This window comes from Nicotiana tabacum, chromosome 10 (genome assembly GCF_000715075.1).
Source record: "Nicotiana tabacum cultivar K326 chromosome 10, ASM71507v2, whole genome shotgun sequence".
In the NCBI taxonomy this organism is placed as follows: Eukaryota; Viridiplantae; Streptophyta; class Magnoliopsida; order Solanales; family Solanaceae; genus Nicotiana; species Nicotiana tabacum.
The window spans coordinates 105,856,701-105,928,789 of NC_134089.1; the positions used below are offsets into that span (position 1 = coordinate 105,856,701).

At 39.4% G+C, this 72,089-nt stretch overlaps 2 protein-coding genes across 3 annotated transcripts; one reads left to right on the forward strand and one right to left on the reverse strand.

The window, feature by feature from the left end:
• Positions 1-29,373: 29,373 nt before the first annotated feature.
• On the forward strand, positions 29,374-31,813 carry LOC107794598 (protein ULTRAPETALA 2-like). Its single transcript, XM_016617097.2, has 5 exons — positions 29,374-29,551; positions 29,887-30,199; positions 30,759-30,845; positions 31,545-31,554; positions 31,673-31,813. The coding sequence occupies exons 1-5, from the start codon at positions 29,374-29,376 to the stop codon at positions 31,811-31,813; spliced, it is 729 nt and encodes a 242-aa protein (XP_016472583.2).
• Positions 31,514-35,258, reverse strand: LOC107794597 (lysine-specific histone demethylase 1 homolog 2-like). 2 transcript variants are annotated; one of them, XM_075223170.1, is made up of 2 exons: positions 33,032-35,258; positions 31,514-32,779 (listed from the first exon to the last, which is right to left on the reverse strand). In XM_075223170.1, the coding sequence occupies exons 1-2, from the start codon at positions 34,686-34,688 to the stop codon at positions 32,019-32,021; spliced, it is 2,418 nt and encodes an 805-aa protein (XP_075079271.1). In that variant the 5' UTR covers positions 34,689-35,258; the 3' UTR covers positions 31,514-32,018. The 2 variants fall into 2 exon arrangements, with proteins under 2 accessions (XP_075079271.1, XP_016472582.2); XM_016617096.2 differs by having other exon boundaries at positions 33,155-35,256.
• Between the last annotated feature and the right edge of the window lie 36,831 nt (positions 35,259-72,089).

Sequence of the window (72,089 nt, forward strand, 5' to 3'; positions counted from 1 at the left end):
CAATCGGAATGAAGTGTTCCGACTTGGTCAACCTGTTGACAATGACCCAAACTGTATCAAACTTCCACAAAGTCCGCGGATATCCAACTACAAAGTCCATAGTGATGCGCTCCCATTCCTACTCAGGTATAGTCATCTGCTAAAGTAGGTCACCTAGCCTCTGGTGCTCATACTTGACCTACTGGCAATTTAGGCATCTAGCTACATACTTCACAATGTCTTTCTTCATTCGCCGCCACCAATAATGCTGCCTCAGGTCACGATACATCTTTGTAGCACTTGTATGAATAGAATACCATGAACTGTGTGCCTCCTCTAGAATCCTCTCCCTCAAACATCGACATTAGGGACACACACACGACCCTAGAGTCGCAGAACACCATCCTCGCCAATAGAAACCTCCTTGGCACTATCCTGTAGTACCGTCTCTCTAAGAACAAATGCGGATCATCAAACTTCCGAGCCTTGATTTTCCCCAATAATGAAAATGACATAGAAAGAACTCGACTGGGCTCTGAAATATCCAACCTTACAAGTCTGTTAGCTAAGGACTGGATGTCCAAAGCTAGTGGCCTCTCCTCTGCTGAAATGAATGCCAAGCTACCCATACTCTCTACTTTCCTGCTTAAGGCATCCGCGACCACATTTTCCTTGCCTGAATGATAAAAAATGGTGATGTCATAATCCTTTAGTAACTCCAGCCATCTACGCTACCTCAAATTGAGATTCCTCTGCTTGAACAAATGCTGTAAGCTACGATGATCAGTATAAACCTCACATGATAACACATATAGATAATGCCTTCATATCTTAAGAGCATGAACAATCCCTGCTTACTCTAGATCGTGCACATGGTAATTCTTCTCAAGGATCTTTAATTGTCATGAAGCATATCCAATACTCGCCCCTCCTACATTAATACATAACCTAAACCAACACGTGAAGCATCGCAATACACAGTATACATCCCCGAACCGGAAGGCAACACTAGAACTGATGTTGTAGTCAAAGTTGTCTTAAGCTTCTGAAAGCTTGCCTCTCAATCATCAGACCAACGGAAAGGAGCACCCTTCTAGGTCAATCTGGTCAAAGATACTGCAATGGATGAAAAACCCTGCATAAATCAATGATAATAACCTGCTAGCCCCAGGAAACTCCTGATCTCAGTCAACGAAGTGGGAGATGGCCAACTCTGAACTACCTCAATCTTCTTGGGATCAACCTTAATACCCTCTCCTAATACAACATGCCCCATGAATGCCACAGACTCTAGCCAAAACTCACACTTTGAGAACTTAGCATATAGTTTATGTTCCTTCAATGTCTAACGCACCACTCTCAAATATTGCTCGTGCTTCCCTAGGCTGTGTGAGTAAATCAAGATGTCATCAATAAAAACAATAATAAAAGAATCAATATAAGGCCTGAACACCCGGTTCATCAAATCCATAAACGCCGATGGGGCATTAGTCAAGCCGAAAGACATCACTAGGAACTCATAATGGCCATATCTAGTACGGAAGGCAGTCTTCGGAATATCTGAGTCCCGAATCTTCAACTGATGGTACCTGATCTCAAGTCGATCTTAGAAAACACCCTAGCACCCTACAACTGGTCAAACAAATCATTAATGCACGACATAGGGTACTTGTTCTTGATGGTAACTTTGTTCAATTGGCAGTAATCAATGCACATCCGCATAGTCCCATCTTTCTTCATAAATAATACTGGTGCACCCCAAGGTGATACACTTGGTCTGGTAAACCCCTTTGCTAGTAACTCCTCAAGCTGTTCATTCAGATCCTTTAACTTTTTTGGAGCTATACGGTACGATGGAATAGATATAGGCTGGGTACTTGGAGCCAAATCAATACAGAAATCAATGTCACGATCTAGCAGCATGCTTGGAAGGTTAGAAGGAAACACATCGGCGAACTCCCGGACTACGGGTGCTGAATCAATCATCGGAGACTCTATGGTGGTGTCCCGAACATATGCTAGATACGCCAAACAACCCTTCTCGACTAGATGTCAATCCTTTAGAAAAGAGATAACCCGACTAGATACACTAGCGGAGGAACCCTTCCGCTCCAATCTCGACAACTATGGCATCACTAAAGTAACAGTCTTGGCATGACAATCAAGAATGACGTGATGTGAAGATAACCAATCCATGCCTAGGATGACCTCAAAGTCGATCATATCAAGTAAAAGAAGGCCTGCTCTAGTCTCGTAACCAAAGAATGCAATCACACAGGATCGGTAGATTCTATCCACAACCACAGAATCGCCTACAAGAGTGGACACATAAATAGGAGTACCCAAAGACTCACGAGTGATTTCCAGGAAATGCGCAAATAGAGATTACACATATGAATAGGTAGAACCTAGGTTAAATAATACCAAAGCATCCCTACCGCAGATAGAAATAATACCTGTGATCATGGCATCTGAGGCCACTGCACCTGGTCTAGCCAAAAAAGCATAGAATCTAGCTAGAGCACCAGCTGGCTGGCCTCTACATGACTGTCCTCCACTTCTAGGATGACCTATACCTATCTACCATCCGCCTATGGGCAGCTGGACAGCTGGCCGAGCTGGTAGAGCTAAAATCATGGGCTGCTGACCCTGCTCAAGCTAATCAAACTAATATCGCAACTCTTCCCTCTCGGAGGGTGGAATATACCTATCCAAAAAATGCTTTGTGAACTGGACCCAAGTAATAGGAGGGGAACTCACTGGTCTGCCAAGAACATAAGACTGTCACCATCTACGGGCCATGCCCTATAGCTGGAAAGTAATGAAGTCAACCCCATGAGACTCCAATATCCTCATGTTGTGCAGTCTGTCCTTGCACCTATCAATTAAATCCTTGGCATCCTCATGACACTCACCTCCAAAGATAGGAGGGTGTAGCCTAGTCCATCTGTCTAATAACTTCTGCGAATCACCGTCTACAGCTAGTCTGGGCTCAAGCGCCACTGCTGCAACTGGCTGAGCCCCATCCTTGAGTAGTGTGCGCGGAGTCTGATACACTATGGCTGCATACTCAGGAGCCTGAGCAGTAGGGGTCTATGCTCCCCCTGCCACTTGAGATGTGGCTGGGTCCGTTGGAAATAAACCAGCCTGGGCCATAGAATCTATGAATCGCAGCATACGACTCATAGCCTCCTAAAAGCCTGGTGCTAACATGAACTCCGCCGAGGCAGGCTCTGCTGCGGGTCGCACCTCGCCATGCTCCTCAATAACGCGATCCTCTACTGGATCCGCTAGTAATGCTACTGGGGCAGCTCTGGATGCCCTCTTCCCCTACCTCTGGGCCGGTTCCCTCCCCCGGCCTCTGCCTCGGTCTCTAGCAACGGGGGGAGCAGCCCCTCCTGGGTCTGGAACGTCCCCCGTATGCGTCCTCACCATCTGTGAGAGAATAAAAGAAGGAAATTTGGTATACCATCAACTGCACGATAGAAGATAAATAAAGAGTAGTTTGCTAACACCTTATAGCCTCTCGAAAATAAGTACAAACGTCTCCGTACCAATCCGCAAGACTCTACCAGGTTTGCCCATAACTTGTGAAACCTACGTGAACCTAGTGCTCTGATAGCATGTTGTCATGACCCAATTCCACATCAGGTCGTGATGGCGTCCAGCACTGCTGCTAGACAAGCCAACCATGAACAACCTAGTGATTTTCATTTTTTATTTAAGAATTTCCAACCACAAATTTTACTTAAATTTAAGCATTTAGTACTTAATGCAATTACAAGGCAACCAACAGAAGAACCACTAAAGGAAATCATGAATATAATTTTTACAACCCAAAAATAATAGTCTACTAATGTGTGTGCCAGGATCTAGTGTCACAAGTACGAGAGCAACTAGTAGAATTTACAAAAAAAAATATAACTATTCTACTGTCTGAGATAGTATAGATATATACAACAAAAGAGAAACTCTGGTGATGATGCTGGACGGCTCGGAAAGGGGGCAACTCATTGTGAAGTCTCGAACCGATATCAAGAATGCGCGCCGGGTGGGTAACTAAATGCACCAGCCTCAGATCCTGTACAATTAAGTACAGAAGTATAGTATGAGTACATAAATAATATCTACCCAGTAATATCCAGTCTAACCTCGAAGAAGTAGTGACGAGGGGTCGACTTGACACTTACTAGGGCCAACAATAATATAATTTAAGTGTTATGCTAAGCATGGATGTCATGAATATTACTGACAGTTAATAACAGGAAGTGACAAGTTCTTTCATAAATATAATTTCAATTTCCGTCATATCAATTAACAATTTACATTTCAAGGAATTTAAGTAGTCCAAATCACAGAAAGTTCCAAGCAAGTAGCATGCGCAAGTAATACCGATGTCGTACGACTCGATCCAATATAATAATAAAATATGCATTGCTGGAGGGTCGAATGGTGCAAACCATAGATGCATCTATTCACCCCGCTCGTGAATCATTCATGCGATACGGTCAAATATAAATTTAATCATTTAAATCAAATTCATTCTTAAATTATTTTCTTTAAAAGAAAAAGGCAACTCAACTTGAAGCTTTAAATCCTTAGAAGTCTCAACTTAATTCCATTTAATACAAATAACAAGTATCATCAAATAACAGTATTCACAAAGCATGGTGTCAACCTAAACCCGGACATAACATGAATAGTAGCTACATACAGACTCTCGTCACTTCGTGCGTACGTATCCCCCCAAAACTCACATTTTTAATTAAAATCACCTATGGGGAAATTTTCCTCTTACAAAGTTAGAAAAGAGATTTACCTTGTCCCAAATCTTACTTCCAAACTCAAGAATGCGCTCAAACCCTCAAATCGAAGTCGAACGATCCAAACCTATTCAAATGGGGTAAAAACTAATCAATATATGCTCAAGAGTTCATATTCTAACTATTAAAGTAATTTTCCAATCCTAAATGCAAGATTCCTAAAATTCATCCCCGGGCACACGTGCCTAGATTCTGGAAATTTTTGAAGAAAACCCATGACCTAAGGAACATAAATATATAATTATCACTATGTTTCATGGTCAATTTCGTGGTAAGAATCCCATTCTTGCCAAACCCTAGTTTTTCCTCTAATCTCATAAATTTTACTAATCTTTACATGTTAATCAACCCAAAATCTATGTATTTAACTCACATATAGTAGGAATTACTTACCTCCAAAAGCTTGGTGGAAAACCCCTCTCAAGAAGCTCTAAAATTGCCTAACAATGAAGTGAAATAAGTCAAAAATGACTAACTCCCATATTAAATGAAGGCCACTACCTTTAGCTATTTCCGCACCTGTGGTACGTTGACAGCATCAACGATCCCGCTTCTGCGGACAACTGTCCGCTTCTGCGAAAATGAGCTAGGCTAGCTGGGGCCACACCTGCTGGCAGGTGACCGCTCACGCTGTTCCACTTCTGCGGAATAGGAGCCACATCTGCAGAACCTGGGATCCTCTCCTAGGGCCGCTTCTACGATGCTCTAACTGCACCTGTGGCTGGCCAACCACAGGTGCGGTTATGACAGTAGCTGGAGCTTCAGCTCTTTCTCAAATTTTCAACTTAGTTTGAGCCTCGTCTGATCAACGCTCGGGGCCCCTAGGGCCCCCTCCCGAACTTATTGACAAGTTTGGAATCATAAAACGGACTCGCTCGAACCCTCGAAATGCCCGAAACAACATTAAAACTAAGAATCATACCCTAAAACCAATTGAATCAAACTTATGAACTTCATGTTCTTCAATCTACTTCCAATGCGACGAAACGTAATTATACTGCTCGAAATGATACCAAATTTTGCGTGCAAGTCTTAAATGGCATTACGGAATTATTCCCGGTCTCAGAATTCCGTTCGGACCTCGATATCACAAAAATCCGCTCCAAACCAAATTTAAAGAACTTCAAAATCCTTAAAGGACCAACTTTTACTATTAGGCGCCAAAACGCTCCCAGGTCATCCGAAACCCGATACGGACATACTCTTAAGTTTGTAATTATCATACAAACCTGTTGGAACCTTCAAATCCCAAATCAGAGGTCGTTTACTCAAAATGTTGACCGAAGTCAAAATTGGCCTTTTAAGCCAACCTCAAGGAACCAAGTGTTCCGGTTGCAACCCAAACTCTTCCAAATCCCGAACCAACCATCACCGCAAGTCATAAATCAGTTAAAGCAAGTACGGGAACTCTTATTCAGGGGAATGGGTTCTAGAAAGCAAAACGACCAGTCGGGTCATTACATAGGAGCTCGTGTACTTGTGACTACAAATTCGGGTTGTACTTAGATATGTAAGTTATTATGCAACATCTGTGACGACCCGGCCGGTCGTCTTAAGAATTAATGCTCCGATCCCCTATTAACTGCTTTCCCCAAATTTATTTCTGCTAATTTGTTTTGCTGGGATGTTCAGTTTTGAGTTTCGGAGAGTTTTGGGACACTTAGTCCCGAAATGAGAGCTTAAGTGTTAGAAAATTAATCGTAGTCGGAACAGTGTGAAGACGGCCTCGAAATGGAAATCTTATGGTTCTGTTAGCTCCGTTGGGTGATTTTGGGGTTAGGAGCATATTCGGAATGTGTTTCGGAGGTCCGTAGCTAATTTAGGCTTGAAATGGCAAAAGTTGAAATTTTGAAAGTTTCCGGTTTGATAGTGAGATTTGGATCTGAGGGTCGAAATGGAATTCCGAGAGTTGCAGTAGTTCCGTTATGTCATTTTGGGTGTGCGTGCAAAGTTTCAGGTCATTCGGACGAGGTTTGGTAGACTTTTTTGATCGAAAATGTGTTTTTAGAGTTTTTTGGAATTTTTATGCTTGAATTCAATGAAAAATAGGTGTTTTGATGTTGTTTATGGCATTTCGAAGGTTGGAACAAGTTTAAATGATGTTACGGGATATGTTCGTAGGTTTGGTTGAGGTCTCGAGGGCCTCGAGTGTGTTTCGGATGCTCAACGGGTCATTTTGAGTTGTTAAAAAGTTGCAGAAATTCAGGTTCAGGTGTTGTAGACTTTTCTTCATCGTGATCGCAGCCATCCATTCGCTATCGCATAGTGTAATTCCGGAGGTGGCCCAATTCTTTCTTCGCGATCGCATAACTTGACTCGTGATCGCATAGCACTGCCTCATTCCTCTTTCGTGTTCGCGTAGTAGAAATTGAGCCGGTGGCTTAGTAGCCCAATTTCTTCTTTGCGTTCGCGTGTCCTCAACCATGATCGCGTAAGGCCATCTCTTCCTCTTTCGCGATCGTGTGCCTCCTGTTGTGTTCGCGTAGGCCATTTCCTGAAGCTTTCATTTTTACTCTTTGCGGTCGCAGGCCTTCTTTCGCGATCGCGATGTACAATACACCTGGGCAGATATAAGATTTCAAAATCGAGGGTTTAGCCATTTTTATCAAAACTTAAGCTTAGAAGCTCGGAGTTGAGTGAGATTTTGAGGGATTTCAGAGATATCGATTGGGTAACGATTCTAAACTCCTTTTTGCTTGTATCCCACTAATCTAAGCATGAATTCCTCCTTTAATTTCGGATTTTGAATGAAAATTTGATAAAACTTCTTAGGCCGAATTATTGGGTTTTGATGGGGCATTTGACATCGGATTTGGATAATTTTAGTATGGTTGGACTCGTGAGAGTACGAGGTTTCTGGAAATATAAATTTCACCCGATTCCAAGATGTGGACCTGAGGGGCGTTTTGGTCAATTTACATAATTTTGTGTATTAGCTTAGAATTTTATTGCTTCTTGAAGTATTATTTACATTATGAAATGGAATTGAATAGATTTGGGCCATTTGGAGTCGGATACTCGTGGCAAAAGTGTGGTTTCTAGTTGATTTTGAGTCGCTTCGAAGTAAGTGGCTTGTCTAACCTTGTGTGGGGGACCTTCTCCTTAGGATTGGTATGTTTGGTAATTGAATTGCCTTGTGCGTGAGGTGACGGGCGCGTACTTGTGCAAATTGTCGGAAATCCAGTTTTCTTAAAGTATTTATTAGCATGATTCTTTTCATGCTTTATTATACTTGCAAAATTTAGCATGTTGTTAGTTAGAAAGCATGTTTAGTTGACTTGAATTGCCTATTTGCTTAAACTGCCTTGATTATACTACGTGAAGCATGTTAGGCTAGAATTACTTGTTTCTTTGATATGAAATTTTATTTCTGAATATCTTCTTGTTGTTGCTGTGTATTTACATTGGGACTATGGATGTGGGATTCCGGTAGCTCCCCCTTGTCTGTTTACTTTGGGACTGCGGGTTAGATTCTCGATAGATCCCCCTGCACATTTACTTTGGGACTCCGGGTTAGATTCCCGATAGATCCCCCTGCACAGTTATATGGAACTACGGGAATGCACCCGGTAAATTCCCCCAGTACTGGGTAGTTACAATTGGGACTACGGAACGGGATTCCGCTAAATTCCCGCGCACTATGAGTTGGACTACGGGAAAGTATCCCGGGAGATCCTTCGGACATATATATATATATGATGGACTACGGGACGGTATCCCGGGAGATTCACTGGATATGTAAAGATGGGACTACAGGACGGTATCCTGGGAGATCCCCGAATGTTACTATCGGGGCTGAGCTGTATTTCCTTTCCATGTTTACCTTGTTCTGTACAGTTGTTGTTGTTCTGTTCACCCGGTGTTATTTACTGTTGTACTCAATTATACTGTTCCGTTCTATACCGTTAATCTTTATATCTTATTTAAACTCAGTAGGGCCCTGACCTTCCTTTGTCACTAACCAATCGAGGTTAGGCTTGGCACTTACTGAGTATCGTTGTGGTGTACTCATGCCTCTTCTCCGCATGTTATTTTTCATGTACAGATCTAGGTACCGCTAATCCGGCCTACTATCGTTGAGGGAGGCGATCGCTTAGAGACTCCGAGGTACATCTTCCACATCCGCAGACCAAGGAGTCCCTTTTTGTTCATGCCTTTAGTATTTAGCCCTTCTGTACTTTTCTGTTCTTTGTTAGAAATTCCGAAGTTAGAGCTATGTAGTATTTATTTCTTAGCTTGTGATTCATGGGTTTCCGGGTCTTGGATTTATGTTTGGTATTGAGAGTTAAACATGGTGTATGCCGAGCGGCACATTTAAACACTGTTACTGCTTTATTTCTGTTTTGAATTGTTTACTTCCGCAAGTTTTAGTTTCTCTTCTGCAAATTAGGCTTACCTAGTCGTAAAGACTATGTGCCGTCATGATGGTTCACGGAGGGCAAACCGGGGTCGTGACAACATCATACTTTATTTTAGTTTCATTTCAGTTTAATTGACTTATTTATTTGAACTGTTTAAAAATTGGCTTAAGAATTACTCTAACGTTGGCTTGCCTAGCGAGTGAAATATTAGGCGCCATCACGGTCCCGAAGATGAAAATTCAGAGTCGTGACAAGCATGAGTGACCATAATGGTCATTTGGAAGAGGAGAAATAATTATCTTATACCAATTTTATCAAGTAAAACGTAGTCTTTTTCAACTTACTATTTTGATTTTTTTTTCATATTTTCAATCAATGTGGCTCACCCATTGATAAATTTTGGATAAATAGGAAATTATTTATAATACTATTAATTTATTATTAATAAAACCGTATATACTGTATTAGAATATGAATATTAACACTTTAAGAGCCTGTTTGGCCAAGCTTCTGAGAGGTCAAAAGTACAATTTTTTTGTGGTCAAGAAGTACTTTTTGAAAAATTTAAGAGCCCGTTTGGACATACAAAATTTTTCCTTTTTTCAATTTTTTTTTTGAAAACAATGTTTGGTTATCCCATTCTTACCAATTTTTCCTTTTTCACTTGAAAATTCATTTTCAAATTTGAAAAGCTGGTTCTCAAATTTTCTAGTTTTTAGTTTTACAAATTTACCTTCTATTTTTAAAATTTATAAAATGACCCCATCAGTTTTTCATCTTTAGCAGATACATCTTTGGAGACTGATGGTGGAGCATTAGTTCTAGTTGATACTTGAACTCTGCCTACTAGAAGTTTGATTATATGGTTATGAGAAATATATGGCTATGCCTGCTTTTGCACCTTCTCTCTGTGTTAGTAGAATTAGAAAATGTGATATTAATTTTGCATCTTCTGTGTATTGCAGTAAAGTAGAATATGATAATAGTTAAATAATAGCATTTTGATTGTTTATTTTAAGTAGGATAATCAAATTGGGGTGGCTTTGATATTTTTTACAAGTTGTGGGGTATAAATCATGTTTCATGATTTTGAAAAAAAAGACATTCAAATATGTTGCAAAAATTATAATCAAACACAACTTCATCTTCAATTTAAATTTTAGTGAAAATTTGAAAAAAAATTTGGAATTCATGTCCAAACGCCTACTAACGTGTTTGACCAAAATGAAAAAGTACTTCTGAGCAACAGCAGAAGCAGTTTCCTACTTTAGCAGAGAAGTTACAAATTTTAGCTTCTTCCAAAAGCAGAAAATTAATTTATTCAAGACAAAAATAACCTTACAATAAATTAATATTTTTAAATTATCCCTCATTAATTTAATATTTTTCTTTTCCTTTTCCTTTTTATTTCTACTACACATTTCTCCTCATTACTTTAATCATATATTTATTCTCTTTCCCCTATTCGTAAGAATAGATTTTAAATTTATATTAAATGATGTATTTTAACATATTTAAATTATCATGTAAACAATAAGTAATTCCAAACACTCAATGTTATTGCTTTGAAATAATAATATTTTATATTAATTAGAATTTTTAAATTATAATTTTACTTTATGTTTTATATTTTAATTAAATTTTTTTATAATAAATATTTAAATTTATTTTTCTTTTCAAAATAGTACTAATCACAAATTGAACTTTTACTGTCCTTTTTCGTAATATGATACTTAAAAGTGCTTTTTTAAAAGATTGGCCAAACACAATGAGCTTGCAAAAAGCACTATTCAAACACAAACTGATATTTGCAAAAGTGTTTTTTTAAAAAGCATGAAAAAGAACTTTTGAACAAAAGTACATTTCAAAATAAGCAATTTTTGACAACTTGGTCAAACAGGCTCTAAAACTTAAAAGAATGTAAAGGGACAAAGTTTATATAAAGGAGTATTTATAAAAGTAAAAGACACAGAATAATGATGTCAATATATATATATATTGACATCATTGATCAGGGATCATTAAAAATTAACAATAACGATCAATTTTTATGTACTTTAATTCTATTTTAGTGATTTTTTGTTTAGATAACTAATTTTCTAATGTCGATGTAACGACCCGACTGGTCGTTTTGAGCAATTTTGTTTGGTTTGACAGTTTGAGACCACAATTAGCTTCATATTATGTGTATCGACTTGCATGCACAGTCTGGGCGTGAAACTGGAAAGTTTTTATGTGAAAATATGAAAAAATAAATAGTAATTTTTAGAGTTATTTGATTTTAGTTGACTTTGGTCAGCATTTTTGTAAACGGATCAGGATCAGTATTCCGACGATCCCGGGAGGTCCGCGATAAATTATGGGACTTGGGCGTATTCCTGGAAATGAATTCTGAGGTCCCTAACCTTAGAAAACAATTTTTGAAGAAAGTTGTTGTGCTGGTTTTTAAAGGAAATAAAGAAAACAATTAATGTTTGAACTCATTGGTATCGGGCCCGTATTTTGGTTCCGGAATCCGGTACAAATTTGTTATGGTATTTAAGTCCTATCTATAAAAGTTGGTGAAAACCGGAATTGATTTGACGTGATTTGGACGTCCGGTTGAAAAGTTAGAAAATCATAAGTTTTGAGGTTAAATTCATAATTTTTTATGTTATTTTGCTGATTTGATTGCACGAGCAAGTCTGTATGATGTTTTTAGACTTGCGTGCATGTTTGGTTTGGAGCCCCGAGGGTTTGGGTAAGTTTCGAATAGGTTTACGCTATGTTGTGCTTGTTTTTGGATGCTTCATCGTCGTTTCTTCAAGCAAAAATAATACCATATTGAACAAATGAGATCCAAATTCAGTTTTGTTTAAACCATTAAACTCGTATCAAAATTACAGAGCCATAAGAAAAAGAATCATCGAATTTGGACATCTTATGAGGAAGTTATGCTCATTTTCGTGTCAAGAAAAATTGTTGGTTCTGGTGTGGTCAGAAATGCGAACTTTTTATCGCATTTGCGATGCCCAGTTCGCAAACGCGAGATTTTTGTCGCAAATGCGACTTTTGTCAGCCCTGTGTTGTTCGTAATTGCGAGGGGTTCACAAATGCGAACCCTGGGTCGCAAATGTGACATCTGAGGCCTGTTAAGTGAGATTTTTGACGAGATTTTCACCCATTTTTCAATTTTCTCAAACCCTAAACCTCCATGGACGATTTTCCAAGGACCCAAACTTCTCCAAATCATTGGGTAAGTGTCTCTAATTAATTTCCAACTATATTTTGTGATTATATCTTAGATTTAACATCAAATTAACGAGAATCTAACGGAAAATTTGGGGAAAATTGTGAAATCTTTCAAAAATGTAAAATGATGATTTGAATGACCAAATGGTATCGGAATTAGATAATTTTTATATGGGTGAACTCGTAGCGGAATGAGTGTTCTATTTTTATAAATTTTGTCGGGTTCCGAGGTGCGGGCCCAGGGAATTGACTTTTGTTGACTTTTTACAAATTGTATAAGAATCATAGTTTTGTTAATTAAAATTGTTTTCTCTTGCATTGTTTGATGTATTCAAGTCGCTTTTGGTTAGATTTAGCCGAGCGTTGATGAATTGGTAAAGGAAAAGCTAAATTGAGTATTGAATTGGCCGGATTGAGGTAAGTATCTTGCCTAACCTTGTGTGGGGGACTTCCCCTTAGGAATTGAGTTTTCTATGCCAGTTGTAGTCCATGCATGCGAGGTGATGAGTGTGTGCTCGGACTTATTTGTGGAAAATTTGCCTCTAGGGTTGTTAGGTACTTATGTGGAAAGTATCTTGTTATGATTGGGTTTCCTAGTTGCTTAAATTGCCTCTATATGTTCCATATGACATTGTTAGCTTTTCTCTAATTCTTACGTGTTACATTGACCCTTAATTGCCTTAATTGGAGTGATTGCCTTCCTTATTGTTTTGATACTTCTTGATTGTGAGTTCCTCTATAACTTCGTGCAAATAGGTTACATGTCCAATTGTGGTGGTTACCGGTGTAGTTATCCCGTGCTTATTATATCTTGTTGTTTAGTTAAGGTTTCATTGTGAAGTTAATTGTTGGTACAAGTTTGGTAATAGTTGATTCCCTTGCCGGGAAATATTTAATTCTTATTGTTGGTTCCCTTGCTGGGACGTGTTTATTCTCGTTGTTGACTCCCTTGCCGGGATATTGTTGTTCCCTTATTATTTTCTTGCCGGGATTCTTTTGTGATTGGTGTTGATTTATATATTAGGATCGGGTTGCACGCCGCAACAATATTATATGGATCGGGTTGCACACCGCAACAATATTATATGGATCGGTTGCACGCCGCAACAATATTATATGGATCGGGTTGCACGCCGCAATAATATTATATGATTTGGATCGGGTTGCACGCTGCAACATCATTATATGATTTGGACCGGGTTGCACGCCACAACAATATTATATGATTTGGATTGGGGTGCACGCTGCAACAATACTATATAATTGGGATAGGGTTGCACGCCGCAACAAGAAAGAATAATAGTGAATATTGACTCTTATGGTGAGAACGAGAGTAAAAGCACGAAGGTGTGTGTGTGTGTGTTTATATATATATATATATATATATATATATATATATATATATATATATATATATATATATATATATATACTCCAATACTTCAAACTTCAATAATTGTTACAGCCTGTAATTCAATTAGTTTCTCAATTATACTCCTGAAACCATCTGAGGTTATATTTTACTTAAAAATAAATTTCTACTAAGTTTTAAGTTATTAAATCTCATGGTAAAGGTAATAATCCATTCAATGTTGTAGTTTTAAATTAAAAGGGGTACTTTTTTTCCTCAAATGATTTTAAAAGAAATAATTTCATCTTTTCTCGTTGGCTTTCCCAATTAGTTTAGAAATTTAATTTCACTAATATTAGGTAAATGGGACTTCTTGGACATATTGAGTGCATTGTATGGACATATGTATTGTATAGCATGTGGATTCTGTTGTTAAAAGTGAGATGAAAAATTATAGGGGCACAAGGTGCCATGCGTGCGGAAGGTTCGGAAGTTAAGATTATGATATGAGAAACCGAGGATTGAGATGGTCGAGATTGTGTATTAGACATGATGTGATTGATTGAGTGAGCATCTCCTTCTTTAATTGAATACATTCTTACTTGTCTTTGTTCCTGTTATGTCAGTGCTGATTTACTTGGTTACTGTTCGTTACTACTCGTGTTCTCCCTTTATAGTTCTTACTGTTGGTATTTTGATTTATTTCTGCTGTTGATATTACCTCGTTATCTTTATCTCGATGTTTCATTATCATATCCTGTTCATTTCATTTGACCAGTAGGTGTCTTGACTGTTTCTCGTCACTACCCCACCGAGGTTAGTCTTGATACTTACTGGGCACCGCCGTGGTGTGCTTATACTACACTTCTGTACATTTTTATGTACAGATCCAGATATTGATCGATAGTAACTATGCGGGTCATCGCGGTGGAGACTCACGGTAACCTGTTGCTGCGTTCGCAGGCCTCGGAGTCACCTTCGTTTATATTTACGTTCCATTGATTCCTTCTCGTTCTGGAACCGTGTTCTATTTATTTTGTATAATTACTCTTAGAAAGACTTATGACTTGTACCTCCGGTTTTGGGAATAGTGATTTATTGAGAGTTATTTAATTTGAAGTTAGTAAATATTAATGTTATTTCTGTAAATGTTAGGCTTACCTAGTTTAGAGACTAGGTGCCATCACTAGTCCTTCGGAGGGATTTTAGGTCGTGACAGTCAAATTGGATATAAGCACAAAACATGTCAAGAGGCTAGTTATTGATTCCGTAAGAAAAGGGAGGTGTCACGACCCGGATTTCCCGCTCTCGGGAGTCGTGATGGCGCCTATTCGTGAAAGCTAGGCAAACTGAGTAATATAAATTTTGTTACCCTTTTTCCTTAACCTTTTAACATTTACGAATTAACAGGTAATCAACAGCGAAATAATCATAATAAACAGAAATGCGGAAGACGAAATCTATAATTTAACTAAATACTAATACGGAAATCCAAAATACAACTCTACCCAAAATTGGTGTCATAATATCATGGACTATCTACGAATACTACAAACAGTGATCTGAATAGAAAAATACAAATCTGTCTCTGAAATACATAAAAATAGAATGGAAAGATAGAAGGGGACGCCAAGGCCTGCGGACGTCTGCAGGACTACCTCGGGTCTCCACCACTGGATTGAAGGCAGCAACCTCACTGTGGTCCAAAATTTCTAGCACTGGGATCTGCACAAAGTGCAGAGTGTAGTATCACCACAACCGACCCCATGTGCTGGTAAGTGTTGAGCTTAACCTCGGCGAAGTAGTGACGAGGCTAGGACAAGACTACCAAATAAACCGGTGCAGTTATATCATATACATCAAATAATAACAATAGAAACTAGTAGTTAAAGATGGGAAAGGGAAACATGCTACGGGGAATACCAAGTACTAACAGAATATCAATAGAGAAGCACAAAGAACACCGTAATTCAGTTATGAGCAAGAATAGGGAAAACAATAACATGTGCACGGCATCACCCTTCGTGCTTCTACCTCACATAATCATGGCACGACATTATCCTTCGTGCATCATCACTCATATCATGGCATGGCATCACCCTTCATGCTTTTACATTCACAATATCGGCACGACATCAGCCTTCGTGCATTAACATTCACTCACAAATATCACGCACGACATCACCCTCTGTGCTTTCCACTCACCTTACCCAAGCAACAATCACAAGCAATTCGGGCAAGGGAATCAATAAAAAAATCACAATAGAATCCCAGCAAGGGAACAATGGTATAACAATAATATCCCGGCAAGGAAAACAATATCATAAGCAATAACATTCCGGCAAGGAAAACAACTTCATAAACCTCTCCTCATTTCCACAATCACTACACAACATAAATCTCTACTTGAGTCAATGCTCTACAATGTTCAATTACCAAGAATATTTCCATAAGCCTTGTTCCATATTGAAAATTATCATATTAAACATGGACAATACATAATGCAGTCACAACAATCATAGTTTTGGACTCACAGTCATGATTGACACCAACTTATAGGTGCTCCTAACCACACTTATATGTCGTAATCAACAATTTAACACATAGCAAATAAGACCGAGACTCATATTCCCTCAAGGTAAGGTTAGATCAAACACTTACCTCAATGCCACGAACACAATCAAGCCTCAACTATCGCTTTACCTCTTGGTTCCACCACCAACCCGTTTGCATCTAGCCACAATTTACTTAATAACATTAATGAATGCTAAATAAACCATTTCTAATGCATGAAAATAGGTTCTCTAATGATTTTCCCAAAAAGTCAAAAATCGACCCCGGGCTCGCTTGGTCAAAACCCGAAGTTTGAACTAAAACCGATCACCCATTCACCCACGAACTCAAATATATAATTTGTTTTGAAATTGGACCTCAAATCAAGGTCCAAATCCCCAAAATTGAAAAATCCTAAGTTCTACCCACAATCACCCAATTTCCCCCATGAAAACCTTTGATTTCGAATTGAAATCATGTAAAAAGATGGATTAGATTGGATAAAATGAGTTAGAAATGACTTACTAATGATTTGGAAGAGTATGTGCCTTTGAAAAATCACACAAGATGTTTTAGGGTTTGAAAGAGTTTGGAAAAATGGAAAAAATCCCGTCAAAATTTCATTTTGCAGGTCTCAGATGTCGCAATTGAGACTTGGGTTCGCAATTGCAAACCCATTTGGAAACCTGTCTGCTTCGCATTTGCGAGGAATAAGTCGCATTTGCGACCCTTCCCCTTTCGCATTTGTGATCAAAACGTCGCATTTGCGATCATGGCCTGCCCAGGCTTGGTTCGTATTTGCGACGCCTGGGTCGCAATTCCCATGCCTGAGAACTTTACAATTGCGAAGCCTGGCCTTGCAATTGCGAGATCAGAGGCCTGGGAAAAAATACCAGATACCAGCAATCTTTCCTAAGTCCAATTTCACTCCGTGGCCAATCCAAAACTTACCCGAGCCCTCGGGGCTCCAAACCAAACATACACGCAAGTCCAAAAATATCATACGGACTTGCTTGTGCTATCAAATCATCAAAATAACATCAACAACTATGAATTAAACCTCAAATTCATGAAATCACTCAAGAACATTGAAATTTCTATTTTCTCAACTATAGGTCCGTTTTATACCAAATCAATTTCGATCTTTACCAAATTTCACAGATTCAACTTAATTATTATTTTAAACTTGTACCGGGATCCGGAACCAAGATACAAGCCCGATACCATCAAAAAATTATATCAATTGACTTCTAAAAGCCTTTATATTTTCTAGCAAATAATTTTCTTTAAAAATTCTTTTCTCGAGCTTGGGACCTTGGAATTCGATTCTGGGCATACGTCCAAGTCCCATATTTTACTACGGACCCTACGAGACTGTCGGATCACGGGTCCGGGCCCGTTTACCAAGAATGTTGACCAAAGTCAACTTTAATCAATTTTAAAGGCCAATTTCCTTATATTACTTAGATTTCACATAAAAGCTTTCCGGAAAAGCGCTCGGATTGCGCATGCAAATCGAGGTAAGACAAAAGGAGGTTTTTAAAGCCTCAGAACATAGAATTTACTTTCAAAACAAGTGATGATATTTTGGGTCATCACATACTTCATCTCTAAAACAACCATTCGTCCTCAAACGGACATAAGAAAAGTACCTGAGTTAGAGAAAAGATGGGGATATCAGCTCTGCATATCGGACTCGATCTCCCAGGTCGCTGCCTCAACAGGCTGACCCCTCTACTGAACACGAATCGAAGGAAAACTCTTCGATCTCAACTGATGAACCTGTCTGTCTAGAATATCTACCGGCTCCTCCTAATAGGACAGGTCCTTGTCCAACTGGTCAGTGCTGAAGTCTAACACGTGGGATGGATCGCCATGATACTTCTGAAGCATGGACACATGAAACACTGGATGCACGACTGATAAACTCGGCGGTAACTCAAGTCTGTAAGCCATCTCTCCCACTCGATCAAGAATCTCAAAAGGACCAATGAATCTAGGGCTTAGCTTGACCTTCTTTCCAAATCTCATTATGCCCTTCATAGGCGACACCCGAAGCAACACCCGTTCGCCGACCATGAATGCCACATCACGAACCTTACGATCGGCATAACTCTTTTTCCTGGATTGAGTTGTACGAAGCCTATCCTGAATGATCTTAACCTTGTCCAAGGCATCCTGTACTAGATCCGTACCCAACAATCTAGCCTCTCCCAGCTCAAACCACCCAACCAGCAACCGACATCGCCTACCATATAAATCCTCATAGGGAGCCATCTGGATGCTCGACTGGTAGCTGTTGTTGTAGGCAAACTCCGCTAAAGGCAAGAACTGATACCACGAACCTCCAAAGTCAATAACACAAGCTCAGAGCATATCCTCCAAAATCTAAATAGTACGCTCGGACTGCCCGTCCATCTGAGGATGAAAAGATGTACTCAACTCGACCTGTGTGCCCAACTCACGCTGAACTGCCCTTCAGAAATGTGAGATAAACTACGTACCTCAGTCAGAAATGATGGACACGGGCATACCATGAAGACGAACAATCTCCCGGATATAGATCTCGACTAACCTCTCAGAAGGATAGGAAACTGCCACAGGAATGAAATGTGCTAACTTGGTCAGCCTATCAACAATAATCGAGACTGCATCAAACTTCCTCTGAGTCCGTGGGAGACCAACAATGAAGTCCATAATGATACGCTCCCACTTCCACTCAGGAATTTCAATCTTCTGGAACAAACCACCAGGTCTTTGATGCTCGTACTTTACCTGCTGACAATTCAAATACCGAGCCACATATGTAACAATATCCTTCTTCATCCACCTCCACCAATAATGCTACCGCAAGTCCTGATATATCTTAGCAGCGCCTGGATAAATAGAGTACTGGGAACTATGGGCCTTATCTGAAATCAACTCTTGAAGTCCATCCACATTAGGCACACAAACTCGTCCTTGCATCCTCAAAACTCCATCATCTCCTAATGTAACCTACTTGGCATCACCGTGCCACACTGTGTCACTAAGGATACACAAATGAGGATTATCATACTGCCGATCTCGGATACGCTCAAATAATAAAGAACGAGCGACTCTACAAGCTAAAACATGGTTGGGCTCAGAAACATCCAACCTCACCAACTGATTGGCTAAAGCCTGAACATCCAAAGCAAGCGGTCTCTCACTGACCGAAATATACGCAAGACTGCCCATACTGACTGACTTTCTACTCAAAGCATAGGTCACTACATTGACCTTCCTCGGATGGTATAAGATGGTAATATCATAGTCTTTCAGTAGTTCCAACCACCTTCTCTGCCTCAAATTTATCTCCTTCTGCTTGAACAAGTACTGCAGACTCTTGTGATCCGTGAACACCTTACATGACATGCCATATAAATAGTGCCTCCAAATCTTTAGTACGTGAACAATGCTACTAACTCCAAATCATGAATTGGATAATTCTTCTCGTGAATCTTCAATTGTCGTGAAGCATAATCAATGACCTTGCCATCCTGCATCAACACCGCACCAAGTCCAATACAAGATGCGTCACAATATACTATATACGGCCTTGAACCTGTAGGCAATACCAACACCAATGTCGTAGTCAAAGCTGTCTTGAGCTTCTGAAAGCTCGCCTCACACTCGTCCGACCGCCTGAACTGGGCACCCTTTTGGGCTAACCTGGTCATCGGGGATGCAATAGATGAAAACCCCTCCACAAACCGACGGTAATAGCCTGCCAAACCTAAGAAACTCCGGATCTCTGTAGCTGACGCGGGTCTAGGCCAGTCCTTGACTGCCTCTATCTCCCTCGGATCCACCTGGATACCCTCTACTGATACAACGTGACCCAAGAATGCAACTGAACCCAACCAGAACTCACATTTCGAAAACTTAGCATATAACTGACTATCTCTCAAAGTCTGGAGAACCACTCTCAGATGCTGCTCATGCTCCACCTGGCTATGGGAATAGATCAAAATATCATCAATGAAGACTAACACGAATGAATCCAAGTAGGGCTTGAACACTCGGTTCATCAAATCCATGAAAGCTGCTGGGGCATTTGTCAGCCCGAATGATATCACCAACAACTCATAATGCCCGTACCGAGTGTAGAAAGCTATATTAGGGACATCGGATGCCCTAATCCTCAACTAATGGTAGCCAGATCTCAAATCAATTTTCAAAAATACCTTGGTATCCTGAAGCTGATCAAACAAATCATCACTCCTCGGCAATGGATACTTGTTCTTGATTGTAACCTTGTTCAACTACCGATAATCTATACACATCCTCATCGATCCGTCCTTATTTTTAACAAACAACACCAACACACCCCAAGGCGAGACACTAGGTCTAATAAAACCCTTATCAAGCAAGTCTTGCAACTGCTCCTTCAATTCTTTCAACTCTAGCGGGGCCATACGATATGGCGGGATGGAAATGGGCTGAGTGCCTGAAGCCAAATCAATGCAGAAGTCAATATCCCTGTCAAGTGGAATACACGACAGGTATGGAGGAAATACCTCAGGAAACTCACAAATAACAGACACAGAATCCATAGAAGGAACCTCGGCACTAGAATCACGAACATATGCCAAAGAGGCCAAACACCCCTTCTCAACCATACGCTGAGCCTTTATGTATGAGATAACCATATGGGTAGAATGACCAGGAGTCCCTCTCCACTTGAAACGAGGTAAACCCGGTAAGGCTAAGGTCACAGTCTTAGCATGACAGTCCAAGATAGCGTGGTAAGTTGATAACCAGTCCATTCCCAATATGACATCAAAATCAACCATATCTAAAAGTAACAGATCTACTCGGGTCTCAAGACCCCCAATCACAACTATACACTAACGATGGACACAATCTACCACAATAGAATCAACCACCGGTGTAGACATATATACAGGAGAACTCAAGGAATCATTAGGCATGACCAAATACGGTGTAAAATAAGATGACACATAGGAGTATGAAGATATTGGATCATATAGAATTGAAGCATCTCTAATACAAACTAAAACAGTACCTGTGATAAATGCATCGAAGGCCTCAGCCTCAGGCCTGGCTGGAAGAGCATAACACTAGGGCTGGGCCCCACCACTCTGAACTACATCTCTGGGACGGCCTCCTGCTGGCTGGCCTCTACCTCTAGCAGTCTGACCTCTACCTCTAATACCTCTACCTCTACCTCTACCTCTAGCACCTCTACCTCCACCTCTAGCTGGCTGAGCGAGCGGTGGGACACTCGGTGCCTGAACCATGGCATGGGAACCCTGATGCTGAGAGCTGCTCGGTGCTCGAGGGCAAAATCTAGCAATATGTCTCGTATCGCCACAAGTATAACAAGCCCTTAGCTACTGAGACTATTGATCATGACGGCCTGAATAACTACCCTGAAAACTCTTGAGCGGTGGTGCACTGATAGGAGTTGGTGGTGCATTGTAGGGCAACTAATCAGAATACTACATATGATAACCACAGCCACCTAGCGCACCATGAGAAACTTGAAGTGCTGAATGAAACGGCCTGGTAGAATGGCCCCTACCAAAAGAATCTCTGCCTCTAAATGAGGCATCACTGAACCTGCCCGAATAACGGGGCCTCTTGTCAGACCCTTGACTACCCCCTTGTGATAGAACCATCTCAACTCTCCTGGCCACATTGGCTGCATCTTGAAAAGAAATCTCGCTCCTCGTCTCCTTAGCCATCTGCAATCGCATAGGCTGAACGAATCCCTCAATAAACCTCCCTACTCTCTCTCTCTCTCAGTGGGAAGTATAAGAAAAGCATGACGGGCCAAGTCAATAAATCTGGTCTCGTACTGACTGACGATCATAGAACCCTGCTGGAGACGCTCAAACTGCCTCTGATAGCTCTCCTTCTGAGTGATAGGAAGAAACTTCTCCAGAAATAGCTGAGAGAACTGATCCTAAGTCAAAGCCGGTGACCCAACTGGTCTAGCCAAATAATAATCTCTCCACCAAGTCTTGGCGGGTCCAGATAGACAAAAAGCACCAAAGTCAACCCCATTGGTCTCCTCTATCCCCATGTTCAATAACAACTATCCAAATAATCCTTGGGATCCTCAGAAGATGTACCACCAAAAGTGGTAGTGAAAAGCTTGGTGAACCTGTCCAACCTCCACAAGGCACCAACAGACATAGCTGGCCCCTCACCGGTCTGTGCCACAACACCCGGCTGAACTACTCCAACTGGCTGAGCTACTGGAGTTTGAAACTGGGGAGTCATCTGCTTCGGAATGCGAGTAGCAGGAGTCTGGGCTCCTCCTCCAGCCTGAGAGACGGCTGGTGCTACAGGAAGCAAGACTACCTGGGCAACACTCTCCATAAGGCCCACTAGTCGGACCAGAGCATCTTGAAGTACCGGGGTGGCGATGAACACCTCTGGGACCTGAGCTGGTCCTGCTGGAAATGTCTAGGTTGAAACCTCATCGTCAAACTCAACCTGAGGCTTCGCCGCTGCTACTGCTGCTCAAGCTCTAGGCTGAGCCCTGCCTCTGCCTTGGGCCCTAGCACGACCTCGACCTCTACCCCTCGCAGGAGTTGCTACTAGGGGATCGGGCTACTGGTCAGCTGATGAAGCGGTACGTCCCCTCACCATCTATGAAAGAACAGAGTGGAAATTCAATTAGCATTGAGAAATCAAGTCGCACGACACGAAAGAATAGATGTGAAGTTTTTCCTAACTCTATAGCCTCTGGGGGATAAACACAGACGTCTCTGTACCGATCCCTCAAACTCTACTAAGTTTGTCCGTGAATTGTGAGACCTAAGCAATCTAGATCTCTGATACCAACTTGTCACAATCCAAATTTTCCATCCTCGGGAGTCGTGATGGTGCCTACTCGTGAAAGCTAAGCAAGCCGAGTAATACGAATTTTCTTACCCTTTTTCCTTAACCTTTTAACATTTACGAATTAGCATGTGATCAACAGCGGAATAATCATAATAAAAATAAATGTGGAAGACGAAATCTATAGTTTAACTAGATACTAATATGGAAATATAAAATACAACTCTACCCAGAATTGGTGTCACAATATCACGGACTATCTACGAATACTACAAACAGTGGTCTGAATGGAAAAATACAAATTTGTCTCTAAAATACATAAAAATAGAATGGAAAGATAGAAGGGGACGCCAAGGCCTGCGGACGTCTGCAGGACTACCTCGGGTCTCTGCCGCTAGAGTGAAGGCAGCAACCTCATTGTGGTCCAAAAGCTCTAGCACCGGGATTTGCACATAGTGCAGAGTGTAGTATCAGCACAACCGACCCCATGTGCTGGTAAGTGTCGAGCCTAACCTCGACGAAGAAATGACGAGGATAGGAAAAGACTACTAAATAAACCTGTGCAGTTATATTATATACAACAAATAATAACAACAGAAACTAGCAGTTAAAGATGGGAAAGGAAAATATGCTGCGGGAAATACCAAGTACTAACAGAATATCAATAGAACACAAATAACACCATAATTCAATTATGAGCAAGAATAGGGAAAACAGTAACAGGTGCACAACATCACCCTTCGTGCTTTTACTCTTGTCATCACCATAAAATCAATAGATTCGGCACAGCATCACCCTTCGTGCTTTTACCTCACAAAATCATGGCACGACATTATCCTTCGTGCATCATCACTCATATCATGGCACGACATCACCCTTCGTGCTTTTACATTCACAATATCGGCACAACATCACCCTTGGTGCATTAACACTTACTCACAAATATCACGCACGACATCACCCTTCGTGCTTTACACTCATCCTTACCCAAGCAACAATCATAAGCAATTCAGGCAAGGGAATCAATAAAAAAATCACAATAGAATCACGGCAAGGGAACAATGGTATAACAATAATATCCCAGCAAGGGAAACAATATCAGAAGTAATAACATTCCGATAAGGGGAACAATATCATAAACCTCTTCTCATTTCCACAATCACTTTACAACATAAATCTCAACTTGAGCCAATGCTCTACAATGTTCAACTACCAAGAATACTTCCATAAGCCTTGTTCCATATTGAAAATTATCATATTAAAAGGACAATACATAACGGAGTCAAAACAATCATAGTTTAAGACTCACGGGCATTCTTGACACCAACGTATATGTGCTCGTCACCAAACCTATACGTCGTACTCAATAATTTAACACATAGTAAATAAGACCAAGACTCCTATTCCCTCAAGCTAAGGTTAGACCAAACACTTACCTCAGTGCCACGAACACAATCAAGCCACAACTACCGCTTTACCTCTTGATTCCACCACCAACCCACTTGTATCTAGCCATAATTTACTTAATAACATTAATAAATGCTAAATAAACCAATTCTAATGCATGAAAATACGTTTTCTAATGATTTCCCCAAAAAGTCAAAAATCGACCCCGGGCCCGCTTGATCAAAACCCCAAGTTCGAACCAAAACCCGATCACCTATTCACCCACGAACTCAAATATATAATTTATTTTGAAACCGGACCTCAAATCGAGGTCCAAATCCCCAAAATTTGAAAATCCTAAGTTCTACCCAAAAACACCTAATTTCCCCCCATGAAAACCTTTGATTTTGAATTGAAATCATGTAAAAAAAAAAATGGATTAGATTGGAAGAAATGAGTTAGAAATGACTTACTAATGATTTGGAAGAATATGTGCCTTTGAAAAATCGCCCAAGATGTTTTAGGGTTTGAAAGAGTTTGGAAAAATGGAAAGAAATTCATTTTGTAGGTCTCAGATATCGCAATTACGACTAGGATTCGCAATTGCGAACCCCTTTGGAAACCTATCCGCTTCGCATTTGCTAGGAATAAGTTGCATTTGCGACCCTTAAAAAATTCATTTTGTAGGTCTGAGATATCGCAATTACGACTAGGATTCGCAATTGCGAACCCCTTTGGAAACCTGTCCGCTTTGCATTTGCGAGGAATAAGTCGCATTTGCGACCCTTCCCCTTTTGCATTTGCGATCATGACCTGCCCAGGCTTGGTTCGCATTTGCGACGCCTGGGTCGCAACGCCCATGCCTGAGATCTTCGCAATTGCGAAGCCTGGTCTCGCAATTGCGAGATCAGAGGCCTGGGCAAAAATACCAGATACCAACAATCTTTCTTAAGTCCAATTTCACTTAGTGGCCTATCCAAAACTCACCGGAGCCCTCGGGGCTCCAAACCAAAATTGCACGCAAGTCCAAAAATATCATACGGACTTGCTTGTGCTATCAAATCATCAAAATAATATCAACAACTATGAATTAAACCTCAAATTCATGAAATCACTTAAGAACACTGAAATTTCTATTTTCTCAACTATAGGTCCGTTTTATACCAAATCAACTCCGATCTTTACCAAATTTCACAGATTCAACTTAATTATTATTTTAAACTTGTACCGGGCTCCGAAACCAAGATAAGGGCCCGATACCATCAAAAAATTACATCAATTCACTTCTAAAAGCCTTTATATTTTCCAGCAAATAATTTTCTTTAAAAATTCTTTTCTCGGGCTTGGGACCTTGATCGGTGCCAACCCTATACCACTACAAAGTGGCAAGAGCGGTCGAAGTAGCTTTTACCCGAGATGGTCGGGATCGAATCCACAAGGAGATAGAATTGGGAATTGGATTTCTATCTAAACTAGCAGTACGTAGTGCTCTTAATGGCACTTCCAATCATAATTGTTGTTTGTTACTTCTAATTTTATGCTAATAAGATGCTAAATTAAACTAAGAGTAAATGCTTGTAAGGTTTTCTAAATGGTTAACGAGGCACTAGGGAAGTGACTTTCTCCTAGGTGAATACTTGACGGGATCTAAAGCCTAAAACAAAGTTGTTATGTTGGGGATTGTGATATAGCCAATGCACGAAACTACTCACTCTATATTTCTCGACAGCTTGAGTGACTTTTCCCAAATTAACTTTCTCAAGAACAATTGGGTGTCAAAATTGTGCAAGCAATATAGGCTCAAGTCGGGTATTACTATCTCTAACTTTAACCCTTTAATTGGGGCTATTAATCTCTTGAATACACCCCAATTTCTTGTTGGACTGATTTTCCTAGACTCAAGATCTCTTTCTCAAGAAGAGCTCAAGTCAAAAAGGCACAAATTAGTGTTTGCAACCACTAATTCAACATGAAAAACACAAGTCAGTCCAAATATCAAACACCCATAAAGAACTAAGCCTTAAAACAAAAGACCCATCAAATACCCACACTAGGGTTGAGCCACAACCCTAACTAATGGGTCTAGCTACTCATAATAATGAAAGAAAACAGAGATTTAGATGAAGAATAACCCATATATTAAGATTACAAACTAAGAAATTGAAGATTCAGTGTTAAACTAGCTACAAATTACTCAAAATGGAACAAAACTGTCGTTCACGTGCTCTGGATTCTAACAGATACCCTAAAATTGTGAAAAGAAAGTATTTATATAAGGCCGAATTTTCCGGACAAAAATATCCCTGACGGAGGTATTGCGGATCGCGGAAAATGCACCGCAGCCGCGATGATGCTTTTTGGCTTGACTTTTCATTCTCTGAATCTAGCCACCGCGACCGCGATGGCTTCACTGCAGTCCGTACAAAATGCTCCGCCGACCGCGCTGGCTTCATTCGTCCAAACTCCCAACTCTCTGAATCCCCTCTTCGCGGATCACATAAAATGGATTGCGGCAGCGAAGAGGCTACTGCAACCGCGAGAAATTCTCCGCGGACCGCACTGCTTTAAGCTCCAAAAGTGCACCTCTCTGAACTCATCCACTGCGGACGGCACTAAATGGTCTGCGGCTGCGGTGGGTTTGTTGCGACTGCAGTGGATTTTATGCTGCAGCAGTCCCTTGACTTGTTCTTGGTACTTGTGCATGTTTCACTCCTTTTTGAGCTGGTTTTGACTACTTGTCACTTTTTTGACCAAACCCTGCAAACAAGTACAATATGTAAGCCTTTGAGATTATTTGTATACATTTTTAATCCAAAATTCAAGTAAAAAGGAGTGTAAAATGAACTAGAATCCCTAGTTGTCAGACCTCGGAATTTGATTCTGGGCATACGTCCAAGTCCCATATTTTACTACGGACCATACGAGACCGTCGGATCACGGGTCCGGGCCCGTTTACCAAGAATGTTGACCAAAATCAACTTTAAAGGCCAATTTCCTTATTTTACTTAGATTTCACATAAAAGCTTTCCGAAAACGCGCTCGGACTGCGCACGCAAATCGAGGTAAGACAAAAAGAGATTTTTAAGGCCTCAGAATACAGAATTTACTTTCAAAACAAGTGATGGTCTTTTGGGTCATCACATTCTCCACTTCTAAAATAACCGTTCGTCCTCGAACGGACATAAGAAAAGTACCTGAGTCGGAGAAAAGATGGGGATATCGGCTCCGCATATCGGACTCGGATTCCCAGGTCGCTGTCTCAACAGGCTGACCCCTCCACTGAACACGAACCGAAGGAAAACTCTTTGATCTCAACTGACGAACCTGACGGTCTAGAATAGCTACCGGCTCCTCATCATAGGATAGGTCCTTGTCTAACTGGACAGTGCTGAAGTCTAACACATAGGATGGATCGCCGTGATACTTCCGAAATATGGACACATGAAATACTGGATACACAACTGATAAACTCGGCGGTAACGCAAGTAGTGACCGAAACCAGATTGAAATAAGTTCGGTTCAGTTCGATTTTCTAATTCAGTTTGGTTTAAATCGAATCGGTTTTCGGTTTCAACATTATTATATTGGGCTCTTTCTATGTAATATCGGTCTTCTTGTATCGCTTTAATGTGATAAATCATAAATCTAGTTTGTTATTTTTATAAATTTGATTTGCCAAATACTATTGTTCAAGAATGAGAGAAATATAACAAAAAATAAGCTTACCTGGACAGCAACACGAAATCGACTACAACGAAAACTGATGGAGCACCACTGGCACAAGCGTATCAATGGCGATATAGAGGCACAGTTGAAGCTTGAAGAACCCTAGCGGCAACTTAGAATAAAATGGTAAGTTTTGTTAGAGTTAAAAGTCATAAGAAATGAGAAATTAGGAATAGCCGATTGTGTTACTTATTTGGGTTGGGTCTTTGATAGACTTCAAAATTGGGCCTATGTTATTACCTATGGGCTGAGCCTATATATAACTTAAAAATTTACTAATAATTCGATTTTTCGGTTAGCCGAAACAAATAAATTAATAACCAATAACCGAACCAAAATATTGAAATTTTAAAATTTTAAACTGAAATCGACTGAAAAAACCGAATAACCGAAACCGAAATAAAAATATTTTCGGTTCAATCGATTTTTTCGGTTCTGACCGAAATATGCCCACCCCTAATGTCAACGGTCAATTTTCCAGGTAAGACGAGACGTAATCTTGTTCATTTTAATTATATACCTTATAGATATATTACTATTTAAAACTCCGATTACATGAATATGAGAAATTGAAAATTAGCACTTTAAAAGGTTTTGGAGGCGCATAGTTCTATATCAGAATTCACAAAAATTGAACATAACTTAATAGAATTCTCATAAACAATTGAGGTTTCGAGTTTAAAAAGGTATGTCTATTCTTGTTAGCAACTTAGATATGTTTTTGTGCTCGACTTAATGTTATCTCATATGTCTATTCAAAAAAGGCTATTTTAGCGGCTCTATTAATTTGCACCAAGTGTACAAGTACTGTTATTCTTACACTTTTATTATTTTTACTTTTTTCTTTTATTGTTTATGAACATAACTAGCGTATCTTCTTGATCAATAAATTTTTATGCATTCAAGTAACTTTGTGATAGTATCAAGACATTAACTCTATTGATTGCTATGGTACGAAATAGAAAATGTTCAATGTTTGAGCTTTAAATATTGTAATTAATAGATCTGACGATTTATGTCGCGTCAATAAAAGGGTTTTTTTTTCTTTTGATTTTTCGACATTCTGTGACTAGATCCTCAAATGACATATTTGTACCAATATTTATCTCTGTATAAGGTTGCAGACATGTTTACAGAAAAAGAGTTAGAAAATTTCATGGGTGTGTTAAAGAGAGGATCGGACTATGTCGAGATCGAATGTGGCTGCACTGTTACCAAATTTGGTGACACAAATGGAAAGCTCAGAATTTTCCCAGACGGGAGGCTTGAAATTGATTGTCAATGCTATCGTGGTTGCCCACAAGGTCCTATTTATTTTTCATTGTTATTATTATTTCATAGATTTTTTTTCCCGCCTAATTAACAAGGAGTGGAAAACGTCCCACTACAAATCCATGACGGATCTATACTAGACATAACGGCTCATGAACAGAATCCAATACGTCTACCTCAAACTATATGTGTGTTAGAAAAATATTGACACATCTATTAAAGAGCAGAACTCTCTGACTTTAAATCTTGAATTCACCACTAAACTAAGCAACAAGGGGATTCGATATCATGTATTATAGTTTGAATTATTGCCTCTTTTTTATTGAATTGTCCCCTTGAAAACTTGTTTCTTTGGTTCTTTTGGCAGTGAAGTTATCACCAATTGAGTTTGCAAAACATGCTGGGAGGAAGACGGCAATTCAGAATTGGAAAAGCCAAATTTGGGTAAATAATAAGGAAGGGCGTAGAGAAAATTTGTGGAAGACATGTTTGTTGAAGTATCACACTGATACATTTCGTAGGCCTCTTCGTGGTCAAATCATACATCGTGATGAGTTCATTCGTTGCACTAATTGTAACAAAGATCGTCGATTTCTTCTACGAACTAAAGAAGAATGCAGGATTTATCATGATGCTGTTGCTTACAAGGATTGGAAATGCTCTGATATGCCTCACAAAAGGTAATATTAATTCTGGATTCCTCGTGTTATAGTATTAGTGACTTTTAATATGTTGTAACAGGTAATCTGATTTATTTGTTCAGTTTGTTTGTTTTTTATTTTATGTGAAATAGGTTTACTATTAGTTAGTAATAACTAGAGAATACATACTAGATTAGTGAAAAAATTACAATCAATTGATAAAATAATGCATGGAACTATATATCGTACATTGACATAGAAGATACATGCTTGTAGCTTGTAATTGATGTGGGTAATCTTTCAGCCTTAGAACATCAATTCAGCTCTTGAATGATTTATTTCTTGATTATTTTGCATAATCAAGAAACATATTACCAGCATTTTCTGATTAATTGATTCTCTGTTACAAATATTTAAATAAAATCACACATGCACATAACCTACATGAAATATCGGATAGGACATGATGCAACTGGTTTAGGCATATAATAACTGATACCTTGGATTTGTGAGATAAAGAGATGTGTTTTACATTATATTTAGAAAATCAAGTTACTTTACTAACAACATTGTGTGAGTGTGTGTGTGTGTTTTGCAGAATGAGTTGCAATGATGCTGAAGAAAGAGAAAGTAGAAAAGCATGCAGGGCTTGTCCCAGAACTGCTAAGTGCAAGGGTTGTGTGAGGTGTGTTTGCTTTGGTTGTAGCATGTGCAAATTCGAGGACTGCAATTGCCGTGCATGCGTTGACTTTCTTAAGAACATTTGATGTTAGACGACTACCTGCTATTTTACTTGTATACAACATCTCATAGCGAGGATTCATATAGTCAATTCAACTGGTTTAAGATTGCTCTTTTACTTGTATACAAAGTCTCATAGCTAGGATTCATATAGCCGATTCAACTTGTTTGGAATTGAGGCGTTATTGTATACAACATTACCTTTTAAGATTTTACAAATTTTATGATTTTTATGAGATTGGCCCAAAATTATATTATTATTTATCTCTTAATAGCAAAACGAGAAGTGTAATCGGGACACTCAAAAAACAGATGTCTCTGGTCAAATATCCAGAAACATTCAAACGTGACCAAAGGTGTGAAATGCAACATTCTCTTAGACGGACAGACGGTATTTTTTTCTCAGTTGTTTCATAGTTTGAGTACAACTTAAAAAAATAGTTTATTAGACATTTCTTATTTAAACGAAAAGAGAGAGATAGAGAAAGAGAGCTGATAACTAGCTTAAATAGCTAAAAAACTGCGGTATATATAACAAGAGACATCTAGGAGATGATAATCTGTGCAAAACAAAGTTAAACAAGAAATAAATAAATTGACACAGAGCTGACATGCATTCAACTGGTTTCTTTTTCATTTTCAGCTCTTTACTGGTACAAGTTTACAACAAGTCTAACCCCATCCTACTTGTTTCTTTTCTTCCAAAAATTATACAAGTTCGCCTACAAAAAGGACCAAAAAACTTTTTAGTTTACACTTTGCATTTTCCAGGAGTACAAAGGACAAACATACAAAAGAATATCCACAACAAAACCAACAGATACAGAACAGGAAGGCTTGAAACTCTATGAAAACTGTGCAGAATCCTCGAGCCTTTTTCACCAAGGACTGCTCAACTTCACAGCTAAATAGTATGTATCTGAATGAGGTCTTGGAGCACATACAACGACACCAGTTGCACAAGATGTACCAGCGAGCAACATGAATGCACATGCTATGACTAACTAACATACTAATATTTGATCTAGTCAGCCAACGACACACAGTCAATGTAAGATGTAAAAGATGCCATCTTTACTGCATTCCTCCACTAATTTGAAGATACATTCAGCATTACTCAAGATAGCTGAATATTCGTGTAGCCTGCATTCTGTTGGGCACCATAACTTCGATTCCGGCCTTTGCCTCTTCGAGAATTAGAAATGTTAGCAGCTAAAGAGTTGCCTAGAATTCCTAATGCATTAGCTCCCAGTAACTTCAAGCCAAGACTTTTAAACAAATATGACAATTTACAATCATTTCCACCCTTCACCAACTGCAACTCAACCGCCTGCTCACGAGACACAACTGTATAAAGCTGCAATGGTTGATTTAATAAATGCTGAGGCATATTATCTGCCTCCTTGCCACAAGACAGTTCTGCATTAAGTTCATCATTGAATTTTGCAAAAGTAACTCTCATGAGTCCTAAAGATTTAGAATCATAAGACAAGGGATCAAATACAAACAAGAAGTCCTCGAATGCTAGATCTGGCCTCTTGAACAACTCTTCCAATACATCATTGCTTGGTCCGACATTCTTTGGTACAGTTTTCCTTGGATTGTTTTGCCTCCCTTTCATGGATTGGGAAATGCGAGAAGCTTCTCTTAAGCCACTCAAATAGGCACCATGCATGGTGGCTGGATGTTGTCGAATTGTAGCCTCTCCAGCAAAAAACAGCCGACCTTCAAGATTTTCTGCGAGTACGTCGTAATCACTGCCAGAAGACTGAACGCGAACATGTGAATATGATCCAAACGAAAAGGGATCACTTCCCCACCTTGTACATATGGATTGTATAGGATCCGGCACCCTTATGCCTTTTGGCTCATAGATGCCTGTCAACGCAGCCAGATGAATATGAGACCAGATTTCATGTTCTTCCTCAAAGAACAAAAACAGGGAAAAGAAAATTAAATCTATCTAGTCCTGCATAAAGATGGACGATACGTCCACAAGGAGATCGCCAAGTGGTTGAGACATGGGAATAAGGCTGGAATACCAACTACAACACTTGGTATGAACCCATCCGCTCCAGCCTAAGTGAGCAGGATCTTTTTTCTTTTTTGGATGTTATTGAGCAGGATTACCTGGGATACCTGCTGCTTGTAAGCTGGATGAGCTGTCTGGTGGATTAGTCAAGGTACTCGTCGGTTGACCCGGACACCACCGATGGAAAAATATAAAAATACTAAAAAGAAGATGGATGATACCTTTGAGAATGCTCATAACTCGATTAATTAGAGTGGCTGGCTCTGTGGATTCAAAAAGTTGAGCAGCATCACCAGCAACAAGTGCAATAAGAACTGGACCCCCAGAAACAGTATGATAACTGTAAAATAAGAAGAACTCTCCCCGTCTATGGCTATAATGGTTGAGGCAACCAAAGGTATCCAAGTCTTCCCCCCAAAAAACATGAGGGAATACCATGGCAACCTTATTCAGCAACCCAAATCCTAGCCTATCAATAGCTTCAAGCTTCTTCTCAGGTAACTCCGGTTCAAATCTAATTAATCTTCTTTTTAGTACCCCAAGAGGAACAGTACAGAGGACCATGTCTGCCTGAAAAACTTGGCCCCCAGCGATGACGTCTACTCCTTCATTTCCATACTTTATTGTCTGAACAGTCTTGCCATAAAATATAGGAACTCCTTTACACAGTGCTCTGATTATACCCCAATTTCCACCAGCAAGAAAACAATGATCACCACCCATTTCATAAGGATCATCCTGATCCCAATAGGCAGCAGAGAGTTTTGAGAGGCATCCGGCATTTGCATATTCCAAGTTCGCAAAATGCCAATCCAGAAGTTGCCTCTCCTCTGTAGTTTTAGCCACAGTATATAGTTGTCTAAGCATCTCCAAAACGGAGCCCAATGAGATATCATTAGCCAATCCACTTACTATTTTTCTTAGCTCAGTAACTTTATCAAGTAGCTTATTGAAAATGAGTTCAATTCTGGAATCAATTTCTGCGTCAACAGGAGCTCCATCAGGCTTGTATAAAGGACACTTATCTCTAACTTTATGAAGCGGAATGGAAAGTTGTCTAGCCAAAACTCCCAAAGGATTTGCATGGATACCAGTTATGACACTGCCACCAAGATCCACAGCAGCAAACTTGCCCTTCCGCCCCATTTTCTGAGTATAAACTCTCCCTCCAGGTCGGTTCCTACCTTCAAGGATAACCACCTTGAATCCAAATGACATCAGTTGCCTTGCTGCAGCTAAACCAGCGAGTCCAGCACCAACAATTATTACAGACCCTTCACTAGGTTCCTCGGGAATAAGAGATACAATTGATGGTGAAACCCCAAAATTTATATACCCGTTATGCAAAAGAAAGTCATATGCTACGGCCACCAGATGATCATACTCGGCACTTACAGTTTCCCTTATCTTTCCTTTGGACAGCCAAATATGCACATTCTCCCTCCATTTTGCAAGGATATGGTTTCTCACAACAATGTAATCATTTTGCTCTTTCCCGTCCAGTTCACTTACGACTCCAGCCTTTCTTTCTTCTTCAAGAAGGTCATCGATGGGGAAGCCCAAAGAAATAGCAATCATGGCCTCTATTTCAGTTTCTTTCTCCAAATCTTTCTTTGTTCTATTCCTCTTCCTCACAGAGCCACCCAAATGCTCCTCTATCAACTCATCCATCAAATTCTCATTATAATTCCTTGAAGCCACCCTCATTCTGACAGGTCTCTTTGAGATCGAACACTGTGAATTTGGGGTCTCCATTTTCTTTCCTTTTTTCTTTTCTTCCAAGCTCTAAATGATGGATCCAATTCGAAAACAAATGGATCTTTTAGCCTATTATGGCTTCAGATATCATGAATTTTAGCAGTGAATGTGAATTAAACCTAATTATAGGTCCATATTTACTTCAAAGTTCAACTGTCTGGGTAATTTGCTATTAACAAATCAATTTAGTTCAGTCTTGATCAATCTCGGCAAGGTAAAAAAAATTTCCAGAAAAAGTGGGTGTTAAAAGTTGACCATTTACTACTAAAAGAGGCATTCGTTGTGGAAGGACCGAAGGAGTAATAAAGTACTGCGTCTCAATTCCCAATTCAAATTATATTATGGGATACAGGGATTAGGGTTTTTGTCTCGTGAGGAACAGTGAGGAGGAGGAGAGAGAACGAGCAGGAGCGAAAAGGGGGAACTTACAGCTTGATTCAGGCGGAGAGAAGCAAAGATTGACGGCAGACAGCTTTACTCCGGCGGCATTTGAAATTGGCGGGCCAAAATCATTCGTCGGCATTAGGGTCCGAATTTAAAACTCCATTCATTTGTTATTTTCGGCCCAAGTGCACAAATAGCCTTTTCAGGACCCATATTTTTTTAGAGGAATTTACACATAATACAACCTTTCTAACATTTCTTTAAGTTTCTTACAACTGCTTTGATAAAATTACATATAATAAAATTTATTTTAAAATTTATAATTTTTCATATTCCTAATATCTCTTGAGATTCTCTCACCTAATATATCTCTCTTAAGATTTTCTCTCATCTAAAAGTATCTATCATATTAATTTTTTTCCTAATTTCTCCATTAATATATTGTATATTTCTTGTATAAATTATATGTTATATAATTAAAATATACAATAGTAATATAGTATATTGTATAATATATATAATATACGGTATATATATAATTTATAATATAAAATATACAAACACTGAACTGGAAAAAAAACATCATTAATAGATATACTCACTGTGTGTGTGTGTATATATATATATATATTTATTATAAAAGAACTTGGGGGAAATAGGGTTTTGCGTTGACAGAGAGGTGAAGAAGAATCAAATTTGGGGGAATCCTTTGAGATTTTTGGATGGTATCGCATAGGGGTTCTAATAGAGAGAAATAATTTCGTAAAAAAAAATTAAAACTAAAAAAGGCATGTTTCTTTTGGTAAGGGATATGATTTGATTGATGCATAATACAAGGGGATGTGGTTTGATTGATGCATAATACACGGATGATTAAGGCAAGAGGGTGTTTATAGTGGTAATCAATATTAATAAATTGGAGAATTTTTAGGGACAAATAAGGATACGTTTCTAAATAGGATTCCTCATTAATATGGAATTTACCATATTTTTAGAGTGTATCTTTTATATTTTATTGTAAAATTTATAATTCTAATATAAGTTCTAGATTATGGAATATTTTATAAATTCATAAGTAACTACAAAATTTTATAGTCGAAATTTATAAACATTTTAAAGTTCAGCCCTCAAAATCAAACTTCAGAAACTTTGGATCTTAGTTAGGATATGGCAATTCAAAACTTTTGACTCAAAGGTTTGAAATAAAAAATAAATAAATAAAAAGAGAAGAAGAAGGCAAAGGAGGAGGAAAAGAGGAAGAGCAATAGTCTAAAGGTGCCAAATATTACTAGACTTATAACCTATTTGGTCAAGCTTCTCCAATTTTGAAAAGCTTGGCCAAAACTTCAATTTTAAAAGATATTTCTTGCCTATGAGCTTAATTTTAAATTGCTCGAGAACAAGCAAGAGTTTAAGTGCAGGGTGATGATAAATGATGAAAAGTGCATGTTTTTAGTGTTTTTGTGTGTTACGCCTTGTGTGAGTTGCGGGAGTTCACACCGCTTTTGAAGTGAAAATATGCTCATTATGTGTTTCTTATGTGTAGGAACAAACTTATGGGAAAAATCGATCAAATAGGAGAAAAATTGGTAAAAAAAAAGAGCTGACCAGAAAAGTCTCGGACAGGAAGCGAGGTTCACTTTGCCAGACCGGGACCGCAGCAGAAGAAACCAACTTCTCCAATCCAAAATAGAAGAAGAAAAATTCGCCCCATACAAACCCTAGTCGCTATAAATATATCCTAAAACGTGCTTCTGAGGGAGAAACACTACTTTAGAGGGAGAGAAGACTTTGGCGAGGCAAGAACGCGCTTGGAGCAAGGAGAATGATTCAACTTCATGTGTTTTCCTCTTTTTTCCTATTTTCCATTATTATGAATTCTAGTCTTGTATTTGTGCAAACAACTATGAGTAGCGAAATTCTCATCTAGGGTTTGATGGAACCTATTGAAGGATGATTTTTTCACTGAGTTTAATATAAATTTGCCATTTACTTTTCTCTACTTGTTCAACTATATTATATTATTACTATTGTTGGTTGAAGGACCCTCAATTAACTGTGACTATTTAGTGTGTACTGCTCGAGAGAGAGTACACATTTAGGTAGTTGTTGAACAACACCACTTTTAACGTATTTGAGAGATCAATACGGAGGATTTAAAGGCGGAATTAGAAATAACCAAACCATGGTGCGATGAATTAGAGCCAGCTAGTGTAGTTCGAGAGAATATGTCTAGTAAATTGTGGTAGTTGCTCGAGAGAGAGCAACGACACTCAAAGGACTCACGATCGGTAGAGAATACTTTGGCGAATTTATAGGAAACGTAGCGGGGGAGATTCCGACAATAGGGGAAATCAAATCCCTAGACTTTTTCAATCTTGTCTACAACATTTGCTTTGTTAGTAATAAAATTGCAGCTTTCTAAATACCTTGCTCTTAGCTAGTAAACACTCAAATCATTATTTAATATTTCTGAAGGTTTATTGCTTGAATTCTTGTGAAACTAGTGGTTGTGATTAGTAGGTTAATTCCCTATGGGATTCGACTCCGAACTTATAAATCGGATTATATTTGCAATGACCGCTAAACCTTTTAGGAGGCATAGTTGGGCGTGATCAAATTTTGGCGCCGTTGCCGAAGAATTACGGTGTTATTAATTATAGCAAGAAGAATTTCTAGGATTCTTAGTTTAGTCAACTTTCTTGACTTTAGTTTCATTACATTGAAACTCTAACGTTTGTTGTCTTGTGTCTTACAGGTGCATGCCTAGAAACTACTCGAGAACTGGTGAATTGTTTGAAGCATTACCGGATCCTGAGAAAGCTTTCAAGGCATTAAATCGTGCGAATAGGAAAGACAAACAACAACAGTATCCAAGAGAACAAACTGAACTATACATGGGTGACGTCTTAAACAATCAAAACAACGGTGATAATGCGAATGACCCAAACAATCAAGGTGTGGAAGCTCTTGTTCTAGAAGTAGCCTTGTATGATTGGGTACAACACACCACTAAAAATCTAGCAACCGCAATTGCAGTCCCTCAAATACAAGCAAAATAATTTCAAATCACAAACAACATGCTACATTTGTTGTAGAACAAGGGACTGTATTCAGGGTTTTACATTGAAGATCCTCAACAACTGTGAGCACGTGATTTTTGCCCTACAGGAATTACTCCCATAAAATTCAAGAAAACAATTTTTTCCAATTTTTAAGGAATTTGTGGGAATTTGTGCTAATTATTTGCATGTTTGTTTGTTTTTTAAAATAATTATGAAAAATACCAAAAATACCATGCATTGCATTTAGGTTTCATTTTTACAATTTTAAGGTTAATTAGTGAATTAGTTGCTTTATCAAAATTGAAAATCACGAAAAATGGTTAACTTTTGCATTTTTAGCCTTTTAGTTTTAAATTAGTAATTTCCTCTTTTAATTTAGGAGTAATTAGTTTTTGTAAATATTATAGTAGATAATTAGTTTAATTTTTCAGATTAATTTAATTTAGGAATTTGATTTAGGTTTTGTTTAATTAGTTAAAAAGGGGAAAAACAATTAAATAAAGAGAGGGAAATTAGAAAGGAAAAAGGCCTGTTAGGCCCACCCCTTTGACCCAAAATACAATCCCAATTTACCCGCCCGATCCAACCCAAAACCACGACCCGCCCCATTTCCCCCTTACTATACAATCCCACTTACAACACAAAAACAAAAGAAAATCCTAAATCATAACAGACCTAAAGCAGCGCCCTCACTATTCATCTTCTCTTTCACCAAAACTCACTTCTGCCTCGCCCAAACTCGTCCGAGTTCACCCCCTATCTCACCTCACGCGCTTCCCTCCTCTTTCCCCTTACCACATAGGTGTAATGGTTTCTAACACCCAAAGATTTCCCCCCCACTCGCCCGATTTCAAGCTATTTCACACGATTAGTAGGTTCTAGAAGACGTGCGTTGGATAAGTGAGAGGCGTTGGATCGATTTCATTCAATTCAAGCCTCACATTCATCAGGTGCTCGTTTTCAAAAGGGCCTATCCTATTTCTTGAAGAGGAAGAAAAAATCTGGAGGTAAGGATATATAAGGGACTTGCAGAAAATTTAAAAAGGAAAAAAAAGGAAAAAGTTTGAAGGGTTTTTTTTTAAGAGTGGTCTGAGATTTTTCATTTTTTAAAAAAACGATTGAGAGTTTTTCTTTTGTAATGGGAGTTCTGGGGAGGAACTGAAGAATTTTTCTTGGAGTTCTGTTTTGTTTATTTCTTCTTTTAAAAAATCAGGAAACAAAAATGGTCTAAGCTTGATCTTGATCGATTCTTACTTCATTTCAAAATAAAATCAGAAACTCAACAAAATTTCAGCATTTCTTGTTCTTCTCTTGATGTCTAGTTTTTCCAGAATGGGGTCTAACTGAGTGAAAATCCTTTGTTTCATTTTTCGAAACTGTGGTAAAAAAATATAGTTCAACTGAAGTTTCGGGGAGTTTGATTGACCAAGATGCTACTGGTTTGTTGTTCCTTAGTTGAATTGTTGTTGTTTTCTCAATTGGAATTTTGGAGCAAAGCCTTGTATTATTCTATTATTTTTGAAAGAATTTCTAATTTCAGGTTCAATTCTTCTCTATTTCTCTATTACTCACGATTCTGTGTTGTATGTGTTTATATTTCATCATGGTTTGGTTTGAATCTTGAAACTCAATGTCTGTTTCTTCTAGTCGAGTTCTAAGTTTGTTTGGCCTTGGTTCAGGTCCATTTATGCTATGTTTTTTGAATTAAAAACACTCCCAAGTTATAATAGAATATGCTGGAATTTCGAGCTCAGTAAAGGTCGAAACTGAAGTTAACTTTTGGTTTTGATTTGAGTTTGAAGAGGATATTCGATGTGCTGCCTCTAATGTTCGATTTGTTTATCACTTGAAATGTGCAATTGTGGTTAATCTGAATGAAACATTTGTGTTATAGCCTAGTTTCCGGATTAGATCAACTTGTGCTTGGCTTATGGACATTTTAATCTGCTTATCCTCGACAGTTCCTTCTTAGTACTTGCTTCAATGTGCATCTTTGTTGCATATGGAACTGCACTGTGACCTTCATGTTTAGGAATGGTAAATTTGCTGCTTTTGTTACTAGTTCTTTGGCATTCTGTTTTTTTTCTCCTTTGAGATTGTAAAGGTTTGGGGTGCATATCTTAAGCTTAGAAATCATAAATAATTGGCAGCATAATCGTGTGTCCTATTCTGCTTTGTTAGTTGGTCAACAACGACATTTAACTAGCTTCATCCTCTAGAAATCACGCTCATTTTCTTGTGTTACAAAATGTTTGATAATTTTCACATGTTTCTTTGGGATGTGGTGGACAAGGAATGCCCAGGTTTGAACTACCTCATTCTTTTGAACTTTGAGAAAAACTTTCCATTCTGATTGTTTGTTTTGGATGTGTAAGTTGTTAATGAGTTCATTCTTGGCTGCGATAGATGTTTTGTGATCTCCCTTTGAGTTCTGTTTCGTTTGGTTGTCGATAAGTTAGACAGAAACTCGTTTAAACTTACTACTGTTAATTGGAATTCCATAACTGGTGCATCCATTGGTGATTGTTAAGAGTTCTTGTTGTATTGCTAAATTTAAACGAGACCACCTAAGGCATCTGCTTGGCAAATGGCGTGAGAATTCTTGCCTGATTACTTAGAATTTGGACGCGAGCTAGTATCCTAGTTTGTAAAAAGACATTTGTTATCATCTCCTGTTAGGATACACGTTGTTGCTTTGTTTCCGTTGTCCCCTTGCGATTGCTGGAATTAATCTTTGCTCAAATAAGTGTCTGTTCCATGTGGTTATGGTAGCTACGAATATGTTGAAATTTTGAATAAGTTTTTTAGCTGGTCTGTATGCTTAATGAGTTATATGTTTCTCCTTATTTTTCAATTATACTTTTGAAGTAGTGGAACATTTTGGAACTTGGTTGAAACTTAGGAAGTGAAGAGCATGTGCAGGGCTTACTTTCATGAATATTATTTCTGTTTCTTATAGGCTGCTTGTACAATTCAATGTTAATTTTGTTTTCTTTTCTATCTGATAAGTCCTCCTTTTCGTACCCTCCTCCTAATTGGCCAACTCACCTATTCCGTGTTGATGCAACTTTGGGAACCTCTTTTCTTTTTTGTTGAAATAACTGTTAAGGAAGGAGTATACTACTGATGCAAAAGGCTTGAACTATATTTGGGCTTTATGGAATATGCGCTTATCAAGAAGTATCCTACTGATGGCTGGGCAATAATCTCAAAGTAGGAAAATAATTCATGAATATCGTAGCTTGCTTTAGGTGAGCTATAATAAATTGTCATAGCTACGGGTACAGTTCCCGTAACGTATTTGTGGCACCTAATTTCAAATTAGTTTTAATAAGAATATTCATAGTTCATTTAATTTTGAGGTGTGCCATTCATACATTTGAATCATATAACCTATGACCCTCATATTTATAATTTAGATACTAAAACAGTGAATCTCATAGTTTATTTTAGGCACATAATTAAACTATTACAACTACGGGTACAGTTCCCGTGATGTGGTTGTGATACTTGATTTTTAAATCAGATATAAGTAGGAATATCTTTAGTTTGCCTTCAAAAAAAATTACAATCCTTTTCTTTTAAAATAATTTGAGGTGCGCCATACACAAATAAAATCCATAATCTATGGCCCTCATATTAATTATCTTAACTAGTGTAAAAAATACCGTGAACTTTCATAGTTTGTTTTAGGTGCGTTAATTAAATAATTGTCATAGCTACGGGTACGGTTCCCGTGACGTGGTCGTGACACCTAATTTCTAAAAAATTCGGGGGTATATTTATGTGACCCGGCCACAATTAGTCTTGTTATTAAAATAAACATGTTGTAAGTCGTGGGTACGGTTCCCTTGACATGATTCGCAATGTGTAATCAGTAATTAGTTGTATAATAATTGGATTATTAAAAGCGGTTTTAAAGGAATAAAATGCACATAGGTTTTAAAATGTTTTAAAATCAGATAAATAGGCCAATAATAATAGTTGAACGACCGTGCTAGAACCACAGAACCCGAAAATGCTTAACCCCTTCTCCCGGGTTAACAGAATTCTTTACCCGAATTTCTGTGTTTGCAGACCATAAATAAGAGTCAACTTCCTGGATTCGGAATTTTAAATCGGTGACTTGGGACATCATAAACTATCCCAAGTGGTGACTCTGAATTTTAAATAAAATAATTCCGTTTCGATTGTCACTTAAATTGGAAAAACTCCCTTATACCCCTTCCGGAGGTGTGAAAAAGGAGGTGTGACAGCAACATCTGAAAAAATTTCATGTTGATTTATGTCACACAAAGACAACCAAATGTGACACCAGAAGAAATAATGTTGTTGTTGTTTTCATTCTCAGTAAAGGGATAGGCTCAGACTTGCTCAATTCGCTCCCCATAAACTCCATCACTACTTGGGAGGAATTAGTCAAGCGGTTTTTGAATAAATTATACCCACCCAATAAGACTGCCAACCAAGTTGATGAGATATTGAGCTTCAAGCAGAAACCAGCTGAAACATTGCAAGAGACGCGAGAGAGATTCAAAGGGATACTAGTTAAGTGTCCATACCATGACATTCCAGATTAGATGTTGGGATATAGGTTTTACATGGGATTGGCAGACAACTTGAAAGCCAACGTTGATGCTTCAGCAAGTAGAGCATTTTTAGCAAATCATTCAGAGAGTGTAAGGTTTTTCTTGATAAAATGGCTCAAACCTCAAGATTAGGAATGTTCGAAAAAACCCAAAAATCGAAAACCGAACCAAACCGACCAAAAAACTCGATACTTTTTAGGTTTGGTTTGGTTTTGGTTTTAATCAAAAAATAACCGAAAAAATTGAACCAACCCGACTATAAAAGTAGCTATTTAAATTTATTATTACATCTATATATGTATATTTTGATATAAAGTTTCTAAAATTTTATGGTACATATTAGCCATTTGTATTTTTAGTCTAGTTTTTTCTATTATAATCATCTAATTCTTTGCCTTTATATTCTAGTTTGATTGGTAGTTTTCTTTTGCTAAGTAAAAGAATTTATTTCATGTTAAAAATAATCGATTTTTAATTGAGTACTTAAATTATTCATCACTATTTGATTCAATTATCATCAATATATCTTGGTAAATGATATATTTCTCAAAGAACAATTGATTTGATAGTGTTACGTTGAAATATAGTCGCCGAAATATGCGTTTGGTAGTGTATGTCTCATATTTAAGAAAAAACCCCGATAAATAACTGAAAAATCGAAAAACCGACAAAAATCGAATCGATAAAAAATCGACTTAATTGGTTTGGTTTGGTTCTAATATTTGAAAAACCGACTTACTTGGTTTGGTTTCTTTTTATGGAAAAACTGACCCAACCGAACCATGAACACCCCTACTCAGGATGGATGACAAGGGACTCTATAATCACTCTGATAGTTCACTCAGTAGCTCTAGACACAAACAACTCCATGGCTGAGAATATGGCTACTATGATGACGCAATTGGGTATCCTCACCAAAAAGATTAATGAGTCAGGCCAAAAGCAGGTGCACATAGTTGACAGGACAAATGGAGTATTATGCACACCATACATTAACCAACTATATGTATGATTGTGTAGTGGTGAGAGTAACAATCAGAACTATCAAGAGATTATGAACTATATGGGAAATTACGGAGGCCAGAGGTAGGGTGGTCAGAATTGGGGGGCAACATAATCAGCAATACAGACCAGCACAATAGCAGTACAATAACAACAACAATCCTGGAGTTATGCGACCACAGAGTCAAGTCGTTCCTTAACAAAGGCAACATTGATAGAATTAGTAAAATCAGTAGCTAGCTTATCAAAAGCCTAAATAACAGATAGTGAGACAAGATGATGGGTTGCCTGAAATTAAAGGAATGCTGCAATAACTGATTAGGATCCAATAGAAAAATGCAAGAGAAAGTCGAAGCACATGGCTCGGCGATAAAAGACATTGAGATTCAATCGGGGAAGATATCTATGGCTCTGAATAATCGTCCTAAAGGGACGTTACTTGCGGACACACATGTCAATCTGAAAGAGCAGGCCCAAAGCAGCTCAAGGCGGTGAGTCTGAGAAACGATAGGGATCTTGATCTATAGCAAGGAATGGCTCGCGAAAGCGGACCCATTAAGGTACTCGTGCTAGTACCAATTGAGGTAGATGAGTCAACCGAGCTAACATAATTAAAAGTGCATCTAGCCCAGGAGGAACTAAGCAAAGAGAAAGAGGTTGCAAAGGAGACTTTTAAAATGCAAGAGAAAGCAGTAGAAAAAGAGTCTGAGCAGGATCTAACTCATGTCACAGGAAAAAAACGACTGCTAACACCCTTCCCGCAGAGGTTGGCCAAATATCAAAAGGATGAGTAATATAAGAAATTCATGGTGATTATGAAGAAGATTCAGGTGAACATTCCATTGATTGATGGCTTGAGGGAGATGCCCGGTTATGCATAAATGATGAATGAATTGATGTCTCACACGTTCGACTTTCAAAACTTAGAAACTGTGACATTGACTCAAAGAAGATGGGCACAAACCTTCCAGAGAACATCAAAGAAGGCTGAACCCCATCATGAAATAAGTAGTGAAGGAAGAAGTGATCAAATGGTTAGATGCAGGAATATTCTTTCCCATATTTGACAGCAACTAGGTCAGCCCAGTTTAATGTGTGCCAAAGAAGGATGAAATGACTGTAGTGCAAAATAAAACAACAAGTTGATCTTAACAAGGACAGTCACGGGATGACAAGTCTGTATGGATTACATAAGGTTGAATAAGGCCACCCGAAAAGACCATTTCCTGCTGCCTTTCATTGATCATATGTTAGATACATTGGTCGGGAGATCCCACTTTTACTTCCTGGATGGATACTCGGGGTATAACCAGATCTCTATTGCCCTAGAGGATAGAGAGAAAATGTTGTTCACCTATTCTTATGGCATGATAGCCTTTCAGAGAATGTCGTTTGGACTATACAATGCATCCTCCACGTTCCAAAGGTACATGATAGCCATCTTCACATATATGATAGAGAACATAATGGAGGTTTTCATGGATGACTTCTTAGTGGTGGGGAACCCATTCGATGACTTTCTTATGAATTTAAAAAGAGTATTGAAGATATGTATGGAGACTAATCCAATACTGAGCTGGGAAAAATGACATTTCATGGTACAAGAAGGTATAATCTTAGGACACCTAGTGTTAAGTAAAGGCATTAAGGTAGACCATGCTAAGGTTTATGTAATTAAGAAGTTGCCTCCACCCACTTCCTCAAGGCCATAAGAAGTTTCCTTGGTCACGCCGGCTTCTACACGCGGTTTATAAAAGATATTTATAAAATTGTTAACCCTTTATGTAAATTGCTTGAAAAAGATCACTCCTTTATGTTTTCTAATGACTGCACTTTTGAGGAATTGAAGAAGAGGCGGGTGACTGCACCAATCATAGTGCCACCTGACTGGGAGAAACCTTTTGAGCTGATGTGTGATGCAAACGACTTTTGCTGTGGGAGCAGTTCTTGGGCGGCGAAAAGATAAAGTCATGCATCCAATCTACTTTGCAAGTAGAACCTTGAGTGGTTCCCAACAAAATTACAGTGACCGACAAGGAGATGCTCAGTGGTGTTCACATTTGACAAATTCAAGTCATACCTGATAGACTCGAAGGTAATTGTTTATACTGACCATGCTGCTCTCAAGTACCTAATTGAGAAGGAGTCAAAAACGTGCCTGATTTGATGGGTGCTACTGCTGCAAGAATTTGACTTGGAAATTCGTGACCGAAAAGGAACGAAGAACCAAGTGACTGATCACTTATCTAGGCTGGAATAAGCAGAGAAGAAGGTTGAGGTGGAAGATATTATGGAGACCTTCCTGGATAAACAATTGTTGGCCACGAACCTTGAGGTAGAGCCATGGTATGTAGACATTGCAAACTACATGGCGAGTGGTATTGTCCCCTATGACCTTTCCTCTGTTCAAAATAAAAAGTTCTTCCATGACTTTTGCACTTATTATTAAGATGAGCCTTATCTGTTCAGGATTTGTGTTGATAACATGATCCGGATATGTATCCCCGAGACAGACGAATCTTCTATTTTGTAGGCTTGTCACACATCCCCATATGGTGGCAATTTTGGGGGAGTAAGGACAGCCGCAAAAGTGTTGGAGTCGAGCTTCTATTGGCCAATATTGTTCAAAGATGCACACCTCTAGGTGAAGGGTTGTGATGAATGCCAACGGATCGGGAATATTTCTCGCCGACATGAGATACCCATAAACCTAATTCAAGAGGTGGAAGTGTTTGATATATGGGGAATCGATTTCACGGGGCCTTTTGTCAGGTCAAATGGCAATAAGTACATACTTGTAGCTATGGACGGTGTGTCAAATGGATGGAAGTAGTTACACTCCCTACAAATGATGCAAAGGGAGTCACTGGTTTTTTGAGAAAGATTATATTCACCCGGTTTGGCACCCCAAGGGCAATAATCAGTGATGGAGGCACTAACTTCTACAATCGAGCATTCGCAAATTTGTTAGAAAACTATGGTGTTCACCACAAAGTTGCCACCCTATATCATTCACAAACAAGCGGGCAAGTGGAGGTGTCGAATAGAGAAATAAAGAGTGTGTTAACAAAGACCGTGAATACTACAAGAACGGATTGGGAAAATAATTTAGATGATGCACTCTGGGCATATCGTACCGCCATTAAAACTCCAATTGGCATGTCTCCATATAAACTGGTGTTTGGGAAAGCATGTCACTAACCCGTGGAGTTGGAGCATAGAGATTTGTGGGTATTGAGGAAACTGAATCTTGATATGGAAATAACGGGTACAAGTAGAGTCACAGAGTTGCACAAGCTTGATGAGTTTCGTTACCAAGCCTTTGAGAGAACAAGGCTATATAAGAAGAGAATGAAGATGATGCATGACAAAAATATCCTTTAGCAAAATTTTTAAACCTGGAGATGTAGTATTGCTATATAACTTAAGATTGAAATTATTTCTAGGTAAGTTGTAATCTAGATGGTCAGGACCATTTAGAGTAGTGCAGATGCTCTCAAATGGAGTTGCAGAAATTGAGTCCGAGGATGGGACGATCGTGTCATGACCCAAACCTATGGGCCGCAACGGGCACCCGGTACCTTACTTAAACGAGTACCTACGTAACATATCATACTATCATAGGTAAATGATCCAGATAGGCTGTCATGAGTTAGGTACAATAAAACATGGAGAAATACTCGACATTAAACGATCCAACATGTAATCCAAACTTATACATATGACATACGGTCCTATAAGGCCAAAATAATCACTCGTATACTGAACATAGACCGACAAGGCCATACAATCTTTTACGTACATGACATCTATCTACAAGCCTCTAAGGATACATAATTGTCATAAAGGTCGAGACAGAGCCTTGCCATACCAAATAATATACATCTAAATCATACTGACCAAACAAGTAACTCCAGAGCAAATTGAGTGCACCAACATCTTCCGTTGAGCTGATCGCCTACTTGGAGGACTCTCAACCTCTCTATCGAGACCTGCGGGCATGAAATGCAGCATCCCCAGGAAAAAAAGACGTCAGTACGAATAATGTACCGAGTATGTAAGGCACATCAATAAGTACATAACAGACATGGAAGGAATATAGAGTAAATGACTCAACTTGTAAGTCTTGATAACTCCGTAAATCATGAAATAAATAGTGCCATGCATATGTGTATGATTGTCATGTCGTGCATAGGTACATGTTTCATAACATCATCAGGCCTCAGAGGGCATCGCATCATATCATCTCGGCCACTGTGGGCAAAATCATCAATGTATACCAACTGATCAGGTGGTGGTGCGTATATAACACCGTAACATTTTTTCATATACCATATATATATGCATATATAACGCCATCTGGTCATGGGTCAACGCATATGTATAAATGCATGAAATGCATAAGAAATATGTTAATAAGATTTTTTTTTCTGGAATGCCATAAAAAATCAATATGCCTTTCAGATAAACTTTATCAAATACGTATTTTTCTGAGACCCATAAACAGAAGATATAATAATAATAATTCACATGGGGAACCAAGAATATAGACACCCCTAGTATTTCTATGAATAGAGTCATTTATGAAAGTTGCCTATTTTGCTCGTTTCATTTGTATATTATAGATCATGCCAAAAAGAAAGAAGGTATAGCCTTAACATACCTGGAGTAGGGAAAAATCCGTATGATATTCTTGGAAAAGGTTGCACAGTACTCCCTTAGAATCGCAAAATCTCACGTTGCTAAGATACTTAGAAATCTCTTTGGAATTTGGGTAGATGCTATGAATTCTCTTTGTTTTGTAACCTTTGCAATAGGAAATCATTGTCAAATTACTACTTGAATGTCTAAAGTTCAAAGAATCCAAAATGCCTATTCACGTTCTGGACATTTTATGATGTTTCAAACATAATATTTCAGCCCTCATCCTTAACTTAGCAATTTTATATACCATCTTGATAAGGTAAGAAAAGCTCTTAAATTTTTAAGCTTATAGGGCCCACTTTGTGGCTTACTTGGCCAACAATTTCCTCCAAATATGGCACATTACTTTGTAATTCAATAGTCATCACTTAAGACATGGGTTGCTGCCACGTTTTGGTGGGTTTAAGCCTACCCAAATTTTATCTGCCCATTTCCTTAATTACAAGGTTAATTTTCCCCCCAAAATCTACAATTAACCAAATATCCATATAATTAAGAATTATCTCAATTTACTTAAAATACTATTCACTTTTAATACACTTTATACACCTTACATTATGACCATGTGGTAGCTTGTATGGCACTAGTCTATAAATATCGGGTATTATAACTCGGGCCGTATTTTATCCCAAGATGTCAATCTTGGATGAAAATTCATTTTCTTTGACTTGCTTCCCCTCTCATCTTCACGAATTTACTCATCACTTGTGAAATAGCATAATCCTTATAATCTTTAAATAATCTTTTCTTTGGACTGATGTCAATTACTTTACGACAAATTCAACGTACAATACTACAAAGTGAAACATCATACTAATTTAATATTGTGAAGCGTAACATCATCGTAATATAATATTGTGGGATGTAATATCGACGTAATATTGTGGGGCGTAACATCATTCCCTCATTTGGAATATTCGTCCTCAAATGTTGACTGATGCTCTTATCATTTTCATAACTTATAGCTCTTGTGAATACCTTAATACTCTCCTTACGATTTAAGTAGTTGTTCTATAAATAAATCCAAAGACCAGGGCATTCCCCCAGTTAGGCCTCTTTCCCACATCATGACTTGTGATCGAATTCCTTCCAATCTCGTAACTGTTGCTACCTCCTATCATGCAACCTCTACTATACTCACCTTGTCAGTGTGCCTATATGACTCTTCTATCATTTTTCCTCCAGATTTTAGCCAATCTCTAGGCCTTACTTTGTAAACATATACAAGGCTTAACAGGATGCCTCTCTAGGCATTTATAGGTATACTGACGTTTTTCGCTCGGTACTTTGTTGAACTTATGAATATTGTTATACCTTATTTCATAGATCAGTTTCCCCATCTGTATGACTTTATTGCATCTAGTTGGGTCATATTATACCATGACTCTTACTTCAATTTATTGTTACTGAGGTCTACGATAAAACTCCAGGTTACTCTCGTTGTTTATCCTATATGCATAAAGCTAAGTCTTTTAACGCTTCTTCATTACTGTTTATCTTAAGACTGATGACCTAATCTCATCTCGTACTTTGTAACTTTTATCCATCCATTGCCGATTCACCTCAATATTGATCTACAATCTTACATTGATAACTTGAAACTTCTTACGTAATACATTGCCACTAGGGCTTATGTTGCATCGAGGAATATTTGAAGTGATTTTCCTGATCCACTTAGGGGCGATATTGTACTTCAATAATCGTATTTTATAGCATCCTAATGTGATTCACCTTACGTGGGTATTTTAATTCCGTATTATTCGTGAAATCCTTTTCAAATCATTATTCAATTGAATGCCCGAATGTCATCCTTTATCTACAACAATTACACCCTTATTCTATTACCAGGGGAGCATTCTACCTCTTCTAAATGCCATTTGTCTTTGACTCCTTTGGGTTCATTCATGCTATACTGAGCTTTGTATAACTTAGAGAAACCATCACATCTTATTGTTTTCATAGGCTTAATCCAGAGGACTTATCCATTTTGTCACCTTCTCAATCGCCCTTTCTTATCCTTACTCCTTGTCTTCCTACAATCTTGTCACTCTACCATACTTTAGCTTACGACCCATACATATCCATTTATACTACTCACAGACTTCCTTCAACTTCCTTGCACCATAGATTTTGTCACGACCCTAACCCTGAACCTGGTCGTGATGGCGCCTCTCGTGAAGACAAGGCCAACCAGTTCAACCCAACTCAACTTTTAAAGCAGTTAATCAACATGAAAAATAGTCTAAACAGGATTTAAACAATACTAAATAGCGTAAATATCGATAACAATGCGGAAAGTCCAACCCGACACAACCCTAACCGGGGTGTCACAAGTCACAAACATCTACTAGGGTATAAATACAACTGAAAGCCTGGAGTGTACAAATACAGTCTAATGAAATGAGGAGAGAGAAAAGCAGTACTGTGAATGCCGGCAGCTACCTTGCTAAACTTTGATGACTCTGCCTCCGATCAACCAAAACATACCTGAATCTGCACACAAGGTGCAGGGAGTATTGTGAGTACTCCAACTCAGTGAGTAATAATAATAAATAAAGACTGAAGGCAAGAAATCACGTAAAACATATCAAGATGTTGTATAGAAGCAGTCCAAAACCAGTAAGAAAGCAGTGAAGCTGTAAAAAATCTCTTAAAATATCTTAGCTCAGTTTAACCTTCTTTGAAAATGGCTTTTTCAATGGTTACACAAATGAATGCAAATAGTTAGCGCTGAGAAGCACAGAAATTTGCCCCTTAGGCACAAATACCATAGTTTAATAGGTAAAATGACAAGTAAATATGAAAGATAAACAAATAAAGGTTCGCCCCTCGGGCATAATGTCAACAACTCCGTCCCTCGGGCAATATCTCAGAACAATACCAGCCCCTCGGGCAATCACATAGAATGGTACCAGCCCCTCGGGCAATCACATAGAACAATACCAGCCCCTTGGGCTATCACATAGAACAATATCAGCCCCAGGCTATCTCTCACACCATAATGGTACCCACACTCGCTGGGGGTGTACAGACTCTGGGAGGGGCCCCTTATGGCCCAAGCGCAATATCAAGCCATCTCAAGACATTAAATCTAGGCCCTCGGTCTCATATCAATCAAGCCACCTCGTGGCGTATATATCTCAGGCCCTCGGCCTCATAAACAATATCAACAAGCCACCTCGTGGCGTACATATCTCAGGCCCTCGGCCTCAACCAGTATCAATGTTTCCTCACAACTTGGCCCTCGGCCTTACTCAGTCAAAAATACTTACAAGCCCCTCAGACATTAGTAAAATAGTATTTCTCAGCCCAAAACATCATTTAGAATATCATTTAAGCCTCAAAATGGAGTAAAAATGGTTGAGTGGTAAAACAGTGGAAAATAACATGACTGAGTTCAATTAATAAGTCAAAGCAGTGAGGAAATAGTAATAAAAATCCCCGAAGGGTACAAATAGTTGGCACGAAGCCCAAATATAGCAATCAACCCAAATCATGATGATAACAAATAAGTTTCAGTCAAATACGTGGTAAAATCATCAATCGGGACGGACCAAGTCACAATCCCCAATAGTGCATGACCCCACGCTCGTCAACAAGCGTGCGCCTCACCTCAATATAGCACTAGATGTGCAATCCGAGGTTTCAAACCCTCAGAGTATCATTTACAATCATTACTCACCTCGAACCAGCTAATTCTCTAGCTCACGACGCCTTTGCCCCTCGAATTGGCCTCCCCGCGCGTCGAATCTATCCAAAATCAGAGCAAATACGTCACAATATGCTAAGGGAACAAAGCCCAAGCGAAAACAATCGAATTACCACAAAATTCCAGAAATTGGTCAAACCCGACCCCCGGTCCCACATCTCGGAATTTGACAAAATTCATAAAACTAGAATCTTTTTACCCTCACGAGTCTAACCATATGAAAATCATCCAATTCCGATACCATTTGGTCCTTCAATTCATCATTTTACATTTTTGAAAGATTTCACAATTTTCTTCCCAATTTCCATCCCAAATCACGAATTAAATGATGAATTCAATAATGGATTCATGTACTCTAGCCAAATCTGAGTTAGAATCACTTACCCCGATGAATTTCTTGAAAAACCTTCGAAAAGTCACCAAAATCCGAGCTCTCTAGGTCAAAATATCAAATAAAACCCAAAACCTCATATTTATAGAGTACCCCACAGATTTCCACCTCCGCGGACCGCATAAAATTGACTGCGGCCCGCACAAAACCAGTGCGGTCCGCACAAAACCAGTGCGGTCTGCACAAAACCAGTGCGGTCCGCACAAAACCAGTGCGGTCCGCACAAAACAAGTGCAGTCTGCACAAAAAACGACCGCGACCGCACAGACTTTCCTCTACAATGACAGACTTTAGTATTTTGGCCATAACCTTCGCTACAGATGTCCAAATTGCGATATCTTTACCTTTCTGAAAACTCTACACGAAGGGCTACAACTTTAAATTTTGAATTATCTCAAAATTCCTTGTAGATCAAAATATATGAGCTTCCGAAGTAGGACCAGTGAAATGTCCCCCATCTCTCACACCATAAGAACTCCAAGAACTCTTAAATTAGCTTTCGATCAAAAAGCCTATCAAATCTCGTGCGAATGACCTAAACTTTTGCACACACATCCCAAATGACACAACGAAGTTACTGCAACTCTCGGAATTCCATTCTGACTCCTATATCAAAATCTCACCTATCAACTGGAAAACGCCGAAATCTCAATTTTGCCAATTCAAGCCTAAACCTTCCACAGACTTCCAAAATGTATTTTGATCACGCTCCTAAGTCCCAAATCATCTAACGGAGCTAACCAAACCATAAAAATTCCAATCTGAGATCAAATACACATGAGTCAAATCTTGGTCAAACTTTTCAAATTTTAAGTTTTCAATTGAGATTGTTCTTCCAAATTCATTCTGATTAACCTGAAACCCAAACATCAACGATTTACATAAGTCATAATATACCACATGGGGCAAGTCATGCCCGATAACTGGCGAGCGAAGTGCAAAAGCTCAAAACGACCGGTCGGGCCATTACATTCTCCCCCACTTAAACATACGCTCGTCCTCGAACGTGCTTAGAGTTGTTCCAAAAGCCAACCAATCTCTGAATAACCTTACCATGCATATACCTAGGGGTGAGCCCACGTCACCCTATCTTATATAGGTCCGATAACACAATGAAACTGCATTTCCACATTCCAACCTAGCCCATAAGCCTTTAAACCACATTCCCACTTCTGAAATCATTCACAAGATCAGAATCTCACATCTATTTTCAGAATAAGCCCGAACAAGCTGTAATCACCCATACTTGCAATCTTAGGTGCAATCACTTGATATACCACATAAATCAAACACTCGTAGTGATAACTTCTAATTACAGTAGCTGCCCACAACAACCGAATACCGGTAGAAAATCTCCTATCAACTAAAGTCTCATTCCAACACTTTCATATACTGCCAACAATAAATGAAACACGCAATAAATCATAACCATCTCTCAGATCAACCATTCATGAAGCCACTTCTCCTTTGGCAAATACCATTGCAAATCTCCGAGTCGAACCTCGATATTATCCTTCCATTATGCTGAAATCGAATCCGTTCGTATTCATTAATGTTCCCAATGATCTCCTCTAATCCAACACACCACTCTGATGACATGACACAACAATATAGGCCTAAGCCAAACTTGCATAATACGCGCACCAATAAGCAACAGTCCGAACATACTCAAATCATGAAAATGACTCAAATGAAAGAGATGTACCTTAAGCTCACCAGTACCACCCCAACACAAGGCTGAGAACCCGTCTTGCATCGTAAGAACAAAACACACGAATCTAACCCACAAGGTCATACCTCCACATAACTTCGATGCGATGTGTGATCCTATCCAACACTGCTCTACATGAACCACCTCAAGTCACTATGCTCGAAATCGACAACCATGCACAATTTGATGTCTGGAACCAAAGCAAGTCATCATACCCACGGTAGAGCAAATAACCTACACCACACAAACCCGAAAAGACATAACCCATACACCATTCACCGAGTAACACCCAATTTCTCTTCCCGCTTGACTTCTACTATGAAACTCCAATAGAACCGCACCCTAGGTGACTATAACCAACAAATCACAACACCTCTCTCAGTAATACAATTCGGAGCCACCCAAGCCGACTCAAGTTAGAACACGCATCCACATTGGCCTGCCAATGAACTCCCCATCAAGGAAATCCTGAGCCTGTTCCTTCAACTCCTCTAACTCTGCCGGTGCCATACGATACGGTGCCCGACATCAAATCAATACTGAAATCAACCACCCTGCCCGGCGACATGCTCGGCCACAAGAAACACATCCGAAAAGTCTATCACTACCGGAACCGAATCAATGGTAGGAGCCTTTGCACTGACATTTATCACGAAAGCCCACATAAGAAAAACAATTCTTCCCAGCCGTCCGCTGGGTCTTCAAAATATAAAACCACTTTAATAGGACATAATCCGTCGAACCTCGCCACTCAATCTATGGCATTTTTGGCATAGCCAATAGTGCTGCCTTAGTGTAATAGTCCAAAATGACACAACACGAAGACAACCAGTTTGAACCTAATATCACATCCAAAATCTAACATACCAAGCAACGAAAGATCTACTCGGGTCACCAAACCCCCAATAATAACTAAACAGTCCCGATACACATGGCTCACAATTACAATATAGCCTAAATGTGAGAACTTCCCTGACTCTAAGTCTATATGGCACATGACCCAATACACCTGATCCTAATTCTGCCGTCTGAATGCATACCGTACCTCGAATACCCAATCATTCCACAAAAGATACTCTAAAATTCCCCTGTTTCACCAAACAAACTCGAATATCAGCAGTCGATCTAACAAGAAAGCGCCGCAATTCCACCGAGTACCATCAACTTAATCACATTGCCTTTTCTGAAACATATACCCTCGTCAAATCACTCCCATTTAGCAATACCATTTCCTTAATCACCTGGAGATCATCCCCCTAATCATCTGAAGCTCATTTCTCTAATCATCTGAAACTGCCCGTGCTACCTAAGAATTTTATGACTTTCCGTTCAAAACTAAATCGTAACCTTACACAAGCAAATCTCAATCCTCCACAACATACCGCATATACCATACCATCATAGGATAGCATGAGAACTTCATGTCCCTTCCGAGCCACAAACATCTACGTACTCAACTAGTCAAGAACTTTCTATTGATCCCATCTAGAAGAAAATCACTATGCATCCCATGCTCCTCATGCCCATGGAAAATATACATCTCCAATCGAAGTAGAAACCATCAAGAACTCTCCGAGTTCTCCTTGCACAAGCCAGACCTGCCAGGACTGAGGGAAAAGGAGAGTCCTCCTGGGGTAGGGGACAAGGTATGATAAGATTGACCCCCTAAGTCTGACAGGCAATTAAGGATACCAGAAAATCAATAAAGACTGCAAATAGAGCTGCTTCCCAGTAGGGAAGTGAGTATTTTCCCTCCCGGCAGGCATCCAACTCCGAATCGGTGCCAAAGTACGTTCCTGACTGGCCGGAGAGACACAGATTGAGAGATACACCTCCAGGCACTCCTACTGCTCAAACTTCAGTTCCAATTTCTTCTGAGTCATCTAAGGGCTCAACTGAGGGCAGTGACAGTGCAACATCTACTTCTCCTACTGGTTCATCCCCTGGAGAGGATCCTGTCGACGATGAGGTTCTAGATGAAGAGGGGGGGTGTGCCACAACCTGGGGGTGTGGAGAGAACTAGAAACCCTGAGGTGTGGAAAAGAAGATTCGTCAGTGAGATTGCTTCCCACAAATTCTGAGAGTGGTGGCCTGAGAGGAAGTTGATACTTGAACGGAGATTCATTGACAACGATCTTCTGCCTCACAATCCTAATGTGTAGAGGCAATTTAGAGAGAGACCAAGCTGGGACTATTTTACAGGCAATGTTGAGAAGGCAAATGAGAACCTAGTCAAGGAGTTCTATGCTAATGTTGCCCACATCAAAAAGGGAATGAAAGTGACTAAGGTGCGGAACTTGACAATAAAGTTTGATGGCAAGACAATAAATGACTACCTGGGCTTTCTGGAGGAGGATGAAACATTATACTTAAAAAAGGTAACATTTGGTGAGGATGCCCGTCTGTGGGTAGCAAACTACTTGGCACTCCCAGGTACCACCCCGACATGGTTGATAGCAGGAGTCCAAATTTTGAGGAGAACCCTGAACTTTGAGGCAAAAGGGTGGGATAGCTTTGTTTGCAGCAGGCTAGACCCCGCCACTCATGAGAACTCTCTTCCTATTTCCCAGGCTATATTGGTGGCTTCTATCATGGCGGGGTACCCGATCAACATCGGGAATGGTATGTCCAGGGTGATAACAAGGGTGGTGAATGAAGGTGATAAATCCTACCCCTTCCCAAATTTCCTGACCATGTACTTTGAGGATCAAAATGTGGAGAAAATGAAGTTTGATATGAAAGTGAAACCCAAGGCACCTTTCTCCTGGTACGGTCTCAAGAGGGATGACAACCCCAAAGATCCTAAAGGAAAAGTCACTGCTTCTACTGGCCAGTCTGAAGAGCCAGTAGTAGTAATAGCTTCTTCTCCGCCTCCCTCAGCTACACCAGACATTGCACCAGGACCCTCTACTTCCACAGTTCCAGATATCCCCTTATCCTCAGCTTACCCGTTGACTGCCCACCATTTGAGCCAAACCCTTGCTAGTATCAACAACTGGATGCAGACAACTACTTCTAAGCTGTCTGTGCTTTCTAGCTCGGTGGTAACCCAGTCCGTACCCCCACAGCCACAAGTCCCATCCTCAGTGGAGGAGACTTTCAAGGAGCTTCTGGACAACCAGAAGAAGCTACTAGAGAACCAGAAGTTGATATTAGATGTTGTAGGTACTCATGGAAAATCATTGAAGGAGCTGGCAAAGGAAACAAAGAAGTTGAGAAAGACTCGAGCATCAAAGGAGTCTGTGAAGGAGTTGAGGAGCGAAGTGGAGAAAATGAAGGTTGATCACTTGCCATTGTAGCTGCAATTGCATGACCCGGTTCCAGCAGCCCAGCCTAAACCGGAGTAGGAGATGGAGAGGCCAGCAAAGAGGAAGAGGGTGATTCCCCGAGCTAATGATGTAGTGATAGAGTTGGAGGACCCGCAGGGAGGTTCCTCTAGCCAGCCTCAGGCCCCAGAGCAGCCTCGGGCAGACACATGATACCAAGGTTCAGTCATAGGTTCTCGAGCAGTTACAGGACCCAGGGACCTAGGCTCATGATCCCATGCAGACAGAGGGCCAATAGGGAGTTTCTCTTTACTCTCTATCTTTTATTGATCTTATTTTGGTTAGTTAGCATTGAGGACAATGCTAGCTCTCATTTGAGGGGGTAGCCCTATTTTGATGACATTGGGTTGTAAATATGATACTACTTTCTTTTTATTATGCTTTCTTTTTATTTTTGGTATGTATATAATTTTACTAGTTTATTGCACTTTTCGTACTTTACAACTTTGGTTTGTATATAAAGTTACTTTATGATGTATATATTCATTCCCCCTTATGTATATTCATCTAAATCCCCTATTGTACATATTCATTTTATTTTCTGCATTTTCTTTCATAGCTTCTTACTTCATTTTCGTAGCTTCTTATTTTGAGTTGCATGCAATAAGCCTTTGGTTTTCTTAATGTCACAGTTCTTTCCAAAGGTGGAACTTGTGTGAACCGGGTGACTCTTCCCAATGATGGATGGCATGACAACCTTTTTAAGGGTTTGAGTATGTTTTCTTTTTTGTTTTTGGTGTAAATAGTAGCTAGTGAGTAATGGTGCCTCAAGCAAAGCTTCACTTGGGCCTAACATATTTGCCTTTGATCTTATGGTCAAAAATAGATTGTTGTGTATAGGATGGTGAAACTTGTGACCTTGAGACTCTTGTGTTGGCCGATAATCATCAAGTGGTTTTTCGGGACCATTCATGTTGCTCAAATCTTAGCTAAGGTTTTTGTGGGCCCCCGACTCTGTCCCTTTAGCAATATTATAACTTGTATGGTGAGAATTTGAACTGTAAGTCCAAGTCCCGAGCCATTAGTCTTGAACTTTCCCTGACTATTTGTCTAGGCGAAATCCTAAGTGTAGTTTGACTAGAGAAGTGATTATAGGCTCTCCTTGATCCGAATGATATCTTGAAAACATCTATAGCCTACCAATGATAATATCCCTAGTCAACCCTTTTAAGCCTTAGCCTTTTTTCTTTCAAAGACCATGATACAAGCCTTTACCCGTTCTAAAAAGACCCTCTCTTGGCACCCGATCTTTCCTTAGCACAAGGCAAAAGCACAAGTTTGGGGGGAGATATGAGGAATGCAACAAAGTGGTAAAAAGGTACAAAATGAAGAAAAAGAAAGGCAATGAAAAAGAAAGAAAATAAAAAAATCAAAAAAAAAAAAATAATGAACAATGTAGAAGAAATGAAGGGATTCAATAAAAGTAAAGAGATGAAAGGTGTGGAAAGTTAGGAAGGAGAAAAAGGTTTGAAATGAACAAGAAAGAGTGATAGTGTGTCTCTCTAACCCCTAAAAAAGAAGTAAATGACTCACAAAGTCAAGTAAAAGTGTGCCAAAATGAAGAAATGAAGTGCTTAAGGGAAGATGGAACCTACTTAGACCAAATATTTCCTACCATAAACCAAAAGCCTTCACTATATCTCCACAAAAGCCCTATATGATCTTGAGTTGAATGAAACTTACATTAGTGGTGACTCACATAAGGGGCACGCTTATGGTACTTAGAGCCGGACTTGGGACCTTTCTTTGAGAGAGATGAGTGTGTTGTCCAAAATCCTCGTTCCGAGTGCTACATCCTAAAAGTGAGGTTTGCTTTTGGAGAGTTGAGGAGTGTGAGTTTGGGTTCCACAATGACCAAAGTAGTAGAAAGAGTTTCTTGATGGGTTGAGTCAACTTTGGATGCTCTTGTATTGCACTTAAAGCCATGGTGCTTGAAAATTTGAATGTTGTTAATGATTCAATTGAATTGAGGAAAATTGTTAGTCCCAATTGATGCTAGATGAGGTCACTTTAGGTCAGCTGAATTTTCTTGATTTTACTCTTAAGGAGGTGAGACTTATTTTGTTTCCTTGAGGACAAGCAAAAGATTAAGTTTGGGGGAGTTGATAACTAGGGATTCTAGTTCATTTTACACTCCTTTTTACTTGAGTTTTGGATTTAAAAAAGTATATAGTCCCAAAGGTTTACATGTTGTACTTGTGTGCAGGGTTTGGTCAATAAAGGTGACAAGTAGTTAACACCGGCTCAAAAAGGAGTAAAACATGCACAAGTACCAAGAACAAGTTAAGGCACTGCTGCAGCATAAAATCAACTGCAGCCGCAACAGACCCAGCCGCAGACCATTTTGTGCGGTCCGCAGTGGAGAAGTTCAGAGAGGTGCACTTTGGGGGCTTCAAGTAGTGCAGTTTGCAAAGGATTTCTTGCGATTGCAGAAGCCTCCTCGCGGACACAATTTATTTTATGTTGTCCGTGGAGAGGGGGATTCAGAGAATTGGAAGTTTTGAAGATCAAAGACTTTGCGGTCTACGGTCTATTTTATGCGGACAGCAGTGAAGCCACCGCAGCCGCGGTGCATTTTATGCGGCCCGCGGTGGCCAGATTCAGAGAATGGAAAGTCAAGCCAAAAAGTCTTATTGCGGTCCGCGGTGCATTTTATGCGGACCGCAGTACCTCCGTTAGGCGTATTTTTGTCCAAACTTCGGCCTGGTATAAATACTTTATTTTCACAATTTTAGGGTATCTCTTGTAATCTGTTAGGCTCCAGAGCACGTGAACGGCGGTTTTGTTCCATTTTGAATAATTTGTAGCTAGTTTAACACTGAATCTTCAATTTCTTAGTTTGTAAATAAATTATATGGGTTATTCTTCATCTATTTTTCTATTTTCTTCCATTATTATGAGTAGCTATACCCACTAGCTAGGGTTATGGCTTAACCCTAGTGTGGGTATTTGATCGGTCTATTGATTTAAGGATTAGGTGTTTATGGGTAGTTGATATTTGGACTGATTTGTATTTTCCATGTTGAACTAGTGGTTGCAAATACTAATTTGTGCCTATTTGACTTGGGTTATTCTTGAGAAAGAGAGCTTGAGTCTAGGAAAATCAGTTCAACAAGGAATTGGGGTGTAATCAAGAGATTGATAGCCCCAAGTAAAGGGTTAAACCTAGAGATAGTAACACCCGACTTGATCCTGTATTGCTTGCACAATTTTGGCACCCAATTGGTCTTGAGAAAGTCAGTTAGGGCAAACTCACTCAAGCTACCCAGAGGTATAGAGTGAGTAGTTTCGTGCATTGGCTATATCGCAATCCCTAACATAACAACTTTGCCTTAGGCCTTAGATCCAGTCAAGTATTCACCTAGGATAAAGTCACTTCCCTAATGCCTCTTTAATCATTTAGAAAACCTTACAAGCAATCATTCTTAGTTTAATTTAGTATCTCTTTAGTATAACAGTAGAAGTAATAAACAACAATTATGATTGGAAGTATAATTAAGAGCACTACATATTTCTTGTTTAGATAGGAATCCAATTCCCAATTCTAGCTCCCTGTGGATTCAATCCTGACCATCTCGGGTAAAAGCTGCATCGACCGCTCTTGCCACTTTGTAGTGGTGCATGGTTGGACCCGATCAATAAGGTAGATGTAGTTCTTGTTAGGATGATGAATCATAGATTATAGGGTTACAAGGTCATCACTGAACTTGTTCTGAATACTGGGGACATGCTTGAACTCAATGTTTGTGAACTTCTTGCACAACTCCTTTATGCAGTGCAGGTAGGAAAGTATCTCGACATTCTTAGTGGACTTTTCCTTTTGGACATGGTGTATCAACATATCAGAATCTCCTATGACCAAAAGTTCTTTGACGTTCATGCCAACTGCTCAAGGATGCATGCTTCGTATTCAGCCATATTATTGGTACTAGGAATCTTATCTTTGCCGATGCTGGATAGTGCTGTCCAGATTCCAAAATCTGGACTATCCCAATTCTAACTCCTTTGAAGTTTGCTACTCCATCAAAAATCATTCTCCACCCAGGGTACGATTCTGCAATATCTTCTCCAACAAATAACATTTCTTCATCGGGAAAATATGTAGTAAGTGGCTCGTAATCCCCATCTACTGGATTCTCTACAAGGTGGTCGGCTAAGGCTTGTCCTTGATAGCATTTTGATTTATGTACACAATGTCAAATTCACTAAGGAGAATTTTGCATTTAGCTAGCTTTCCGGTAGGCATAGACTTCTGGAAGATGTACTTGAGCGACTCGAGCCGAGATATCAGATGTGTAGTGTATACTAACATGTAATGTCGTAGTTTCTAGGCAATCCAAGTCTGTGCACAACAAGTGCATTCTATCAGAGTATACTTGGCCATGCATCTTGTGAACTTCTTACTTAAGAAGTAGATGGCCTGCTCCTTTCTCTCAGTTTCATCATGTTGTCCCAATACACAGTCGAAGGCATTATCCAAGACTGACAAATAGAGCAACAATGGCTTCCCGGATTCAAGTGGAACCAGTATTGGTGGATTTGACAAATATTCCTTGATTCTGTCAAAGGCTCTCTGGCACTCTTCTGTCAATTTTGTGGTTGTATCCTTCTTCAGCAACGCGAAAATGAGTTCATAGATTACCGTGGACAGGGCTATGAAGCAACCGATGTAATTCAATCTACCCAGAAAACTCATGAAATCTTTCTTGCTCTTTGGTGGTGGTAATTCCTGAATGTCCTTGATTTTTGATGGGTCCAGTTCTATCCTCTTCATGCTTGCAATGAAGCCTAGTAGTTTTCCAGTGAGGACTCTGAATGCACACTTTGCTGGGTTCAACTTCAAACTGTACCTTCGCAGGCATTCAAAATTTTTTCTCAAATTATCCAACTGCTCTGAACTCTTTAGAGACTTTATGATGAGGTCATCCACATATACTTCAATCTCCTTATGTATCATGTCGTGAAAGAAGGTCATTGTGGCCCTCATGTTGGTGGCACCGACGTTCTTTAGATCGAATGGCATAACTCTATAGCAATAAACTCTCCAAGGTGTGGTGAAGGCTTTTTTCTTTGCATCTTCCCCATGCATCAAGATTTGGTGGTACCCATCAAAATAATCCCCAAATGACTACAGTTCATTCTTTGCGCGGTTGTCGATGAGGATGTGGATATTTGGCAGAGGAAAGTCATCCTTTGGGCTGGCTTTGTTGAGATCTCGGTAGTCCACGCATATTCTAATCTTTCTATCTTTCTTGGGTAATGGGACGATATTTGCCAACCATTTTGGATAGTTGGTGACCTTTACTACATCCGGTTCTATCTGTGTGGTCAATTTTTCCTTTATCATTAGACTCAAATTAGGTTTGAATTTCTAGGGTTTCTGCTTGACCGACAGTTTGGTAGGATCGGTGGGCGATCTATGCGAGACAATGTCAGTACTTAATCATGACATGTCATTTTAGGATCATGCGAACACATCAATGTACTGTCGAAGGAGCTCTACCAGTTTTTCCTTCTGCTCGACTTCTAGATAAATGTTGATTCTAGTTTCTTTTACATCTTCTTCACTTCCAATCTCCTGTTGGAGATTATCGGGCACCATGCTCTTGTAATACTCCTCATAATCCGGGTCGTTGCGCTCAATGGTTTTGTAACATGTCATAATAGAGGAACGAGGGTTTTTAGTAGTTTGATTATTGAAAAGAAAAGCTAAGTATAAATAAAGCCGTAAGTGAGGTTGTAATATTTGAGAAAATAATTCTTTTTATTTCATCAACAGAGGAACGTCTTAAGCATTCAAAAGAGGCAAATGACAAAAAGGTACAAACATGGTACATGCCTCAATTGACCGTGCATTTTTCAAATGAAAACTTCTACTATTCTATACTACCAAGACTCCCACCGAACCAAATATGGACTGGCGGTCCAATTCCGCAACTCTTTCCCTGGTTTGATATCCCTGATAGTCGGTGTCTTTATGTCAGTGCCTTCACGACATTCTTCAATCATATTCACGAATAGCTTTATCCTGTTGATGATACCATTTTTGGGTACTAAACTCTGTCCCGGACTTGCAACATGCTTTGGCACAAAAACCTTTTTCACGGAGCTAACGGGATGAGTTTTCCCTTCCAGAGGCTGATATCCTATGCCAGCCTTTCCTTTCTACCCATTATGTTCAATTGGCTCTGTCATTTTGTCCAACCTGGCCCCCAACCCTGTTCCTGTCCTGTATATATATATTTCATCATCTCCCTCATAGCCATCTTGGATCTATACGACAACTGCATTTCCAAGTTTTGTTTGGTCTCTTCCATCTCGGTAGTCTGCATGATTTCCACCGCATGAAAAATAATCTCGTCTAGCCATTCAAGTAACGTAACAACATTCTCCAAATAAGTGGAGTGACCCCACTCTCCATAAACCATGATCTCCTGACATCCCCGCTCAAATTTTATGTATTGGTGCAAAGTGGATGGCACGAACCCAACCATATATATCCAGGGCCTACCCAACAGCAAGTTGTAGGAAGATGAGATGTCCATTACATGAAATAATATGAGGAATTCGACTGGCCCGATCTGCAAAGCCAAATAAATTTCTCCAGTAATATCCTTTTGCGAATCATCAAAGGCTCTCACCCTTACATGACTTTCCTTGACTTCCCTCAAATGATTTCCTAACTCCCATAGGGCGGAGAGAGGAAATATGTTGACTCCTAACCCTCCATCGACCAACACCTAAGACACCATTTTGTCTCCGAATTTAACAGTGATATGAAGAGCCTTGTCGTGACTTATGCCTTCGATAGGAAGTTCGTCTCTTCTGAAAGTGATCATGTTTGCTTCAACCATTTTCCCAAATATTGTGGCCAGCGAGTGGCATTACTTGGTACACTTACCCCACTTAGTACTTTCAACATGGCATCCTTATAACTGTGAGAACTCATTAACAGATCCATGATTGATATCTGTGCTAGAGTTTTCTTCAACTGCTCCTTCACAAAATACTCTTTGCTTGACATTCTCTTCCAAAACTCGGTGGCTTCTAGGTCTATTATGTTCCTTCTTTGAATTTGCTCTCTTCCCAAGTTCCCTCGATTGACATCTTTAGGAGCGTAGCATCTCCCAGACCTAGTTGTCACACCTCCTTTTTCCGCCCCCGTGAGGGGCGTAGGAGTTTTTCCAATTAAAGGACAATCGAAATGGGATTTATTTGTTTATTTCAGAGTCGCCACTTGGGAGATTTAGGGTGTCCCAAGTCACCAATTTAATCCCGAATCGAGGAAAATAATGACTCTATTTAACAGTCTGCGTACCAGAAATCCGGATAAGGAATTCTGTTAACCCGGGAGAAGGTGTTAGGCATTCCCGAGTTCCGTGGTTCTAGCACGGTCGCTCAACTGTCATATTCGGCTTGATTATCTGATTTTATACAAATGTGAACTTATGTGCAAATTTTAACTTTTGACCACTTTATTATTATTATTATTTTAAAAGAATATGAACATTGTTTAAAACACGTCTTTGGATTACGTCACATGAAATGCACCCGCAATCTGGAACACATTTTTATTCACTGTTTTGGGATTTGGATTTGGGTCGCATGAAATGCACACCCAAGTTTAAGAGAGTAAATTATTAAACACGCGCCTAAAGAGACTATCGTGTTATTATTCTGGGAAGGCCGTGAAATTTGCTAAACGGCCCGTCCCGAAAACTAAGTACTTTAATATATACATTTAACGAGGGCCCCACAATTTATGAGTTTTGTTTAGCGAGACTCATCTCATTCGTTATTCTTTTAAAGAATTTGCAACGTCGTGGAAATGCATCTCGAACCATGTCACAATCAATGCACCCGTGATTAAAGACGTATTTCAACGTCGTTGAGATTTGGATTTGAGTCACATAAATGCGCACTCGAGTTTAGGGAGGTACATTATTAAATACACACCTAAAGCGACTAGCGTATTGTTACTTTTGGGGAAGGCCATAAAATTCGCTAGACGGCCTGTCCTGAATTCTAATTCAAACATACATTTTTGTGAGGGCCCCGCAATCTGTGCGTTTTATTTGGCGAGGCTATCTCATTTTTATTTTAGAAGGATATCCTAAAGCAGCTATATATATATATATATATTTTTTTTTCGTCCGTCTCTAAATGGAAGAAGAAAAGGTCCTACTTTATTTACATGCTTGAAAAGACCATCATTTATTTCACGGATTCAAGCAAATGGAGCCAGAGAATTGCAATCAAACTTTGCGCGAAAGGAAGTTGTTTCATGCCTCATTCTATAAGCCGATACTACTGAAGCTGAAATTATAACCAAATACGGAATTGACAGGCAATACGCATTCAAAAGGGACAAAGTATCTTATAACTAATTTGAAGCCACATTGTTAGACGAAATGAACCGTTGGGACTAATTGTTCTCAACTACTTGAAGCTAAGCCAACCTTAATTACTAATGGTTACGAAAGTTACTTAACTTGCTTGGTAACTTGAATAACCTATTGGGTTAAGGTTCTTATCCTTTTTACATTTCTTGAATCGCGCCACAAGTATGTCAAGCCTACGGATTCTATAAATTTAAGGGCGTGAATTCATACTATGTTCCTATCTGATTATATGACACTCGAAGCAAACCGTTAATGACTTTGTCAACTAACTATTGCAATACTAAAGCTATGGAGACATACTTTCAACTTGAAACTGAAATCAACATGAGATCTACATTATTTCGGATTTTTTGCCTTTTAGACCAAATGCTGAGTCAAACAAACTCTAATTATATTGAAAGTTATGGCCAGACAATTACCCATTGAAACAAAATCCAAACAAACCTAGACATGATTCTAATGGAATACATGAACTATTATACACAGCTTAACATTCAATATATAACTAAAGCAAATTCGAAAGAGGCACTTCAACTCTTCATTTCTATACTCAGGTTTGAATTTTCAGCCTACATTGACAGTGTATCAGTTGTGTACCTGAGATTAGAAACAAGAACAAGAAGAGGAAGAAGATCAGTAACAGCAGCTGGGCAGCAGTAAGGCAGTAATAACAACAGCAACAACAGTTCCACAATAACAGCAGCTCAACGAACAACCAATAACAACTTTAATAGCAATAAAAACCAGAAGCAGTCCAGCAGTATACATAAACCCAGAATACAGTAGTAACCCAGCAGAGAAACCAGAATACCCCACTGAAATAGTAACAACCCAACTAGATGACAGACTTGACAGAAAATAGCTTGACAATCGAACAATCGGACTTAGCAAAACAACTTGAAAAACCCAACTATATCAAACCAAACAACTGATCAGCCCCCCCTTTTGCCTTTTAAGACTATCAGCTTTTCTCTCTCAATTGCCAACTCCTCGTCAGTAAAAAAATGAGCTTATTTATAGGCCCAAAAGACCTTCACAGGACTGCCTCGTATCCAGACTCTCATGCCCATACCCTTCAACTCCCCATGCCTAAGTATCTTCTTGATACAAGTCATTTGGTTCCCCACTATAGCATGGTTGTCATATTGATTCATTCAAGAGTCATGGGCTTTATTAGATTATTTATTTTAAACTCATGTTCTTGTGTTGTGTACCCCACTAATACTAGATTAATAGTATTTTTCATTAACCAACTGACAGGCCACTAATCCTAAGCATTTGTCAGTCTTTGACACCCCACATTAACCCTAAAGCCGTTGATTATTCCTGCCTTACCCCACCCCCTTCACATCGTTGAGTCTGTCAGCTATAACCATTTTAATCCTAATTCGAACATCACCAACTGACAAACTACAACCTATAATTAGTTTACTACTGGATTTAGACAACTATCTAATCAGAATCAGACAGTATGAATCAAGTTGTTGCCTTTCAAGACTGTAAAAAACAAACGACAATATGTATCGAATCGACTTTGCGAGTTACAACATATACTAATCAGTCGACAACAAAAGCAAGCTAAAACAGAACACACAGGTGATTCATGTGTTTTCGGACAAAACATGGAACTTATGAAACTTAATTATTCGACAACGTTACTCAAATCGACTATACGAACTATTACATGTAACAACCAATCAACAAACAACATAGCCTAAACAGGCCACCAAATTATTTCAATTTTTGGGACACTTAGCAGGGAGCTTACGAAACTTAACTACTCGATGACATTAGTCGAAGCGAATAGATATCTCATAATATACACTTAACACTGAATAGAAGGAAAGAAAAGAAAATTACCTCGGAAGCTTAAGCATCAAAAGCGACCCAGGCCTGAACCGAACTCATTAGGGTATGAGGGAGATTCGAACAAAACCAACATTTATTAGGGTATGAGGGATGTCAGGGGAGTGGCTGGTGTGAATTTGGAACTCATTAGGTGATTTAGGGTTTTGGCTCGAATCTTTGATCAAAGATTCGAGAACCCTGGATATGATTCGAAGTTAAGTGACCAGGGATTCGTGTTCAGGGTGGTTTGTAGGTTCAGTGGTGTAGCTATGGTGACCGGTGGCGTTGTTGCCGCCGGGTTTACGTTGAAGGGGAGCTAAGGCGGCTACTAGGGTTTTGGGGGGTGTTTGGGATCGTCTCTGAGAGAGACGATGAAACAGGGGGGTGTTTGGATAGGGGGCGGGGTAACAGGGTTAGGCTTATATACGACTTAGGGGGGTTAGATCCTGGCCGTTGGATCAGGTGAGATCGATGGCCAGGATCTATTCACTGAAGGGGGACGACGTCGTTTGGAGTAGTGGTGGGTGAGACCGGGTATGGGGATGGATCGGGTCAGGTCAACGGGTATGAAGGATGTGATTTTGGCCGTTGATCCATTTGAGATCAACGGCCCTGCTCAACTGGGACAGAAACGATGTCGTTCGGGCACCTCTGAAGAGACGGACCAGTTTAATACATTGGGCCAGCTCGTTTGGGCCTATTTTTATTTTAATTTTTGGCCCAAACCGAGTATTCTTTACTATTTTCAACTCTTTTTCTTTTTCTACTTTAATTAACAATCAACAAAATTCTAAAATAATTTGTAAAACCAAAATTAGCCTACAACAATGTTAAACCTTAACAACAATTAACACACAAGGTCAAACATTTAATTAAAAATAAAATTACACAACGGCACACATCAATGACAAAACACAACAAAAATGCATATTTTTGTGATTTTCTTTCTTTTAAAATAAAACATGGTTTAATTGACTCCAAAATGCACAATTAAATCTTGAATGCGCATGCAACATGTATTTATACATACATATATATATATATATATATATATATATACGGAAAGCATATATATATATATATATATATATATATATATATATATATATATATATATATATATATATAAATCACAACAACGACAAGCATTTACGGACCAAATAATTACCAAAATGTCACGTAAATTCTAAAAATCGTACACAGATGGATTTTGTTTTATTTTTTTTTTGATTTCTTATGGAGTAATTTCCGTGAAGCAAAAATCACGTGCTCACAGCTGCCCCTCTTTGTCCGAAAGCACAAAGAGCTTTCGCGCAAAGATAAAGTGAGCGGATACGAGTGATTTTTGCCCTGTTGGAGTACTCTGTGTGAAGCATTTTTTGAAAAAAGATTTAACCGAACCTTTGCTTCAAAGGTCTCCTACATATCCCTGGCTAAAAGAGAATCAGGTTAATGTAGTTCGGGAAGTTTTGGTAGCTGGGACTACCATGTGACTATAATGCTTGCTGTTACTGCTGTTGTATGCTGTTACTACTGCTCTACCGGTCTCCTTGTTACACCGTGCTAAAAAGAAAACAAGATGCTAGACTAGACTACGGATCACAAGATCTTATCTATCTTCAAACTTGTTCTTGCTGTCTTACTTTCTTGTCGGCTGGTGTTTCTTCCGGTGCTTCTCTTTTCTGACGATTGTTGGTGATGACATTGGCCTTTTGCTTTTCCAAATACCAGTATTCATCATTTTGTTCTGCCCGCTGAGGATGCGACTTTCTTCATTCTGCTGGGGATTTTTTTGTAACCTTCTGCCTTCCGGTGGGTTACTGCTTGATCTTGAAAGATATTCCTCTGTTCTATAGGCGGGCTCCTGACTTCTTCATTCTTCAACACATACCAACCTCCGTTCTATAGGTGGGCTCCTGACTTTATCAACCTTCAACATATAACAACCTCCGTTCTACAGGTGGGCTCCTGACTTCTTCATTTTTCAACATATAACAACCTCCGTTCTACAGGCGGGCTCCTGACTTCTTCATCTTCGGCATTCAACAACCTCCGTTCTACAGGCGGGCTCCTGACTTCATTATTTTCAACATATAGCAACCTCCATTCTACAGGCGGGCTCCTGACTTCATCATCTTGAATTTAACGACCTCCGTTCTACAGGCGGGCTCCTGACTTCTTCAATCTTCAACATATAGCAACCTCCATTCTACAGGCTGGCTCCTGACTTCATCATCTTGAATTTAACAACCTCTGTTCTACAGGCAGGCTCCTGACTTCATCAACTTTCTCAAAATAATTCAGCCTCCATTCTCCAGGCGGGCTCCTGACTTCAACAACCTTTCTCAAAATAATTTAGCCTCCGTTCTCCAGGCGGGCTCCTAACTTCTACAACTTTCCTAAAAATAATTTAGCCTCCGTTCTCCGGGCGGGCTCCTGACTTCGACAACTTCTTAAAATAAATCAGCCTCCATTCTCCAGGCGGGCTCCTGACTTCAACAACTTTTTTTTTCAAAAATTTATCACCTCCATTCTCCAGGCGGGCTCCTGACAACCAAAACAAACAAAACAAACGAAATTTCCTAACCCAGTTTGCACTTGGAAAATTTGTTTCAAAAATTTATCACCTCCATTCTCCAGGCGGGCTCCTGACTTCGACAACTTCTTAAAATAAATCAGCCTCCATTCTCCAGGCGGGCTCCTGACTTCAACAACTTCTTAAAAATAATTCAGCCTCCATTCTCCAGGCGGGCTCCTGATTTCAACAACTTTTCTCAAAATAATTTAGCCTCCGTTCTCCAGGAGGGCTCCTGACTTCGACAACTTCTTTAAAATAATTTAGCCTCTGTTCTCCAGGCGGGATCCTGACTTCGGCAACTTCTTAAAATAAATCAGCCTCCATTCTCCAGGCGGGCTCCTGACTTCAACAATCTTTTCTCAAAATAATTTAGCCTCCGTTCTCCAGGCGGGCTCCTGACTTCTTCAACTTAAAATATAACAACCTCCGTTCTACAGGCGGGCTCCTGACTTCTCCAACTTAAAATTTAACAACCTCCATTCTCCAAGCGGGCTCCTGACTTCAACAACTGCTCAAAATAATTCAGCCTCCATTCTCCAAGTGGGCTCCTGACTTCTTCAACTTAAAATATAACAACCTCCGTTCTACAGGCGGGCTCCTGACTTCTCCAACTTAAAATTTAACATCCTCCGTTCTCCAGGCGGGCTCCTAACTTCAACAACTGCTCAAAATAATTCAGCCTCTATTCTCCAGGCGGGCTCCTGACTTCTTCAACTTCCTCAAAATTTTATCACCTCCATTCTCCAGGCGGGCTCCTGACTTCTTCAACTTAAAATATAACAACTTCCGTTCTACAGGCGGGCTCCTGACTTCTCCAACTTAAAATTTAACAACCTCCGTTCTACAGGCGGGCTCCTAACTTCTCCAACTTAAAATTTAACAACCTCCGTTCTCCAAGCGGGCTCCTGACTTCAACAACTTCTTAAATTCTATCACCTCTATTCTCCAGGCGGGCTCCTGACTTCAATAACAACTTAAAATAATTCAGCCTCCATTCTCCAGGCGGGCTCCTGACTTCTTCAACTTAAAATATAACAACCTCCGTTCTCCAGGCGGGCTCTTGACTTCAACAACTGCTCAAAATAATTCAGCCTCCATTCTCCAGGCGGGCTCCTGACTTCAACAATCTTTTATTGAGAGAAAATTTTCTGCCCCAGTTTGATAATCTGCTTTGTGACTCTGTCTTCCTGCGGTCAATAATATTTCTTTTCCCTGTTTCAAATCAAAGAAAAATTGTTAGTTTAACATGGGTCGAGTGGTCGTGCCACTTCTGCTGAGGATGGTTTTTCCCATTTCTTTTCCTTGCATTGCTATAAAACTTGCTGAGGAGAATATTGATTGCTGGGGCTAATATTCCCGCTGGGGATGGTTGTCGTTTCTCTTCCTTCCCCACTCCGTGTCGTCCGACCATTGTGGATCTTAATCGAGAATCTGTCGGAGTTGTCCATGTATCTTGCAAATCTGCTGCGGATCATCTTGGAATTTGATCCATAACTTCCCTTGGAAATTTGGGCCTCTTAGGATCTAGACCCATTCATCATTTGGTCTTGCGAGAAACTTCTTTTCGTTTTGTTGCCTTATCTTTGGCTTGTCCTTTTCGTATTTCGCCTTGCACCATTTTGGAAATTGGTAGTAAACTCTGAAAATCCTTTTCAATAATGAAGTTGGGGGGGAAATAAAATCTTTTAA

Coding starts and splice junctions, on each gene's coding strand:
- LOC107794598 (XM_016617097.2), top strand. CDS start 29,374: ATGTTTACAGAAAAAGAGTTAGAAAATTTCATGGGTGTGTTAAAGAGA. Junction 29,552..29,886: donor CTATCGTGGTTGCCCACAAG/GTCCTATTTATT, acceptor TTCTTTTGGCAG/TGAAGTTATCACCAATTGAG. Junction 30,200..30,758: donor TCTGATATGCCTCACAAAAG/GTAATATTAATT, acceptor TGTGTTTTGCAG/AATGAGTTGCAATGATGCTG.
- LOC107794597 (XM_075223170.1), bottom strand. CDS start 34,688: ATGGAGACCCCAAATTCACAGTGTTCGATCTCAAAGAGACCTGTCAGA. Junction 32,780..33,031: donor ACAAGCAGCAGGTATCCCAG/GTAATCCTGCTC, acceptor CTGCGTTGACAG/GCATCTATGAGCCAAAAGGC.